Source organism: Vombatus ursinus, unplaced genomic scaffold (genome assembly GCF_900497805.2).
Source record: "Vombatus ursinus unplaced genomic scaffold, bare-nosed wombat genome assembly UNPS02014811.1, whole genome shotgun sequence".
NCBI lineage: Eukaryota > Metazoa > Chordata > Mammalia > Diprotodontia > Vombatidae > Vombatus > Vombatus ursinus.
In genome coordinates this window covers 6,388,289-6,460,377 of record NW_020954589.1, presented here as the reverse complement: position 1 = coordinate 6,460,377, position 72,089 = coordinate 6,388,289, and the positions used below count along the sequence as shown (strand labels likewise).

Genomic DNA, 72,089 nt, shown 5'->3' with positions numbered 1-72,089 from the left:
GCCTTCCTTGCTTCCTCCTATCTGAAAGATACCAGTGGAGCACTCTGCTTATCTACCTTACTCTTGCCACAAGACCAGTCCATCTTGTCTTCCTACCATACAGTTCTCTGATGAAGGCTTTCATCCTTCTTGACTATATATTGCAGCCTGCTCATACTCACCATCTGCCTGTCTCTATTACTCTGTGTATGATACTCATTTTTAGTGCTTCAGAGGCAGTGGTATGGCATGCTCTATTGCCGTGTAGGAACACTTAAAATGTTAGTATTAAAAACATGGACGTTTACTTTCTTAAGAAGCTGGGGGGAAAGGGGGAAGGGGAGTGGTCAGAAAAAGAGCTTTGCAATTTTACCAGAGCCACTGAAGATGCTTTTCATCTCCTGTTCAATTTGTTGTCCCTCTGTACTCCCTGTGAAGATACCCTTGGTCCAATAGTAATTGGAAGAGTTCTATAATAGAGTACACTGCTCCTAGTCCTCAGAAATGAATTGTTCCTTGCCTTCACTACCATCAATTACCCCCTCCAAGGCCCCACAATAACTTACCTGAAAAAACCGTAATTGTCTGAGTTTTTCTTAAGAGGATTTCACATTCTGGAAATGAATAAATAAGAAGACGGTCACCTGAGGAATTAATTTATTAAGGAAATATGGCCAAGGGGAAGAGGAACATGGTATTTAGAATAGTAAACACTGGGGCAGCTAGGTGGCGCAGTGGATAGAACACTGGCCCTGAAGTCAGGAGGACCTGAGTTCAAATCCAGCCTCAGACCAAACACTTGACACTTACTAGCTGTGTGACCCTGGGCAAGTCACTTAACCCCAATTGCCTAAAAATTAAAAGAAAAAGAATAACAAATACTGGACAACGGACTTTTATACTCTTCACATAGAAAAGAGAGTCTGAGTTGGAAAGAGATAGATGGGCTAGAAAGGACCAAGGCGGGGCCGCTAGGTGGCACAGTAGATAGAGCACCAGCCCTGAAGTCAAGAGGACCTAAGTTCAAATCTGACCTCAGACGTATAATACTCACTAGCTGTGTGATTCTGGGCAAGTCACTTAACCCCAATTGCCTCACCAAAAAAAATAAATAAATAAAAGTAAAATAAAAATAAAAAGGACCAAGGAAGTTTCATATCTAAAGGTCTAGAAGCTCTTATGATTCCCCATACCTGACAATCACAAGAATTACGATGGAGATGATAGAACAATTCCAGTGAAAGCTCTATTGTTGGTGCCAGTGGACATGCTCCCAGATGTCGTAGAACCACATAGATATATGATAGGTGTTGCTGTGTCTGAAATAAAGAAAGCTACTTTAAGTCAGAATGCTACCCTGTGTCACCCTTCAAGCTCAGGTACAGAGCCAGAGGCAGGATTAGGGAAGCTTTTGCGAATTGTGAGTGGAGGCACCTGTCTCTAGTTGCTTAATACCTGTCTCCTCCGGATTCTGCTTCTGGTAATTCCTGAGATCAGCAGCACAGTGTCCCAGAATATAGGCCCAGATAGTTAGTTGGGACTTGTTTTTTTCTAAAGTTTTCTTGACTTCCTGGGCCTCTGGAGTGGCTCCTGTCCAGGTCAGGTTCTTCAGGGATAAACTGAGGAAGTCTTGTCCATTATATTTGTAGTTCCAGAAGCCCTTGGTAGAGCCGTCCATTTGGAGCTCACAGCCCAGAATGACCTGGAGAGTATAAAATCCTGACCCCAACAAGTTACTACACTGTATTTGATACTTTCTTATGTCTGCCACCTAGGCCCCACAGTGATTATACAGCTCCCCTAACCCAATACACACAAAAACACTTTATACTCACTTTCTTTTTTTTCACTTTTTTGATCAATGATCCAAAGGATTTCTGCCAGCTCCTTCTCCTGTTTTATGAGATATTCAACATCCACTTTTTCCAACAACTTCAAATTCACATTTTGACACTTGACTTCACAGTACAAGATTTTCCTGTTATTTAAGTAGCCATGGATCGTATATGAAAACTGTTTCGGTTCACAGTAGAAGATTGCGGTTAAATCGTACTGAAGCCTGGGGGACCCTGAAAAAGATAAGAACAACACATTAGTAAATATATGCTCTGGTTCTAGCCTCCAAGTCACCGTGCTATTTTCATCTAACATTCAATAAGCACTGGTTGAAAGGGATACAGATAAAAGTGAAAAGTAGTCCCTATTCATCTTGCTCATAGAAGGCCCTGAGTTCTGAATTACTGTTACTCTGATGCTGAGTCTCTGAGACTGTGTGGTTTATTTTTTTTTCTTTTTGGAGGCAATTGGGACTAAATGACTTGCCCAGGGTCATACAGCTAGTAAGTGTCTGAGGCTGGATTTGAACTCAGGTCCTCCTGACTCCAAGGCTGGTGCTCTACCCACTGCATCACCTACTTGAATGTGACAAAGCTATAGTATCCTGATGAGATATGGAGATCAGAACTGTTTTATGATTAAAGGATAAATGTAATTCACCTGAATATAGGTAGAAAGTGAGATTTTGGGTTCCTAATCATAAGGTTCACAGAGAGGACCCAGTCTGAATTCAGAATAATAAGAGAGATAAAAGGACAGATATCAGAATTGCATCAGCTAAACTTGAATCTAGAATTGATAAAATTGTTCTTAAGGATGAAATTCAACTGAACAGAGGAATATTTTGGAAGCAGAGAACCAGGAAAGTCACCCAACAGATTAACCGTTGGCTGACTATGGCTGAGACATAGTGCCCAGTGAGTATTAATTACATGAAGGATCTAGCAATGAAATCATTTGTTCAAAACCAAAACTGTGTTCATCAAGGAACTTTAATGGGCTGTTCCTCAGACAAAAAAAAAATAATCAAAGTTTCCAAGTCTAGAATTGTGAATTGCCTCAAAAATATGGGTTTTCCTCACTCATGTGCCTCCTTAGAAGGTTTCTGTGTGTGTCCACTCCTCTTTACAGATATTGAGTGCATCAGTAAAGTGAGAATGTGACCAAGTTTATGTATGAATTGTGATATGCTTTAATATTCATGCACTTGCTTTAATCTTTGAGTACCTTGACTTTATTTCTTTTGACTTACTGTCATATAAATGTGTCATTATTATGAGTGGCTAGTTTTATGTAGATGGAAATACATTGGTGGAGGCTCAAGAGCTACAGTGGTGAGTAGAGAGGATTATATTCCCCCTACTTACCACTACAAAGTTACTACTTCTTCCCCCTACAAATTTATTCCTAGGACCTAAGAAAGGTCCACAAGATAGTCCTGCTCTGGAAACCTAGACTTGCTACTGATTTAGAGTAATTTAAGCCAGCCCAGAGAGTAAGTATTCATGTGCTATGAGTAAAAAGTGTGAGGCATTTCAGTTGGATGACTATCCCATGTGCCCATTACATTGATCTTCTCCAGGCTGATAAACCTGCCTATTCTTGCAAGCTCAGAAGTGATTCTTTCACCTCTGATCCCATACTCCAAATGTTTCCAAATTGTTTGAAACAAATTGCACTTCCATTACATTGTTTAGATAGCTGCACAAAATACAGAATCCAGTTGAGTACTACCATTTCCCCTTCCTTCGGGAACAATTGTTTATATGCCTAGGCTTGTGTGAGGGGAAAGAAGAGTCAATGGGAATGCTCTTCCAGAGTGTGCTAACACATTAGCCCAAGCTTTATCCAGCCTGTGAGGCAAATATGTGCAAAGTGCTGTGTTGAAGCAAAGCTACAGAAAGGAAAGAGGAATAGTCTATGCCCTACTGGAGTTTATATTTTAGCCTATATTGGAAGTGAGAGGGAAGATAGTATAAAACAGTATACATACACAAATACACCATGAGACCAGTTTAATGAACACTACCCAGGAGTCTCAGGATTTCATAAGTAGCTATGGCAACCAAGCAGACTTTTACCCAGGGGTCACAGAACTAATGATGCTGGCCTTAGAGAGGATGCTGGTAAGAAAGATTAAATCCATCTTGTTAAGCTATGGGGAAGGGGAGAAAACAAACTAAGAGATCAGAGTGAAATGCTCTTTTTCTAGGTACCTTCCACCTCAATTTCTGAAACTCTTGTGGCTTACTATTGTGGATTATGGTGATTGAGAGCTGCAAGATGGTGCCAGTGGGAGCAGCTAATGTGGAGTGAGCTGATCATGAGCACACATGTGGAATCACTGACACCTATTTTTTTTTCCTTTTTCTTCTTCCATCTTTAGCCAATGAGAGGCCCCCCATTAACTATCCAAACATACACTTATTAATTCCCCTTCATCCTGGAGAAGGGAGGAGTTAAAGGAAGAGAAGTCTATTGTGTTACCTTATCAGCTTCTTGTAGTGGACATCCCCACAAACCTTTCTCCAACTGATTTCTGTCACTCCCTGCTTTATAAACTTATTTCCATTGATATAAAAGAAAAGGAAAATCAGTGGTCACAGATTTTGCCCGGGGTTAAATGGAGAGAGGAGAGGAGAGATTTTTGCCCTTAAAGGGAAACATTGCTCTTCCTCAGCACAAGTCAAGACAGGAAGGAAAGGAGGACCTAAATCTTCATGGCACAGAGAAAATTTATAAATCTTCAATATCCCATGGATCTAATAAGAGAAATCCTTCAAGCAAACTTGAGCCACTCAAGTGAGGGCTTGGGAAGGGCAAATGAAGAATGGCATTCAAATGGTTTAGCTTTGGTTTCCTACAATAGTCAATTAGCTCAGAGGATTTCAAGCACCAAACAAGTTTCCTGTCAGAACTAGCCACTTAGGTGAATCAGTGGAATAGGTTAGGTATGCAAGACACAGTAGTCAATAACCCAAAGACCTGAGGCTCTAGGATAAGAACTCACTATTTGACAAAAACTGCTGGGAAAACTGGAAAAGAGTATGGCAGAAACTAGGCAGAGACCAAAATTTTATACCATGTACCAAAATAAAGTCAAAATGGGTTCACAATTTAGATATAAAGGCTGATACTATAAGCAAACTGGGAGAGTAAGGAATAGTTTACCTGTCAGATATATGAAGAACAGAAGAATTTATGATAAAACAAGAAATACAGAACATTATGAAATGCAAAATGGATAATTTTGGGGGCAGCTAGGTGGCACAGTGGATAGAGCACCAGCCCTGGATTCAGGAGGACCTCAGTTCAAATTTGACCTCTGTGTGACCCTGGGCAAGTCACTTAACTCCATTGCTTAGCCAAAAAAAAAAAAAAAGGATAATTTTGATTACATCAAATTGAAAAGTTTTTGCACAAACAAAGCCAATGCAACCAAGGATAAGGAGGGAAGCAGAAAACTGGGAAAGAATTTTTACAACCAGTATCTCTGATAAGGGCCTCATTTCTAAAATATATAGAGAGCTAAGTCAAATTTATAAGAATACAAGTCATTCCCCAATTGATAAATGGTCAAAGGATATGAACAGGCAGTTCTCAGATAAAGAAATTAAAACCATCTATAGTCATATGAAAAAATGCTCTAAATCACTATTGATCAGAGAAATGCAAATCAAAACAACTCTGAGGTACCACATCACACTTATCAGATTAGCCAATATGATAAAACAGGAAAATGATAAACGGAGAAGATGTGGGAAAATTGGAACACTAATGCATTGTTGGTGGAGTTGTGAAATGATACAACCATTTTGGAGAGCAATTTGGAACTATGCCCAAAGGGCTATAAAAATGTGCATACCCTTTGATTCAGCAGTAGCACTTCTAGGGCTGTATCCCACAGAGATCATAAAAATGGGAAAAGGACACACATGTACAAAAAAATATTTATAGCAGCCCTTTCTGTGGTGCAAAGAATTGGAAATTGAGGGGATGCCCATCAATTGGAGAATGGCTGAACAAGTTGTGATGTATGAATGTAATGAAATGCTATTGTGCTATAAGAAATGATGAGCAGGCAGACTTCAGAAAAACCTGGAAAGACTTGTATGGTCTGATGCTTAGTGAAATGAGCATAACCAGGAGAACGTTGTACACAGTAACAGCCATGTTGTGAGATGACTGACTTTGGTAGACTCAGCCCTTCTCAGCAATGCAAGAATCTAAGACAATTCCAAAAGTCTCATGATGGAAAATGCTATCCACATCCAAAGAAAGAACTGTGGAGTTTGAATGTAGATCGAAGCATACTATTTGCTTTTTTTCCCCCTGTTTTGTTTTGTTTCCTCTTTCTTGTGGTTCCTCCTATTGATTCTAATTCTTCCTTACAACATGGCTAATGTGAAAATATGTTTACTAGGAATGTGTATATAGAGTCTATATCAGATTGTATGCCGTCTTGGGGAGGGAGGAGGGAAAGAAGGGAGAGAAAAATGGAAAACTCAAAAGCTTATGGAAGTGATTATTGAAAACTAAAAAATTAATTAATTAAAAAAAGAACTAGCCAATTAAACAATATATTATTGTTACACCCAAGACAATTAGTATATTGCAGATAAGCACTCCTTTTACATATGTGGGCATACGATAGGTGAGACCCAATCTAAGCTTATTTTTCCTGTATGATTCTATCCTCTACACTGGAGAACATTCCTCACAAGTGGGAGCTGCTATTTCTTTTATATGTGGGAGGATAGTGCCCTTAACCCTAATCTTAATTTCCTTGAACCTAATCCTAAGACTCCATTTTTCCCACTAGTTCCCTTTATTCAGAAGTACTATGAAGGTCCTCTCCAGATCTCCCAATTTGTCATTTTCCCCTTAATCTGCCTCTCTATCTCCCCAGTCTTTTTTTTTTAATCTAAGAATGGGAAAACATAAGAACCATCTTCTACTCCTAGATTTTCTCTCTCCTCTGAGTTTTTACAACACTGCTCCCTCTTGGTTTTCCTCTTCCATATTTGACAATTCTTTCTCAGTCTCTTTGCTGGATAACCATCCATATCCCACCCCTTAAAGCTCTGTCTTTTGCTTCTTCTCTTTGCTATTTATATTCTCTCTTGGTGATCTCATCAGCTCCTCTGGGTTTAATTTTCATCTGTGCCTTTTCACTGGCTGTCCTCCGTGGCATTCTTTCCTCACTTTTACCTTTCTTCTTACTCCCTTCTTAATTCTTTACATTCTGGCTTCTGTCTTCAATAGGTGTCTCCATTTTCTTTCCTATCATTCTGTTCTTAATTCCCTACAGTCTGGCTTCTGAATTCATTATTCAATTGAAAGAGATTTCTCCACTTGCCAATGATCTCTTAATTGCCAAATCTTATAGTCTTTTCTCAATCCTCATCCATCGTGACCTCTCTACAGCTTGTGACACCATTGGATCATCTTTTCCTTGATGCTCTTTTCTTTCCTGGTTCTCTTCCTACCCCTCTGACCACTCCTGTTTCCTTTGCTGATCCTCATCCACATCATGCCTGCTAATTGTAGGGGTGTCCCAATGTTTTGTCCTAGGTCCTGTTCTCTTCTCCCTCTATTTTATTTCACTAGGTAATTTCATTATCTCTCAAGTTATGCAGATGACTCTCAGATCTACTTATCTAGCCTTAACCTCTCTGCTGACCTCCCGGTTCACATCTTCAGATGCCCATTGGATATCTCAAACTAGAAGTCTGTTAGACATCTGAAACTCAATATGTCCAAAACCAAACTCATTATCCTTTCCCCAAATCCTCTCCCCCTTCTTAATTCCCCTATCACTGTGCAGAACATCACCATCTTCTTATTAAGTCACCTAAGCTCACAAACTAGGTGTCATTCTTAACTCTTTGCTTTCTCTCACCCATTCTCTCTTACCTCCCCCCCATATCCAATACATAATTAAGTCCTACCATTTCTATCTTTATAACATATCTCATATACACCCCTTTTTCTCTTCTGACACAGCAATCACTCTGGTGCATGACTTTATCACCTAATACTTGGACTAATACAGTAGATTACTGGTTGGTCTCCCTGCTCCAAATCTCTCCCCATTCCCAGTTCATCCTCCACTCAAATCAATCCTTCTAAAGTATCTTTCCCCTGAGACTATTCCTAATTTATCCTATATATGTCCTATTTGTACATAATTGTTTGCCTGTTGTCTTCCTCATGGAGTGTTAGTTCTTTGAAAGTAGGCCTGTGAACTCTTTGTGGTGGCAAAGAATTGGAAATTGGGGGATGCCCATCAGTTGGGGAATGGCTGAACAAGTTGTGGTACGTGAATGTAATGGAATCCTATTGTGCTATAAGAAATGATGAGCAAGCTGATTTCAGAATAACCTGGAAAGACTTAAATGAACTGAAGCTGAGTGAAGTGAGCAGAACTAGGAGAACATTGTACACAGCAACAACATCGTGCAATGATCAATTATGATTGACTAAGCTCTTCTCGGTAATACAATGATCCAAGACAATTCCAAAAGACTCATGATGGAAAATGCTAACCACATCCAGAGAAAGAACTATGGAGTCTGAATGCATATCAAAGCATACTATTTTTACCTTTTTTTTCTTTCTCATGGTTTTTTCTTTTTGTTTTGATTCTTCTTTCACAGCACGACTAATGTGGAAATATATTTAACATGTACATGTATAACCTATATCAGTTTGCTTGCTGTCTTGGGGAGGGGAAAGGGGAAGAAAGAAGAAAGAACTCAAAATTTTACAAAAATGAATGTTGGAAACTATCTTTACATATAATTGGGAAAAAAAAATACTATTAAGGGAAAAAAATTCATGGGAGCACAAAAATAAAACAAAATACTTCAAAGGAAAAAAAAAGTAGGCCTCTGAGTATACCTGCCAAAACAGACACAAGAGCTACATGAACGTAAATATAAAACACTTTTTATACAAATAAAGTCAGATTTAAATAACTGAAGTAATATTTATTGTTCATGTAGGTAAAGCCAATATAATAAAAAATGACAATTTTACTTAGCTAATCTTTTTATTCAATGCCATCCCAATTAAATTACTAAAAAAAAAATCTTACTGAGTTAGAAGAAATAATAACAAAGTTCATTTAGAAGAACAAAAGGTCAGGAATTTCAAAGAAACCAGGGAAAAAGGATGTAAAGGAAGGAGATTCATCAGTATCAGACCTTAAATTATAAAAGGAGAGTGTTATTGAAATATAAGATGGATAGTTTAGATTATTTTAAATCAAAAATTTCATGTATAAATAAAACCAATATAGCCATGAATAGAAGGAATGCAGAAAATTGGGGAAAAACCTTTCATTAGACAATTTCTCAGACAGGATGTGAGTGTGTTGGAATACTGCTGTGGTGTAGGAAATGGTGAGCTGGTTGATTTAGGAAAAAATGGAAAGACTTGGATATATGAAGGAAGATGCTATCCAGTTCCAGAGAAAGAGATGACAAATGGAAATATGCATGGTATGGTTTTACATATATGTGTATGAGCCTATATGGCTATATATGTGTATGTTATAGATATCTGTGTGTGTATCTATGTTCAATTGTACCCTACTTTGGGGGACAGATGGAATAAAGTTAAAAGTATACAGCAGAGAACAAAAGAAAACCTAGAAGGAAGCAAAGCAAAGCTGGGTAGCTTTGAAAACAATATGTAGTGTTTATTATATAGGTTTTCTTGAAATGGAAATTTATTGTTTCATATTGTTTCTTATGTTCTGCTGTGCGTGTGGAAATCTTTTTTCTCTTTTCTCATTTTGTATTTAAGTTTAAAATGAATAAAAAATTTACAAAAAAAAGATTTTTTTAAATAAAAGTAGAGACTGGCTTTTTGGTGAATTTGGGTTGGGGTTTTTTTGCCTTTCTTTGTGTACCTAGAACTTGACACATTACCTAGCACATAGTAGGCATTTAATAAATGCTAACTAACTGTGCCTCAACAGAATTCAAGACTCAGTTCAAATACCACCTTCTACATGAAACCATTTCCCTATTACATAGATATTTTTGCATATAATCCTCTATCTCTCTAGTTCTCAGTTTTGCTGGCATATGATCGTGCATAATAACCTCTGATAATTCTTTTTATTCTGTTGAGATTTCACATTGCTCATTTTTTGTTTAGTTAATTGGATTTTCCTCCATTTAAAAAAATCAGATCAACTAAAGGTCTATTAGTTTTACTAATCTTTTCAAAGAACTAGCCTTTCATTTTATGTCTGTTTTCCAGTTTTTCTCCTCTTTCAAAATTGCCTTTTTCCTAATTATTTCAGTTTATTTGTTCATCCTCTATCTTTTAAGTTGCTTATTCAATTCATATGTACTCTCTATTTTGTTAATGCATTTTCCTCCTCTCAACCTCAGTCAGAACTGTGTCTGGCCCCCCCCACCTCACCTTTCTCACCTACTCTGTGCAGCAATCTTAGATCCCACAACCAATGACAAGGAGTCCCCACTCACTCATTCATTCCCTCAACCCAGCTTGTCAGTTGTCCTGTCGCTGAAGTAAACTCAGTTGACATTGGAGTAGGATCAGCTTCCCCTGGAAGTGGGAAGGCAATATTGCTCCTTCGTCCCAAGCCTCTCCTCCAGTTAATTCTGGGGGTAGGCAACAGGTCACAGCAAACTATCCATTCCCACACTACTCACTCACTCAATCAATATTTATTAAGAGCCTAGCATGTACCATGCACTGTGCTAAAGGTAGGGATACAAAAAGAGGCAAAAGATAGTCCCTGCCCCTAAGGGGCTCACAATCTAATGGGAGACAAGAAGCAAATATATACAAAGAAGCTATGTTCAGAATTGTTCAGTCATTTTTCAGGTGTGTCCGACTCTTTGTGATCTCATTTGGAGTTTTCTTGGCCCAGATACTGGAGTGGTTTGCTATTTCCTTCTCCAGCTCATTTTACAGATGAGGCAAACTGAGGCAAACAAGGTTAAGTGACTTGTCCAGGATCACACAACTAGTAAGTATCTGGGGCCAGATTTGAACTCAAGAAAATGAGTCTTCCCCAGGCCTGGCACTCCGTGCACTGTGCCACCTACATACAGAATAGGAAATAATTAAAAGAGGGAAGGCACTAAATTAAGAGGGGTTGGAAAAGGCTTCTAAGATGGGATTTTAGTTGGAACTTAAAGGAAGTCATTGCAGGCATTAGAGAAAATGCCCAGAACCAAAGGATGGCATGTTTTGCTCCTGGAACAGCAAGGAGGCCTTTGTTACTGGATCAAACAATAAATGACAGGGGATAAGGTATAAGAGGACTCAAACTAGGAGGGGGCTAAGTTGTGAAGGGCTTTGAACACCAAACAGAGGATTTTGTATTTGATCCTGGAGGCAATAGGATGCCACTGGAGTTTGTTGAGTGAGCCCCCTCCCCCCCCAACATGGTCAGACTTGCACTTTAGAAAATCACTTTGATGACTGGATGGAGTATAGACTGGAACAGGAAGAGACTTAAGTCAGACAGACTGACCAGGAGGCTATTGTGAGGTGATAAGAGTTGATACCAGGATGGTGGCAGTATCAGTAGAGAGAATGTGGCTTATTCAAGAGATGTTACAAAGGTGAAATTGATAGGGCTTGGCAACAGATTGGATAACCAAATGTGAGAGATGGTGAGGTGTCAAGGATAACACCTAGGTTGCAAGTCTCAGGAACAAAGATACTAAGTTCAATTTTGGACATTGAGTTTGAGATGTCTGAAAGGCAGTTGGAGTGTGAGATTAAGTGTCAGCAGAGATGTTGAGGTAGGATAGACAGATCTGAGAACTATCAGCATAAAGATGGAAATTAAATCCACTGGAGCTGATGGAGATCACCAAGTGAAATAGTATAGAGGGAGAATAGGACCCAGAATAGAACCCTTCCGAATGGAACACCTACCTGGGTGAGGATCCAACTAGGGTGACTGAAGAGAAGCAGGTCTGATAGACAGAAGGAGAAAGAGGAAAGAGTACTGCCAGGAAAACCTAGGGAGAAGAAGGTATCAGGAAGGAGAGGGTCATCAACAGTGTTGAAGGATGCAGAGAATTCAAGTATGAAGATTAAGAAAAGGCCATCAAAGAGGCAGCTAGATAGCACAGTGGATAGAGTATTGGCCCTAAAGTCAGGAGGATCTGAGTTCAAATGTGGCCTCAGAGACTTGACACTCACTAGCTGTGTGACCCTGGGCAAGTCATTTAACCCCAATTGCCTCACCCAAAAAAAAAAAAAGACCATTGGACCTGGCAATTACGCCGAACCTGGGAGAGTGGGAGCTCCGGCGCGCGGAGCAGCGTGTGCCGGAGAAGCCCAACTCACAGTCCCTGCCACCCCTGCAGGGCCCGTCAAGCACCAAGAAGGGAATCTTGAAGGCGTATGTAGTCACTTGCTCAGCCGTCACACTTAACACAGTGGCCTACACTCCCTCACCTCCTTCCCAGTGCCTGATCTATTGACCCGGGGTAGGGTTAGGGTTGGAACTGGAGGGTTGGTTAAGTGTTGGAGTCGGAGTCCGAGTCTGAGTCGGAGTTAGGGTTGAGTTAGAAAATACCTTTTGTACATGTTTCACAGCCAACTTCTCCAGCCTTCTGCCCCCTTTGAACTTCTCAACTCTACATGTATCTTAGATACCGCTACCTGTCTAATCCCACAGGTTTCACACCCGCCCTCTCGGCTTCAATAACCTCTACCAGCTCCCTCAATTGTCTGAGGTGGCAGAATCCCTCTTTTACAGACTTAGGCTGAGTCTAACTCCCTACCCCATTTTCCCTGGTCACAATCTGGACCTTTCCTGAAAGGTCCCCAAGCCTCGGAATCTGTCCATCCCCATTTGCCATCCCAACTCAGGGCTCTGAAAGTTCTGCACGCTCAGTTCCCTCATCTGCAGCTCCATGAACTCACCTGATGAAACAGCCGAAACATTCAAGATCACTGGGGCTATTCCTAGCGTGGTCAGGAACCAGAAAGGGGCACTGCAGGTAGGGACCATCGGTCTCCTCGTGCTCTTAAACTCTCGGCAGACTCTGCTTTTTGTCTTAAAACAAATTAACTACACACACGGCTGTTGGAAACTGACAATTGCTCAACTGTTAGAGGAGCTACTCCCAAAGCACACTAGACCTGCGCTGCTCCGCCCACTCCCCCCTCCCTCACCTACCCCTTAGCTTTTCCTGCTCCGTTCCTTCCCCAAAGTGCTCCGCAGAGGCACGGGCTTCTTGTTTCTTTTTTCATTTCTTTTTCCTTTCTTTTCTTTTCTTTTCTTTTCTTTTCTTTTCTTTTCTTTTCTTTTTTTTTGTACCTACAACATGCTTTTACGTTTAATCTGCAAATGAAGAAATTTTGAATGCTGTGGATAAGTTCACTTACTTTGGTGCTGTACTTTCCAGGGATGTACACATTGATGAGGTTGATTGAAGTTGGCATTGCCAGAGCCAGCTCAGAGTTTGGGAGGCTCCGAAGGAAAGTGGGGAAGAGAAGAGGTATTAGACTGATTACCAAACTGAAGATCTACAGAGCTATTGTGCTGATCTCATTGTTGTATACCTGTAAAACCCGGACAGTATACCAGGGCCATGCCAGGAACCTGAATTGCTTCCATTTGAATTGTCTTAGGAAGATTCTGAAGATCGCCTGGCAGTATAAGATACCAGACACCAAGGTCTTTTCTCAAACTAAACTGCCAAGCATTCAAACTCTACTTCAGAGAGCTTAACTCTAATGTTGTTCAAATGAAAAAAAACATAAGCTTGCCCCACTGGGCAAGTGTTCACATGGTGGTCAGAAGAAGTGATACAAGGGCACTCTGAAGGTCTCTCTTGAGAACATTGGAATTGATTGTGTGATGTGAGAGACACTGGCACAGAGACTGCTCAGCATGGCATGCACACATCAGAGAATGTGCTGTGCTCTATGAGCAAAGCAGAATTGAAGGGGTCAAAAGAAACAGGAGATGCACAAATTTAAAGAATCCATCCCAAATGTTCACACGGACTATTTGTGCCCAACCTGTGGTAGAGTATTGTGTGTTTGTATTGGTCTGACCAGCCACAGTAGGACACACTCTAACTTGACTCTAGCATAGTGATGTCATTTTGGTCCTCTTTGAGAACGTAGGACAACAACCTATATTTAAGCTATATCATTAACATCTACTCCATAATCAAAAAAAACAATAAATCAAGCCCTCATTTGTAGCATTTGCTGATTTCAGAGGGATAAATTTAACAGTCTTCAAGCTGATTGCAGTATACCCCTGGAAAAGTTCTTCCAAAGCTGTTTTTCTTTACATTTGCTGAGGTCAGTGTCTAAATTCTGATTGTATTCTTGTGAATCATCAGGGAAGAAAAATCTCCTCTCCTGGTTGCTTGCTCCAGTTTAGAACACAACTTGGGGTATGAAATTGCACAATAAGTAGAAACCACTGTGACATTTTCCTCTTTTAGATCTGATCCTATCTCCACCACATTACTAACCTTAACTTGACTGGCAACTTGCAACTGTGACCGGACCCTTATGGCTGCATTTGTGATTCAGAAATTCACGCCCTAGGAGGGTGGGGGTAGGGTGGCATTGGAGGAGAGGATGGCTTGGCAGAGGGAACTATCTAGGAGATGTAAGGACTGCATTTTCATCTAAGCCTTCTCTTTCTAGAATTCTTCTCTTGTCACACTTCCAGGCTGCAAAGACTCATACTCTCTGATGCTATAACTCAACAGGTTGGTCATTCCAAGCCTCCAGAAATGTTTTTCTTGATTGGGAGCCAGGGGTTAGAGGCCACTTTGCCACCACTTCATGGTGCTAATACACTCTCTTCTCTCTAAGCTTTCTTCTCAGGTCAGAAAAAAGGCTTAGTTGTGTAAGCCCAGATTCACCTAACCCTACATGATGAAGTTCTGGCTGTTGATCCTTCACTCACTGGCAAAGCCTGGGTAACAGACACACCTTGGAGCTAATAAATATTTCTACTCTCCCCAGGGTAAAAGGGTCTCCTCACCCACCAGCATTTCCCTGCCCTTTTCTTTCCCAGGTCTCAAGAGCCACTTTTGGGTTTCTCACTTTCCTCCTCAGGGATTTCCCCTCACAAAACTTCCACTCTGTAGGAGTGAATTTCCTGACCCCTTTGGGCATCTCCATCTATTTAACTGTCCTCAGGTTCCCTTTTACATATCCTCTAAATCCCTACTAGAGTGCCACAATTTCCCAGGTGGCTTTGGCTCACCTTTCTCTGGGTGTCTTCACCTGCCAACAGTTCTCTGCCCTTTTCCTTCCCAGATTTCAAGAGCTACTTTTGTAGCTCAATCTTCTCCATTAGGGGCTTGTCCTTCACAAAGTTTATATTTATAAGTTTATAGTTATAATACAGTTTATAGATTTACAATTCACTAAGTATTTTTCTCACAATAGCCCCCTGAGGAAGGCAGGACAGTTATTATGCCCACTAGTCTCCAGGAGATGAGCTTGCTTAAAGTTATCCTACTAGTAAATGTCAGAGATCAGAGATGAGAAAAGAACACAGTTCTCTATTGAAGTCTAGGCCTCCTTCTTTGATTGTTACCGCCTCCCCTTATTTAATATTTTCAGTCCGTCATTCTCTACTCTCTATTCTTGAGAAACTTCAGCTTCACACTTTCATTCCCTTTCAACCCTGTTCAGTCAAAGATGTGACAGGACCTACAACGACTCACCTATTGGAGTGTTCATCATTTAGCACCCAAAGCCTGCATGGAAAATGTAACTGAGGAAGTCTGAGTGTAGCTGCCTCTTGTTCCTCAGTAACTATCTAGTCTTTCAGTAGTGGGCAAAACCCTGCTAACTGCAGTAGCCTATGGGCTATGGCAATATGTCAGTCCAAGGGAGTTTCCAACCTGAAAGTATCCAGACTCTCAGGAGGAGACAGCAGTGAAAGTGGTTAGGAGAAAGAGGAGATGCCATAGCATATCAGAAAGATACATCATGTGGATATAATGCAGACTTTAAGGAAGGTTTAGAATCCCCAGAATCCAGTACAGTTATCCCTTCTGCATCATGGGAATTAAGGGGTGGTGTCCCATAATCAGGAAAATCCATGTAAAAATTTTTGGCCCTCCGTTTGACCACAGAAGAAGTCTGAATTATTATGGTATTAAAAGATAAAATATGTTGATATTATACAATACTATACATGTATTTTATGCATTTCTGAGTTTCTGAACTTTTTCTGTGTTGTCTTCAGCTTCCAAAAAACTCCCACAAAAATTTCCATTTAATTTCTTATGCTGACCTGTGATATATTGAAACCAGGAAATATAGAGCTCAGAAGACAATAAAACAAGTCAGTTTTGTTGAGGGGAGATAGTCACAAAATAAGGATGATGGGCAGACCACTGAAGGGCAGTCCACTGAAATCTCTGGTGGACACAGAGCAGTGTTCTAGCACCCTCTCCCCAAAAAGTCAGTGAGTTTTTATAAGGCTCTTATCTGGGTCTAGCAGAATCAGGCTAGGAGAAGGGAGCAAGGCATTTGGATTTAGGGATTGGTTCATTCAAGCTAATGGAAGGAGAGAAGAATCATAGGGAACTGGAAGCTGGTTCATATTCAAATTCCTAGCAAGTGGAAAAGGGCTTTGGATCAGTTACTGCTGATCTTACCCTGACAGCTTGATTCTGGTTTTTAAGTTTTCCTAAGGTTTCTTCATTTAACAAAGGAGGCTATTCACTAACCATAGATCACGGTCCTGTGGTGGAGGGGTTTGCATAGCTCAATGAAACTGGGGGTGGGGTGGGGACAGTGTTATCCAAGACAGATAGGTCATAGTGAAGAGTTCTGAGAAAAGGTGATCCACTGGAGAAAGAAATGGTGAACTCCTCCATTATCTTTGCCAAAAAAAACCCTATGGACAGTACCAAAATCAAATGAGCCTTAGGAATCATTGCTAACAGTATAGCTAGTGGAAATGATGGAATTTCAGCTGAACTACTAACCATCCTAAAAAGATGATGCTGTTAAAGTGCTGCACTCAGTATGCCAGTAAATTTGGAAAACACAACAGTGGCCACAGGATTGGAAAAGATCAGCTGTTCCAATCCTAAATGCCAAGGAATGTACAAATTACTGAACAATTGTGCTCATTTCATGGCAGCAGTTATGCTTAAGATACTGTAAGCTAGGAGCTAGGAGCCAAGATGGTGGAGGGAAAGCAGTGACTTGCTTGAGCTCTCCCCCAAACCCCTCCAAATACCTATAAAAAATGGCTCTAAACAAATTCTAAAGCAGCAGAACTGACAAAAAGACAGTGAAACAAATGCCCAAGATAACCTGGATGGTTGATTGGAAACCTATATCACGCCATGCTGGGAGAGGAGCGCAGTTCGATGTGGGTGTGCAGGCTGCAGCAAACCTGGAGCAGGGCTCAGAGGACTGAATTGCAGGGAGCTGTGGAGGTTTCCAGACCTTTCAACCCACAAATGTCAAAGACTACTTAGAAGATCAGTGCGAAAAGTCTGTGACTTCAGTGAGAGACGAGCTAGGTCTCAGTCACAAGTCTTGAACGTGGCCCAGGGCCATGGCTATTTCCCAAGCTTCTGGCCCACAGACTGAGGGGGAATCAAGTGGCTGTTCAGAGGTTGATTGCAGGGATCTCTTTGCCAGTACTGAGGCAGGAATCTCTTGCTCTACCCATGCTTGGATCTGGGTCACAGTTCTGAGGGGCAGTCCTGGGGTGAGGAGAAGTGCTGGTGTGGTGGAGCTTGTTGTGGTGGTGGAAAGGAAACACCTCGCCCCTTATCATAGCACCTTGGAAGAACTAAAAATTTACAGGTCCCTAGAAGTATCTCTGAAAACAGCTGTACAAACCCCCAAAGCTTGGGACAGTACATTCTCCACATTGGAAGCAGACTCTTACCTTAACGAAGAGTTTAAAACTCAAATAATTGTTTGGGACCATGAGTAAGCAACGCAAAAAGAGTCAGACTATATTATCTTACTTTGGTGACAAAGAAGATCAAAACATACAACCAAAAGAAGACAACAAAGTCAAAGCTCCTACATCCAAAGCCTCCAAGAAGAATATGAATCAATCCCAGGCCTTGGAAGAACTCAAAAGGGATTTTGAGAAGCAAGTAAGAGAAGTAGAGGAAAAACTCAGAAGGGAAATGAGAATGATGCAAGAAAATCATGAAAAACAAGTCAACAGCTTGCTAAAGGAGACCCCAAAAAATACTGAAGAAAATAACAGCTTAAAAAATAGCCTAACCCAAATGGCAAAAGAGATCCAAAAAGCCAATGAGGAGAAGAATGCCCTAAAAAGCAAAATTGGCTGAGTGGAAAAGGAAGTCCAAAAGATTACTGAAGAAAATACTTCCTTAAAAATTAGAATAGAGCAATTAGAAGCTAGTGACTTTATGAGAAATCAAGACACCATAAAACAAATCCAAAAGAATGAAAAATTAGAAAACAATGTGAAATATCTCATTGGAAAAATGACTGACCTGGAAAATAGATCCAGGAGAGAGAATTTAAATTATTGGACTATCTGAAAGCCATGATCAAAAAAGAATGTAGACATCATGTTTCAAGAAATTATCAAGGAAAACTGCCCTCATATTTTAGAACCAGAGGGCAAAATAAAAATTGAAAGAATCCACTGATCTCCTCCTAAAAGAGATCCCCAAAGGAAAACTCCTAGGAATATTGTAGCCAAATTCCAGAGTTCCCAGGTCAAGGAGAAAATATTACAAGCAGCGAGAAAGAAACAATTAAAGTATTGTGAAAACACAATCAGGATAACACAAGATTTAGCTACTTCTACATTAAGGGACCGCAGGGCATGGAATATAATATTCTGGAGGGCAAAGGAAATAGGATCACCTACCCAGCAAAACTGAGTATAATCCTTTAGGGGAAAAAATGGTCATTCAGTGAAATCGAGGACTTTCAAGCGTTCTTGATGAAAAGACCAGAGCTGAATAGAAAATTTGATTTTCAAATACAAGACTCAAGTGGAACATGAAGAGGTAAACAGGAAAGAGAAATCATAAGAGACTTATTAAGATTGAACTGTTTACATTCTTGCATGGAAAGATGATATTTGTAACTCATGAGACCTTTGTCAGTATTAGGGTAGTTGGAGGGAAAAATTATATGTATGTATATATATATATAGATAGACAGATAGACAGATAGATAGATAGATAGATAGATAGATAGATAGATAGAGGGCACAGGGTGAGCTGAAGATAAAGGGGTGATATCTGGAGAATAAAATTAAGGGATGAGAGAGGATTATACTAGGAGAAGGAGAAAGGGAGAGGTAGAACAGAGTAAATTATCTCACAAAAAACAGAAAAGAAAAGGCTCTTACAGTGGAGGGGAAACAGGGGAAGGTGAGAGGAAATGAGTGAATCTTATTCTCATAGGATTCGACTTAAGGAGGGAATAATATACACACTCAATTGGGTATGGAAATCTGTCTTACCCTACAGGAAAATAGGGGGGGAAGGGGACAAGAGAGTAGGGGGTGATAGAGAGGAGAGCAGATTGGGAAAGGGGGTAATCAGAAGCAAATACTTCTGAGGAGGGACAGGGTCATAAGAAAGAATAGAATAAATGAGGGGGGTGGGATAGGATTAAGGGAAATAGAGTCAGTTTTTCACAGCATGTCTATTATGGAAGTGTTTTGCGTAACTGCACACATATAACCTATATTGAGTTGCCTGTCTTTTCAATGAGGGCAGGTGGGGAGGAAGGAAAGGAGAAAATTTGGAACCCAAAGTTTTAAAAACACATGTTTTAAAAAAATGTTTTCACATGCAACTGGGAAATAAGAAATATAGGAAATGGGGTACAGAAATCTATCTTGCCCTACAGGAAAATAGAAGGGGAAAGGGATAAGAGAAGGGAGGGAGAGATAGAAGGGAAGACAGACTAGGGGAAGGGGTATTCAGAATGCATGCCACCTTGGGGTGGGGGGAGGGGCAAGATGGGGTGAAAATTTGGAACTTAAAATTTTGTGGAAGTAAATGTTGAAAACTAAAAATAAATAAATTTATTTTTAAAAAAAGATACCGTAAGCTAGGGGCAGCTAGGTGGTGCAGTAGGTAGAGCTCTGGCCTTGGAGTCAAGAGGACTTGAGTTCAAATCTGGCCTCAGACACATGACACTTACTAGCTGTGTGACCCTGGGCAAGTCACTTAACCCTGATTGCCTCATCAAAAAAAAAAAAGATACTGTAAGCTAGATTTCAGCAATATGTGAACTGAGAATTACTAGAAGTGCAGGCTGGTTTTCAGAGAAGCAGAGGAACTACAGACCAAATTGCCAACATTCTCTGGATTATGGAGAAAGCAAGGGAATTCCAGAAAAACATCTACTTCTGCTTCATTGACTACACTAAAGCCTTTGACTGTGGATCACAACAAAGATGTGGCAAGTTCTCAAAGAGATGGGAGTACTGTATCATTTTACTTTTCTTTTGAGGAACCTGTGTACAGGCTAAGAAACAACAGTTAGAACTGAACATGGAACAGCTGACTGGTTCAAGATTGGAAAAGGAGTATGACAAGGTTGTATATTGTCACTTTATTTAACTTATATGCAGAGTACATTATGCAAAATGCTAGGCTAGGTGAACCAAAAGCTAGAGAAATATCAACCATCTCAGATATGCAGATGATACCACTCCAATGAGAATTAAGAAGCATCTTGATGAGGGTAAAAGAGGAGAATGTAAAAGATAGCTTGAAGCGTAACATCAAAAAACCTAAGGTCTTGGCAGCTTGGTCCTATCACTTCCTGGCAAACAGAGGGAAAAGAAATGGAAGCAGTGTCAGATTTTACATTCTTGGGATCAAAAATCACTACAGATAGTGACTGCAGCCATGAAATTAAAAGATGCTCACTCCTTGGAAGGAAAGCTATGGCAAATCTGGACAGCCTACTAAAAATATCACCTCTCCAATAAAGGTCTGAATAGTCAAAGGTATGGTTTTTCCAGTAGCAATGTATGGCTGTGAATATTAGACTATAAAAAAAGCTGAGTACCTCAGAATCAATGCTTTTGAATTGCGGTGCTGGAGAAGACTTTTGAGAGTCCCTTGGAGAGCAAGGAGGCCAAATCAGTCCATATTCAAATAAATTAATTCAGGCTACTCACTGGTTGATCAAATACTGAAGCTGAAGCCTAAACACTTTGGCCACATGAGAAGATGGGACTCATTGGAAAAGACCCTGATGTTGGGAATGATTAAAGAGAAAAGGAAAAGGGGGAAGGCAGAAGATGAGATGGATAGATAGTATGGAAACAATGACGATGAACTTGGACAGACTTCCAGAGATAGTGGAGGATAGAAGTGTCTGGCATGCTATGGTCCGTGGTGCCAGGAAGAGTCATGACTGAACAACAGGAGGCTATTGAGGTCATTACAATGCGCCCTGCATCCTTTCATGCTAAGTGAAATTTGGAAATTTGACCTGCTAGATCTTGTCAAGGTAACCTGTAGCTGAGGTAAAACCCAAGTGTCCACTTTTACTAGGAGCCAAACTCATAGGATGGCTATAAAGTCACCCTGGAATAACTGTTTAAGACAGTCCCACCACTACCACCACCATTTACCTGGGTGGAGCCAGAATAAATCCATGACTTTTCCTAGTTGCATGACTCTGATCTCTATGATGATAGCGATGTTGAGTTGTATCCTATATTTTAGGGAGGAACCAGAATACTTGTCAGCTAAGTTTCCCCGTGGTATTGATCCAGAAGCAGTGAGATGCCCCTTTCACCTTCTCCTGTACATAAGGATGGTGGCCTAGTGAGAATTACAAGCTCAGTGGGGGAGGCATGGTGGCAACAATAGGGAAGCGGGAGAAAAGTGAGGGCATGATTGAGATCTTTTCTGGTGTTGTCAGAGGCTCTGTAGCCCAGGCCATTGCATCCAGGAGGTTAGGATAGCTGTCCAGCTCCTGGATGTTTCCTTCAGGGTGCCAGAGTGCTGGACCTATCTGTGAAGTGTTTCAAGGCAGTTTCCACAGCAGAATGGGATTGGGATGGAGGGGAAGTGTTGTCAGCAAACTGCTCTGCCTAGTTACCAGCAGATAAAAAAAGAAATTCCCTCACCTCCCAGGGCTTTCCTTCTGCCTATAGCACTGTCAGAAGTGAAAAACTCAGAGATCATACAAATGGGAAAAGGACCTTCATGTACAAAAACATTTATAGCAGCTCTTTTTGTGGTGGCAAAGCATTGGAAATTGAGGGGATGCCCATCAATTGGAGAATGGCTGAACAAGTTGTGATATATGAATGTAATGAAATACTATTGTGCTGTAAGAAGTGATGAGCAGGCAGACTTCAGAAAAACCTGGAAAGACTTGTATGGTCTGATGCTTAGTGAAATGAGCAGAACCAGGAGAACATTGTACACAGTAACTGCCATGTTGTGCGATGACTAATATTGATAGACTTAGCCCTTCTCAGCAATGCAAGGATCTAAGACATCTCCAAAGGTCTCATGATGGAAAATGCTATCCACATCCAAAGAAAGAACTGTGGACTTTGAATGCAGATAGAAGCATACTATTTGCTCTTTTTTTCATCTGTTTTGTTTTGTTTTTTCTTTCTTGTCATTCCTCCTATTGGTTTTAATTCTTACTTCTAACATCACTAATGTGAAATTATGTTTAATAGGAATTTTTAAAAAAAGAAGTGAAAAACTCACCATGATGTTACCCTTCCCCATAGTCTGAGAGGTCATCAATATTCCGTAATTGGCAGTTGGGAAGTACTGTAGCACTGAGTCTATCCCCAGTGCTAGGGGCCAGAGAAATAACAGATAAAGGTTGGAAAGTAGAGGTCAGGTGTTTGGGAGTGGGATTGGGAATTTACCATAAACTCTCTGGAGTGCTATCTGTCCTAAACAAATGGAATTCTGGCTAGAAGTATGGGTGCAAGTTTCATATTATGAGTGCTCGGATAGGCTGGCTGGGTCTGAGTGCAATCAATAACCTCCAACTCAGCCTCCTGCTCCTTCTTAAGAATTTTAGGACCAAAACTTGTAACCTGAGAAGGATGGGTTAACTTTGGGTGTGAATGGAAAGAAAGGTTTTATGGGCCTGGGGGAATGTGTGGATGACCACAATTTGCAAGTCTTTTGCTAGGCTTCTAGGGAAACTTCAAAGCTCCTAAATCAGTCCTCAAGTTACTCTTATCTCTGAGGCAGGACTACACTGCCAGCCCCTAGAGTCTAGGAAGAAGTGTGGACTCTGTCTTTTCCTTGGGATTTTGGGAGGTTAATATCCCGGACATCTGCTATAAACTCATTTGCTGAGCTGAGCCTGGCTTGCGATTTCACAGATCGAGGTGCCCAAGGTAGAACGGAAGGAGTTAGCTCCATTTTATTTAATGGAGGAGATGCCACCCATTAAGTAAACAGACTCCTTAGCCCCTAAGTCACAGTTGACTAAGCTCCCTCCTGAGATTCTCAAATTTGGAAGTACAGTGTCTTCAGCCTTCTGTATTTCAGTTGTTCAGGGAGGGAGTGAGAAGGGAATAACTCCTGTACTATGGAGATGTCCGGGGGTCCAGGCTTACATAGCCCATCCTTCAGGCACAGCTCCTACCAGATCAGGAAATTGAGGTTGCAGTACCTAGCCTCTCAATTTTTTTTTCCTCACCCAAGGACAATGGAGATGGAATTCTGTTTGGAGCTTCGAAGCTTCTGCCTGCCACTATTTTTCCACTTTCTGTGAGGGTAAGGCAGACAGCCAGAATCTGCCAACGTAGCAACCAGGGAGAGCTTTAACACCAGAAGCCCAAAGGTGGGAAGTCAATCAATCAATCAACATTTATTAAACAGGCAGTGCTCCAGTAGCAGGTTAGTTTCACTAGTTTTCACCAAGAAAACAGAGGTTCTCCACTAGCCAGCACCCAACATCCGTATGTGGAACCATAGGTTACATCAAATGGAGAAATTTTGACTGCTGTGGATAAGTTAACTTATCTTGGTCCACATAGATGATGAGATTAACTCAAGCATTGCCAGAGCTAGTTTGGCATTAAGGGAGGCTCTGAAAGAAACTGTGGGAGAGAAGAGGTATTAGGCTGACTACCAAGCTGCAGGTCAACAGAGTCATTGGGCTGATTTCATTGTTGTATGCCTGTGAAACCTAGATAGCATTCCAGCACCATGCCAGGAAAGTGAACCACTTCCAGTTGAATTGTCTTAGTAAGATTCTGAAGTTCACCTAGCAAGATAAGGTACCAGACAAGTTGAACTGCCAAGCATTTAAGCTGTGCTGTAGAAAGTGCAACTCCCAATGGTTTGGCCATGTTGTTTGAAAGCTAAATTTACATTTACCTAAAAAACTATTTTATGGAGAGTTTGAACAAGGCATTCGTCAGAAGCAATTCAAGGACACTCTCAGTCTCTTATGAACAAGCCTTAAAAAGTTCATTATGTATCTCTATATTCAACTCTGTGTGTGTGTGTGTGTGTGTGTGTGTGTGTGTGTGTGTGTTCAGAGGAAGGGAATAAGAATTTATATAGGGCTTACTATGTGCCAGGAACTATGATAAATGCTTTACAAATGCATCTCATTTTATTCTTACAACAACCCTGGGAAACACATATTTATTTCCATTTTAGAGGTGAGGAAAGAGGTGAAGTGATTTGCCCAGGATCTTGTTGTTTAGTCAATTAGTTGTGTTAGACTCCTTGTGATGCCATTTGGTGTTTTCTTGACAAGGATACTGGAGTGGTTTGTCATTTCCTTCTCCAGCTCAATTTACAGAGGTAAACAGGAGTAAGTGACTTGCCCAGGGTCACACAGCTAGTAAGTGTCTGAGGCCAGATTTGAATTCAGATACTTCTGATTCCAGGGCCAGCATCCTAACCACTGTGCTACCTAGTTACTTCCTTTGTCCTTTTCAGAGAAGAATGAGAATCATCTTATGCCCATTCTCCTTGTCCTTTCCCCTATGCTTGTATACTCTTCACTTGCAACCCAATTATGAAAAATAATGAGTTCCACCCTTTCATTCCTCCTTTGTATACTACTGTATTCCTTTTACCCTTCTTTCCTTTTTCCTTCTTCAAATCCTCAGAACAGAATCAATCTATCCCACAAGTTCTCTTTTTTACCTATCTCCTTCAATACACTTTGACGTTAGCATGCTAGCATTACATCATCATATAGCTTCTTCCACTTCTTCAAATAAATGTCCCTTTCTAGGTTTCCCTTTAAGAGCAGCTCCCTTTTCTTTTTTTTTTCTTTTACTCTTTAATTGGTGGATTTCCAAGCAACTAGAAAGTCTTGGCTTGTGCTCTCAGGCTCTCAGGCTCTCGGTCCAGTGGTTCTGTTCAAGACCATGGGCATGAGCCTCTCAATTCTCTCAGTGCCAGGGACTTGGGAAAAATTAACGTACTTCTTTGGGTTTTTGACTTTTTTGTCTGTTTCCTGAGTCTTATTCCTAAATCTGTTTTTTAGGAGGAAGGGACTTCCAGTCTCCACACCCACAAAGGGTCAATCCTCTTCAATTCCTGAAGATTCACCTTTGGGCTGTATTTTACAAAACTGGGAAAAATTTAGTTTCTCTAAAGAACTACAAGAGACATGGCTGGTGTTCTTTTGCAACACCATTTGGCCTCAGTATCACCTGGAAAATTATGAGGCATGGCTCATTTTTGGGACATTACAGCAAAATATGCTCTCAGAGTTAAAACGATATTGTAGCAGAGAAGGAAAATGGGTGGAGATTGCCTACATAATGACTTTTGTCAAACTTTCTCTAGACCCCATTCTCAGAAAAGAGTGTAGGATGTTCATAGCTAGAGCCACCCCACAAATGGGGAATGGTGATCAATTAGACTTTTTGGATGACCCTCTTTTTATGGCTCCCAGGGCTATAGCACCTCCACAGTCCCTATCCCCTGCCTATTCTCCCCATTTTCCCTTGGCCCCCCTTTTTCCCATCTTCCTGCCTCCTTGCCTAACCCCTCTTTCCCTTGCTTTTCCTCCCCTTTTCCTCCATCCCAACCCCCTTCCCAACCTGCAATTTCTCCTCAGACCCCTGCTCAGGAGGTGACCCCTACTGAGGAGACAACCCCTGCTCAGGTTTTGGCAACACCTCCTCCCCAGGCCCTTTACCCTGAGGCAAGGACCACCCAGACCTTGGCCTCGCCCCCGTCTCAGCGGTATCTCCTCCCTTGACCCCTCACCCTCTTCCAGTGTCAGTTGATTTTTCCCCTTGCCAGCTGAATCCCCTGGCTTTGCAGTCCAGTCCAGTTCAGCCAGTATTTCCCAGTCCCTCACTCACAAGAAGTGGGACTTCTTATCTCCCTACCTCCCTAGCCCCAGTTCCCACAGAGCCTTCAAGGCTTTTTCCCCTAAGGGAAGTTCCTGTCTCCCCTAATGGGACAATTAGGATGCATGTTCCATTCTCCATTTCAGACCTCATTCAGGTCAAAGAGAAACTGGGTCAATACTCAGAAGGTCCCACTAAGCTTACTGAGGGCTGTAGGGATGTGTTCCTACAATTTGAGCTTTCTTGGGGTGATTTGCATATCCTCTTCTCCACCTGTTGTACCACTGAAGAGAAGAGGAGAATCTGGGAACAGGCCCCAAAATTTGGGGATCATTTTGCTATCTATGACCCCACAAAATACCCCCAAGGAACAGCCGCTGTTCCCACTACTGACCCAGGATGGGATTATCAGAAGAGTGAGGATAGGGCAAGGAGAGATCACATGGTAATTTGCCTGTTAGAAGGGCTAAGAACTGCATTCCAAAAGCAAGCAAATTTTCAAAAAATTAAGGAAATTGCTCAGGGAGAAAAGGAAAACCCTGCCCTTTTCCAAGACAGGCTAATAGAAGCTATTAAAAAGTATACGAATTTAGATCTCAACTCTATAGAAGGGGCAACAATACTTAGCATGTATTTCATTAATCAGTCTGCCCCAGACATTAGAAGGAAATTGCAGAAGTTGGCAATGGGACCCCAAACACCTCAGGCCCAATTACTTGAGATGGCCTTTGGAGTTTTTAACAACAGAGACTTAGTAGCAATGGAGGAAAGAAAAAGAAGGGAAAAGGCTAGAGACAGAGAACATGTTCAATTCTTGGCTGTTGCCATGTCCAGGAAAAGACCCAAGGGTGCTCCTGGCAACTCTGGCAGTGGGAAAACCTGCTTTTGATGCCACCAGGAGGGTCACTGGTCCAAGAAGTGCCCCACCAGGGCATCTCCTCAGAGGAAGCCCCTCAACTCAGGCAGTGAAGGCCACAAGGAGGCCCACTGGTCCAAAGAATGTCTCTCCAGGGCCCCGCCCCCAGAGGGAGCCCCCACGACCAATGCCTCTACGACTGTGCCCAAGATGTGACCAGGAGGGACATTGGAGGAAAGATTGTCCTCAAGGTTGGAAAAGTGGTGGAGTCACCCCTCAGTACCCCATCCTCCAGTCCTCTCAAGAGTGGGAATGACAAGGGAGCCTGGGGCTTGGTAGCACTCCCACTTTCTCCATCTCTCTGACCAAGCCCTGGGCAAAATCGAAGGTAAGGTTACCCACTTTATCTTGGCTATGTTCTCTGTTCTACTCTGGCCCTACTTGCCCCTCTACCTGTTGGGTTCTGGGCATTGAAGGGACATACCCTCTCCCTTGCTTACTTGAGGATCTGTTGTTTGAACACTCCCTCTTTATGCTCTCCTCTTGCCCTGCCCCTTTGTTGGGAAGGAACCTGATAGTGAATTTGGGGAGCCAATCTTCTCTAGTTAAGCCTCCTATCTTTCTTTTCCCTCTGTGTGCCAGACCTCCCCGTGTTCCTGAGAAGTGTGAGAGACAGTTGAGCTAAAATTTTTTGACATTAGGGAATTATGTCAAGCAACTTGTCATAATCTGGTTACCACTAAAATAAGTCAGCTATTGTTGATTATTGTTTTTAATGTGTAAACTAGCCAAAAAGTTTGTTTGGGTTATGTATGGCTTGCTGAGAATTTGCAAGTGTATAGAAATCTCTAATGATTGGTTTTTTACACCAGGACAAATTTAAGTTTAAGATGTAAATCCTGGAAAAGTTTTTCCTAGTCTGTGATTAATAAAACTTGCTGTTTGAGGTAAAAGCTCATAGGATTTTATTTTGAGTTGTCTGATGGGTCATAATCCATTGATAATCAATAATCCACCATCTGAGAGAAATGCCACAAGCTATTCAGAGAAGGTGATACTGGTGGGAAGTAAAAGGAATGTTACCCACCTAGCTATTCCTGAGTCTGGCTATGAGGTGGATTTGATACTTCATGGTTAGAAAACTTAATTATCTGAATCCAAATGGAGCTAAGGATGTTTTATTCTCTCATTTGGGCCCTAAATTTAGTCCCTGTTTTATATCTGGGCTTTGCCGTCTTTTCTGTCAGATTTGTGTCTTCCAGACTATAAGCCATTCACCTACAGTTGGTAACAGCGAGTGCCAGCCAATGACCCCCCATCATTCCCTGATGCAGCCTGTGCTTGGTTCCAGTCAACCTCCTCTTTGGGATACCCTTGAGGCAGGGACAGCTCTATGCCCCTTGCCAGCAGGAAGCAGTTTCAGAAGCTGAGACCTTCGCCCCTTACACCAAAAGAATTTGGGTTCCTATTTGTTTGAGAGGGGAATGATGGGGTTGGAATCTGGGCCCCAGAAAGAAAAAACCCTGGACTTTCCCACATGGCCAAATCTGGCATTCCCCTGAGGCTATAATCCCATCAACTGGCCTTTCATTGTGGCTACACCCAATCTCCCCTTCATTGTCTTGCCTCCCTATGGCCCCCAGCCATTTCTCACCCTTAATCCTAGCTAGGCTCCATTCTCCCTTGGCCATGAGGTCCAGGTCCCAGGAGTTCTGTTCACCCCAGTTTACTAGCCACTCCCATCCAGATCTCCTTAGGCCCTTCCTCTCATCACCCCAAACTACTTGGCCACTCTTAGATCCCTCCCACAGTCTTTCTGTATATAAGGCCCATCTTGTCTCTGTTAAGATGCTCTGATTCTTAGAATCTAGCCAAAAGCCCATAGATGCTCAGATTCCTTAAGAGTCTAGCTTATATGGCGAATCTTCAATAAACCTTGTTTTTGGCTGCAAGAAGGCTTGGGTCGAATTCTTTCAGGCAGGATCTGGGTGTCGTGATTTTGGGGTTCCAGCACCCCTGAACCTCTACACCACCTCAGATAGAGCACTGAATTAATAAATTAGTGAATTAGTAAAGACTACACAAATAAGGTGCATAGTCCAGAGCAAGTGGAGTCAATGAGTCAAGCTCTAGTCTGGAGCCAGGGAAATAAAACTGGAAGGAGAAAGACAGAGCTGAAGTTTACAAAGCTCAGAGACAGATCTAGGAAAGGGCAGTCTAAGTTAGAAAGTTGGCATTAAGCATAAGGTAAACTAGAACAAAGAATCAACTTTATCTTGGCTATGTTCTCTGTTCTACTCTGGCCCTACTTGCCCCTCTACCTGTTCGGTTATGGGCATTGAAGGGACATACCCTCTCCCTTGCCTACTTGAGGATCTGTTGTTTGAACACTCCCTCTTTATGCTCTCCTCTTGCCCTGCCCCTTGGTAAAGACCACTTTCTGTAGAGTTCTACAGAATGGTACACAAGCAAGAACTCTCTGTATATATCTTCATTGCAGATCCTTTCTATGTTAAGGCAAGGTGAACCTCCTTTTCTTAACTGTATAATGACTTTCAAGTGCCTCATTCCAGCCTAGCATGAAATCTAAACTAAGAGGGTGCTGATATTAGAGTCACCTCCAATAGATCCCCTGAATCTTTGAGGATGAGAGGGCTGAATTTTCTGGGTTTTTGACTACAACTCAGGACAGAGGTCTACAAACCCTAGAATGTTCTGGGTTGAGGATCCCTGCATTGAACTGGTCATTGCATTGCTCACATGGCCACTCCAGGTGGCTTCTAAGGTCTATACCTTGGGTTTCTAACTTTCTCAGGTGAACCCTCCACTCTCATTGCTTATGGACACAGAGCCTTTCTACACGTCTCTGGTCCTGCTGGCAAGGCTTGTTTGCTTGTGCCAGTACTAACTTTGCTGACAGGCCCACTCTCCTATTGTCCATGGGCTTCTGAATGATTTTTTGGGTGCAGTTATAGCATGGATGTCACACACTGTAGTTTCTAATTGGATTTCTTGATCATTATTCAGTCTGGCACAATTTTCAAGTTTTTGTTGGAGTAGATGTGGAGGAATCTGCCTCTGGTCACCTTCATTGGAGGTTTACGAAGTAACTTCATAAAGATGCTCAGCATCAATTGTCTCTGGTCCCCCAATATCTTGGGTTCTTTGTTCTAGTTTACCTTATGCTTAATGCCAACTTTCTAACCTAGACTACCCTTTCCTAGATCTGTCTCTGAGCTTTGTAAACTTCAGCTCTGTCTTTCTCCTTCCAGTTTTATTTCCCTAGCTCCAGACTAGAGCTTGACTCATTGACTCCACTTGCTCTGGGCTCTGTACCTTATTTGTGTAGATTTTATTCACCAAGAGTAGACTATAATCTCCTGGAGGGCACAGACTGTGTCCTTTTTATCTTTGTATTCCAAGCCTCCAGCAAAACTCTCTCTCTTTCATATTAAAATTTTTGGTGAATTGAATTGAACTTGTACAGAGCTGAGATGAACTGAGTTGAATTGTGTAGAAGATACAGGTATAAAAAGGCCTTTCTGGGTCATAGCTACTATGACTACTCCCAGAAACTGTCTTGACACTAAGTTACCTCACTCACAGCCCAGGTTCCTTTAGAATACAACTTTAATGCTTTTTTGCTGAATTGTATGTAATGAGTGCTGTCACTCCTATAGCATGTAGATGTCAATGTGAGGCTCAAAGGAAGGCAAACTAGATATCTCTAGCTTCTTCTCTGCCCACAAAAAGACTTTATTTCCTGCAGGGAGGGGAAGCAAGAGTTTGGAAACAGAAACTTGGCCAGCTGACATCCTCAGAGAGAGGGTAACCTGGGGTAGAAACATCTCTCTGTTTCCTTAAATATTATTAGTTATGGGGATATGGTGTTCAGGTTCAGACTAATTTTTTGGGGGGGCAAGGCACCTATGAATATGGTAGTGTGTGTGATAGACAGGTGTGCAGCTCCCTGTGGGTACAACAGAGGGGGTATATGTCTCACTGGGACTGTGTGTATGCATGATGATAAGTTGTGATGTTTCAGTTACTTAATCTGAAAAATGAGGGGGTTGGACAGATTGCTAAGATCCTTTCTACCTCTAAATCTCTGATCATATGAGTTAGGTGCTGGAAGAAAACAGGTAAGACCAAGGGTAGGTATAGGAAAGAGGGAGGGTCTGTGCATGGATCACTTTAATAAGATCCTTAGACCCTGAGTGATTGAATGAATGAAAAAGCATTTATTAAGTGCTTACTATGTGCCAGGCTAAGTATTGAGGAAACATTATTTTTAAAAAGAACAGTCTTTGTCCTCAGGGAGCTTTCATTCTACTGGGATAGACAATTCATATAGAGGAATGGGGACCAGAGAGAGTATATGGAAAGGATATGTCTGTGTGTCTGTGTGTCTGTGTGCATGTATATGGTGTTTCAGAGGCCAAGTATGTTAAAGGGTTTGTGATTGTTTTCTGTGGGTGACTTTTGAATTTCATATGGTTGGAGAAATGGACCATCGCACATGTGTCAGAGAGAATGAATACGTGTACAACTGTGAGTGTGCAACTATAGGTGAGAGTGTGATTGTGACTGGCTATGAAAGGGCATCAGAGTATGTGTGACAGTGACTACGTATGGAAGTGTCAGAGTGTGTGTGACTGTGGACTGAGAGTATGTGCAATTGGTAGATGTGAGAATGTCAGAGAATGTGCTCAACCAGGAGTGCCTAGGAGAGCCTGATTGTGAGTGTCAGAATGTGTTGGGTTGAACAAGGGAGTTCAAGGGAGTGCTTGCAGCCCAAGTCTCTGGCCCAGCAGCTGTTCATTGGATAAGACAGAGGGTGTAGTCCCATGTAAAGAGTTGTGGTATGGCTGAGATGCAGGAAGGAGAGTGGATTTTGTTCAACCATTTGTCCATGACTTTGCCCATGAGTGTGTGGCTCTGTGCATGGCCTAATGTTGACCTGTGGATTGCTTTGTGGGAGAATGAGGGAATGTGGCTGTGTGGGTGGGTGTGGAATTGGCACAGTGTGTGTTGTGTGTGTGTTGGAATGGAGGACCAGTGTGTGTTTGTGGGGGGAAGGGGAGGAGTTCCTGATTCTAACTTTGGTTTATCATCATTCTGGCCCCCTTCCCTCTTCCTTTTTATTTTTTCTTTCTTTTTATTTTTTTAGGCAATTGGGGTTAAGTGACTTGCCCAGGGTCACACAGCTGGTAAGTGTCAAGTGTTTGGTCTGAGGCCAGATTTGAACTCAGGTCCTCCTGACTTCAGGGCTGGTGCACTATCCACTGTGCCACCTAGCTGCCCCTTAACATTCATCTGATCTTTTTTTTTTTTTTTTAGGCAATTGAGGTTAAGTGACTTGCCCAGGGTCACACAGCTAGTAAGTGTCAAGTGTTTGGTCTGAGGCCAGATTTGAATTCAGGTCCTCCTGACTTCAGGGCCAGTTCTCTATCCACTATACCACCTAGCTGCCCCTTCCTCTTCCCTCTTCCCAGATGTTCCCTGGTACCACACCCCTTCTGCCCTGGATTGAGACAAGGGCCCCTGTGTTTTTCGAAGACGAGGGCTCAGGGAGGGGAGAGAACGGAGTCGCTGTTAGGACCTTCTGGTTAAGAGAAGAAAAGGAAGCAGCTGGATTCTCAATTGCTCTTTTTTTTTAAATTTTTAACATGTGTTTTTAAAACTTTTGGTTACAAATTTTCTCCCTTCTTCTCTCCCCACCCACCCTCATTGAAAAGGCAAGCATCTCAATACAGGCTATACATGTGTAGTGATGCAAAACACTTCCATAGTGGTCATGTTGTGAAAAACTAACTGTATTTCCCTTCATCTTATCCTGTCCTTCATTTATGCTATTCTCTCTTTTGACCCTGTACCTCCTCAGAAGTGTTTGCTTTTGATTATCCCTTCCCCCAATCTGCCCTCCCCTCTATCAACCCCCTGCTCTCTTATCCCCTTCCCCCCTTATTTTCCTGTAGGGTAAAATAGATTTCCATACCCCATTGTGTATGTTATTCCCTCCTTATACCAAATCCTATGAAAATAAGATTCTCTCATTCCCTCTGACTTTCCCCCATTTCCCCTCCACTGTAAAAGCCTTTTCTTGTCTGTTCCATGTGAGATATTTTACCTCATTCTACTTCTCCCTTTCTCCTTCTCCCAGTACAATCCTCTCTCACCCCTTAATTTTATTTTCCAGATATCACCCCTTCATCTTCAACTCACCCTGTGCCCTCTATCTATCTATCTATCCATACATATAATTTCCCCCCCCCACTACCCTAATACTGACAAAGGACTCATGAGTTACTCAATTGATCTTTAAAAATGGAAAAAGCAATGGCTCAGGATTCAGATTTTTCTGGATTGGACCTAGGTTTAAATCTCGCCTCCAATGCTTCCTGTGTGACCTTGGAGAGGTTACTTGATTTCTCTGGACCTCAGTTTTCTTATCTGTAAAATGGACGATTTAGAACAGATTACCTCTAAGGTCCAGTTCAGTGCTGACCTTCTGTGATTCTATAAATAGGTTTTGACAGGAGAGGCTGGGCCCAGAAAAAAAAATTTTCCATGGCTTAAAGTGCACACAAGACACAGAAACAGGACTGAGAGAAGCAGTGACCTCTACTCTCTCTCTCCCTTTAGGAAGACTTACAGGTTGGAGGAGAGGATGAGATATTACTCAGAAGCAGAAGGGATGGCTGTTTCAAAGCCTTAAATTCAATGTCAAAGTTATATGGCCATGATATTGGGAGCTTGCCATGATGTTGGCAGATGTCCCGGAGACTGGAAGAGAAACAAGGGAGGGGAAGGCAAGGGGACATTATGAGTGTCTTGGGGGATGCTGGGAGAACCTTGACCCTACTGCGAGAAGACAGGAGGGTCCTAGCTTAGGGGACAAGTGAGACACATAGAACAGGAGATGGTGGTAGAAATGCTGTCCAAAGCTTTGGTGGGGCCTCCCTCATCCCCTTACCATGAGGGGAAACTTGAAGCCTAGAGATGGAATATGGCTATGGCATGCCAACCAACTGCTTCATGTCTGGTTAACAGCAAGTTTGGAATTGGAATAATGGATACAATGGGCCTGACACAGGGAGCCCAGGGGAAGATGCCACTTTCCTCTGAGGCAGCTAGATATACTTGGCCCAGAAAGAATCAGGATGGGTTGAGCCAAGCTAGAGCACTGTCACTAGGCAAAGCAGTTGTGAGGCAACTTGGGGTAAGGGATAGAGGTCCTAGGGTCAGGAAGACCTGAGTCTGAATCCTGCCTCTTACCTAACTGTGTGTACCCTGGACAAGCCACTTAACCTATTTCTGTTTCCTTATCTTACAGAATGGAATTAGTATCTCACAGTGTTATGAGAATCAAATGAGATAATGTGTAAAATGTTTTGAAAACCAAAGAACCTTTTATAAATATTGAATCATTATTATTATCATCATCATCATCTCTTTAAGAAATTTAGGGTCACCTAATCTAGGGAGTGGGCCGCTAGGTGGTGCCCTAGTGCACAGAGCATAGGGCCTGAAGTCAGGAAGACTCATCTTCCTGAGTTCAAATCTGACTCAGACACTTACTAGCTGTGTGACCTTGGACAAGTCACTTCACCCTGTTTGCCTCAGTTTTCTCATCTGTAAAATGAGCTGGGGAAGGAAATGGCAAACCATTCCAGTGTCCAACCCCAAATAAGGTCATAAAGAGTCAGACACAACTGAAACAACTCAACAACAACAAATCTAGGGAAAATGATATCCAGGGGGTTGTCATTTCTGAGTTTTTATATATTATTTTTTTACCTTATAAGTCAGCCCCAGAGAATGCACTCTTGTGATCTAGAGTGAGTGGAGAAAGTGGGAGAAGGCAAACAGGGGCTACTTGCCAGGGCTGAGCACCTTGGCAGAAGAAAGACAGGAGGGAATTAGGGTTTCTATGAGGCAGGTCCCAGAACAGAGGGAGCCAAACCAGCTCTGGAGCCAAAGGAGTCTGAGAAGGTGCCTTGAGCTGGAATTCAGTGGCCAAGAAACTGTAGGAACAGTTTTTCAAAATTTTCTTCTCTTCTTTCCTTATGCTTCCACTGCTCCCTTATTTTTATTCAATGCTCCCAATTGCACCGGAAGCTGCTGTCACCCCCCTGGATCATTCCAACACTCCCCCAGGGGACAGGTATCTCCCACTTTGGGAAACTATGGGCCAATAACATCAATAAATATGGGCCAGTTAACATCAATTAAGAATATTTACTGAGAAGCTAGCTCAAGTAAGAATGAATAGAAGTCCAACAAGAGCAACACACCTCCCAAATCATGCGCCCGTTTCCCTCTCCTACTGCCTCAGTCTCTGGGGAAAGGAGGCTCAAAATAAAGCAGTTATTACAACACGTTTGTCCCCCACCCTGCTTACCAAAGATGGTGGATTCTCTTCTGAATGAGTGATTTCTGTGCTGTTGGCTGCTTGTGTAATTCCCAGCCATTTATATGACTCACCTGCTAGCAAACTCAGGTCTGGACTCCAGTTAAACCTTTCAAAATAAAAATAAAAAAATAAAAAGCCTGAAGGCCATATCTAAGGGAAGTGGGTTTTTGTACTACCTACTAGTTAAGAATGTTGGGTTTTTTCCTTCTTTTTTAAATACAATAAAAGTTTATTTTAAAATGTAAAAAACCAATCTTGGCTCAAGCATTGTGAAAAAACAAACCTGCCAGATTTTACCCTTGTACCACAATTTGTCAACCCCTAGTCTAGTCCATTCCATCTTCAATTTAATTCAAGAAGCATTTATTAAGTGCCTACTATGTGACAGGTACTGTGCTAAGATTTGGAGCTACAAAGAGGCAAAAGACAGAGCTTGCTCTCAAGGAGTTTATAATCTAATGGGGAAGACAATATGCAAACAAACATACAAAGCAAGCCATATAGAGTATAAATCAAAATAATTGAGAAGGAAAGCATTTTAAAAATTTATTTTATTTTTAACTTGTGAAATAAAACAAGCATTTCCATACCACAGTATAATAAAAAAAAGATGATGCACGTGAAGCTGCAACATGAAACTGTACAACTATTCCTTTTAAATATATAATAAAGTTATCATGTAAATTTCTTTTTTTCTTTTTGCTCCTTTTTTTCTTCCCTCCCCCCAACCCCCACTCTAAAGAGGGCTGCTATTAGACACACACACATATATATACACCTATTTGTTTCTAATAATTAACATATATACAGACATATTATATATAAAATTCTACACATCTTTTTATCAGTTCTTTCTCTGCATGCAGATATTGTCTTTCTTCATATGTCCTTTATACAAAGAGGAAAAATACTAGAATTAAGAGGGGTTAGGGAAGGCTTCCTACAGAAGATGAGATTTTAGTTGGGACTTAAAGGAAGCCAGGAGGGTCAGCAGACAGATGAGGAAGGAGACTAATCCAGGTATGGGGACCAGCCAGAGAAAATGCCCAGAGATGGAGTGTCTTGTTCCTGGAACAACCAGGAGGCCAGTGTCACTGGATCAAAGACTGTGTGTCTAGGAGTAAGGTGTAAGAAGACTGGAAAGTTAGGAAGGGTGTAGGTGACAAAGGGCTTTGAATGCCAAAAAGAGCATTTTGTATTTGATCCTGGAAGCCAGAGGGAGTTTCTGGGGGAGGCAGGGTGTAACATGATCAGATCTGTGTTTTAGGAAAATCACCCAAGTGACTGAATGGAGGATGGACTGGAGTGTAGAGACTTGAGGCTGACAGATTCTTCACCATCAGGTTATTGAAACAACCCAGGCTTTGGTGATGAGGCCTGGCACCAGAGTGGTGGCAATGTCAGAGAAGAGAAGGAAGTGTGTTTGAGAGATGCTGCTAAGCTGAAATCAGCAGACAGTGGTAACATCTTGGATATGGGGGATGGGGTAAGAGATGGAAAGAAAGTAAAATGCAATGGAGACATAAAAATAGCTGCACTATATGCTCAAGGTGTCATGTCAGCCTGGAAGAGAGTAGGTGCTACATTTCTCCGTATATAGAGGCTTACAGCACTGCTAGCCTGCTACCAACTACACCAGGAAATGAAGAGGCTGATTCAGCTGGTTAGTGCCTTTTGTATGTGTACTTAATTCAAGCTCAGCAGCCAATCAAAAGGCTTTTGTGAGAGATGATCTCTGAGAATCTCTCAGGAATGAAGCCTGCTCAGGGACTTAATCATTTCTTGTTCTGTTGAAACATTTGCAGCTGGTTAACCCTGTAAAGAAACATGCTTTTCTCCCCCTCCCTTTCTAGAACTGTTTACTCTAAAAAGAAAACCTCCTGCCTTTCCTTGTCTCCAGGCAAGTCGTGAAAGTGTCTTTGTTCTCTGTTGCTGGGGTAGATTGCCACGAATAGATTGTACCCTCAGAGCTTGCACCAGTAAGCCCTGAGGACGGGGCTAGGGAGGGGATTGAGGCTAGGACCTATATAACCTGTTCATCTGAACACATCTCCACTGTCTTCAGTCGGCGACATTTTTTTTGGATGCTCTGAGGGAGCCCTTTCTTGAGAAAGCCAATAAATGAATTATTCTTTTTGCTAATATATCTGAGTCTCCGATTCATTTATAAGGGTTTCTGTACCCCACACACTTTTCTTTGCTATTCAGTGACAGAAAATCACAGAATATCTAATCATATCCTTCAGTGGGACCTTCATTATGCATGCCCAGAAGCAGCCTCATTGAACTTCTCACTCAGGTTAGTAGCAGGAAGAACATACTGTAGATACTGCCAGAACTCTGTCCTCATTGGTCAGTCCCCCATTACAACACATTTGATCCTCACCACAACACTGGGAGAAAGGTGGTATTATTATCCACATTTTATAGATTAAGATACTGAGGCCCAGAGAGATTAAGTAGCTTGCATCCAATAGGTGTCTGAGTTGGGACTTTAAAACAGGTCTTCTCAACTCCAGCACAGGTGGTTTTTCCATCATATCTCATTGCTTCTCAGGAAGCAAGGTTAAGAGCAAAACTCCAGAATCCTGCCTACTACCTCTGATCATATGTTTTTTAGTCACATATCCTCCTGCTAGGGCCCAAAGCTGTACCTCAGAACTACCTCCCAAAGGGGACACTGCCTTCTTATCCCAATCTCTGCCAAAGGAAGGAGTCAGCTTGGAACAAGGGGAGTCTGACTTGTATTAAATAAATAGAAAGCCTTCTCCTTCAATCTAATCCATATGACTCCTTTAGGACCTTTTCTCTAGATCAAGAGGATTCTGCCCTATATCCATTATAGAAAGCCAACCTCTCTTTCTCATACCCACTGTGAAACATGGGGGAGGGGTAGACTATAATACCACCAGTTCGCATTCAAATATCTAGAAGGTATTACTTATTAACTGTGATGTTCTCTATGAGGGCAAAACTAGGGACATGCCATAATTAGAATAGTTTCCTTGGAGATTAACCTTCATGGTGAGGTTTGTTCTGTGTTCTAGAACATGAACAGCTTGATGTTTAAGGGGTTCCCTGTTTTCCCTCAAAAACAAAAAGCCTTTTATTTTTTTGCAAGATTAACACAAAATGCCACTTTAGGCCTGACAAAGAGGAAGTGAAGGAGAGAAAAACATCACAATAATTCATGGGAAGGTCATGATAGTGAGAGAATTACCTGAGCAGGCACATGTATTGGATGTATAAGGCCCCCAAGTTACTAATTGTTCTTTATGCATATATAGGGACTCACATCACATGATGAGGAATATGGATGTCTGAACCTTACCATCCTCATCTTCCTCATTACCTGCCCCCCTCCTACCATAGCTATATCAATACCAGCTCCTTACGGCATAAGAGTGTGGAGTTCTCTTTGACTGTGCAATTTCCTTCTGATATCTTCTTAACTTTCTTCTCCTGCTTCAACATTGCTCTCTCAGCTTTTGGAGAAGAAGAGGGAAAAGGAACCCAGAATGTCAGGGAGGAGTATGAAGGAAGATTACAAATGGGGCCAGGGAAGACACTGAGCTCAGCCTGAATTCATTGTCAGGAAAAGATTGGAAAACCCAAGAAACAAGTTTTGGTCCAGGGAAATGACAAGAAGACCAAAGACTTCTTTTTTGCTACATTTTTGCTTCTTCATTATTGACTTTAAGAAAACAAAGTGTAAAAATTCTTGAGAGAAAAATCAGTTGAGATTGTGAGCCTGCAGATTCATGCTAAGGTAAATGCAATATTTAGGGAAATGGAATTTGAGCAGTAACAATGACAGAGGAGTGAAAGTCTAAGAGAGGATTAAGAGGAAGCATTCCTGATATGGCATGGGAATTCAAAGCCTTGGATGGAAGCATTTGAGGTTGTACCTCCCCATATTCCTTTCACTGGTGTAGTTTTGAGGATGTGTCTTTATGCACTCTATACTCTTTCCAGAGGTTACCATTTGGAGTTAGACTAGGAGTGTTCATAGAATTACAGAATCTCAGAGTAGAAAGTGATCCTGGGGACCATCTAGTTCAATCCTCTGGACATTCCTGTTGAGTGGTCATTCAGTCTTTTCTTTAAGATTTCCAGTGATTGGGACAGCTAGGTGGTGCAGTGGATAGACCCCCCACCCTTGGAGTCAGGAGGACCTGAGTTCAAATCCAGCCTCAGACACTTGACACATACTAGCTGTGTGACCCTGTGTAAATCACTTAACCCAGATTGCCTCACAAAAAAAACCCAAAACATATATTTCCAGTGATGGGACCCCTCTGCCCACAGAAACAACCCAATTCCATGTAAGATTAACTCCCTTAACCTACAGCTTTAGTCCAAAGTACTCATTCCTCTCCCACAGTGGAGATTTACCTGTTTCCCCAAGCATTAAGGGGCTAAGGGTGAATAAAAAGGTGTTGGAGTCCTTCTGAAAGGTTGGGAACTTTATAATATCGAGATTTGCTATGCCTGGATTTAAAATGTTCAGGAATCTGAGTTGATTCCTTCCACCATTTCTATTTCTTCCCACTCCAGTTATTGAAAAGTTACCCATTACAGGCAGGTCAGGCTTTGAAAGAAAAGGCAAGTGGGAGAGGTGTAGAGAGGACTAGGGGAGTTTGAATGGGTCATTCCCTGGAATGGATTGTCTTTTTGTTTCAAATTTCAGGTGACATAGAAGCCTGCCTATCCCCCTGTACTGCTGCACTCTCCTATGGCCAAATCTCTGGCAATTTACTGCCCCCTTGTGACAACAGACACACTGTTTCGTATACCCTCTCTTCTGGTCCAAGGCTTCAAACTTTCCATTTCCTTACCCAGCTTAGTCTCCAGAAGAGGATACATTTAGGGTGCATAAACAGGGAGGTGTGCTCGCTCCCATGAGAGGGAGTGAGGGAAAGCTGTGTTAGGATACAGACTCCCCCGCGGTGAGTCCATTATGAAAGGTACTTAAAACCAAATATGCATAACCTAGTGCTTAGGCAGTATGACAAAGCAAACATCTCCTTACTTTGTCCTCCCACAAGAACACGGGTGGAGGATCCTGTTGGGGATAAACCTGAGAGGGAAAGAAGAGCTTTTCCTCCAATATATCGACATTTTTTGCTTTTTACATCACTTCATTTCCCGATATAGCCCTTTCTCCTCCCTCATCCAAAGAACCATCCCTTAGAACAAAGAATAAAAAAGAGGTGGGGGGGGGAAGGGTTGGAGGAGCAGTTTGGCAAAACTAATCGACACTTAAATCAAGTCTGACAGTACCTTAAGTATCCCAGGTTCATATTTCTTTACCTCTGAAAAGAAGGGGGAGAGAGATGCATCATATTATGGAGTATATTTAAGATACATAATATAAGCTGAAAGGGACCTTCAAAGTTATCTAGTCTCCCCCTCCCTATCGCCCTACTCCCATTTTGCAAATGAAAATACATAAGAATCCTAAGGCCCAAAGATGTTAAGTCCTCACTATAATTACATAGCATTCAATTTCCTTTTTGTTGTTCTTCCCATATGCATTGTTGAAAAATAGAACATATTGATTTCCTGGTTCTTCTTATTTCACTTTGCATTGGTTCAAATGTCATCCATGCTTTATTGTTTTCTTCGTTTTATTCCTTGCATCATAATATTCATTATAATTATTGAACATTGAATATAATATATACTGAATATATTATATATTAATGTTGAATATATTATAATATAATGATACAATATATTTATACATAATATATTTATATTTATTTATTTTTATCTATGTATAAATATATTAATATATTATATAATATATTATTAATTAATATAAGCAAATTATATATAAATAAATTAATATAAATAAATTGGTTTTATTTCTATTTAGAATATGTTATATAATATGTAATATAATTATATATTATATTATATAGAATATTATAATACTCAAGTACCACAGTTTGTTTAATAATTCCCAATTGCATGCGACTTACTCCCCCTCCCCTAGTTTTTTGGTACTATAATAATGCTGCTAGAAATACACACACACACCCCTGGGAATCCACTGAATGTACTCCAGGCATGCACTCTGCTCTCTAGTTAAGCTTGGTAATGCTGCCTTAGAGTTTCTCAATCTTCACTGATACCTTCCTGTGGCAAACTCAAGACTGAAGTGAGCGTTTGGAGAATAATTTCTCTTTCTGCTTTTTATCTTCAGCCTTTTATTCTCAGTTTCCTGGACCTTGTACTCAAGATCTTCTTTGCCTAGGGTAGCCTTTGTCACTGGTGATAGTGATCTTATTCTTCTTGCCCATGCTCTACAATCCACAACAGATTCTTTAAGATGCCATTTGCTTCAATGCTAAGGGTCCCTTCAACCTGAGGAACACCCTGAAGAAAAGGGGAGAGGGGAGCCCAATGAGATCAAACTTACTGTGTGTTGTTACCTTTTATTATTGTTCTCTCAGCTTCAATAAACCTAGATAAACACACCAGACTGGTTAAATAAGGGGTGAAGGTCTGTGGATGCTTGGTGGGAATGGTGGCTTTAAATTTGAACAAAACTGTCATTATTCAGACAACAGTTTCAATATTTAAGGAAAGAAGAATGACATGGAACAACAGCAAGTCCACCATAAGCAATGAGCTAGGGGCAGCTAGGTGGCGCAGTAGGTAGAGCTCTGGCCTTGGAGCCAGGAGGACTTGAGTTCAAATTTAACCTCAGACACTTGACACTTACTACCTGTGTGACCCTGGGCAAGTCACTTAACCCCAATTGCCTCATGAAAAAGCAAGAAAAAAAAAGATGGAAGTCCAGAGACTGGAGAAACTTAAAGAGAATCCAAAGAGACCAAGCTCTTTCCTCTGGCCCTTCATGAAGGTGTGGACTATTGATCTCTGCAAGAGGAAAGACTTCAATACCAATGGACTCCAGGATTCAGATTACATATAATTCAAATGAGATAGTATATTTAAAGAGCTTTGTAAACCATAAAATGCTACATAAAAGTCAACTATGATTGTAAGGATAGGGATAAGCACTGAACCTGTCATTTCATTGGTACAGGGAATTCCCTCAACCAATGTAGGCTGGCACCTTCTCTGTAACTTACAGTCTTAGAGAGTTAACTAGAGCACAGAAAAGTTAAGTGACTTATCCAAGGTCACGTAGGCAGTATATGTCAGAGATCTGAACTTAAGTCTACTTGACTCCAAGGCCAGTTCTCTATCCAATATGACACATTGTCTAGAGCTATTATTATTATTATTAATTATCATTGTTATTATTATTTGCAATTACATTATTATTACAATTATTGTTGTCATTATTGTTTACAAGGCCTTCAGTCTATGCTTCATAGTCTATGCTTACTGCATCAAGTTTCCACAAATTGACTTATTTCTTTTTCTCTTCTTTAACACTACAATCCTGTCTTCACTTGTCTCAAGGTCTACTCAAAGGAGCATAAGCATTTAGGGGAAAAAAAATAACAATCTCCTCAAATTCTCCCAACTCTCTTCCCCCCCAAAAAGACAACAACCCATAGAGACCATCTAGTACAACTTCTTTATTTATTCTATACATAAGAAAACTGGGACTGACAGAAATATAATGATTTGTTCAACCAAGGTCACATAGGAAGAAAGTAGCAGAACTAGGATTCTACCCGTTCCCCTAGAAATAAGGAGGGGAAAGTACTTCTCATACAAACTAACCTGCTGGTCAGCATTGGCTGGCCATTTTGTAACAAAGTTAACTTGAAGAAACATTCAGAGTTTCATTTTTGTAAGCCAAGATCATGTTATTATGTTTCTTCTCACCCCCATCCCCACCCCCACCCCCTAACTAGCGGGCTGTGAGGTGAGGTTTTTTCCCTCCCTATAACCCTCTCTAGTTACCTGCTAGGAAGGAAAAGCAGGGATACCTCACACCTTCACACCATTAATAAAGCCTCTGTTGACTGACACAGGGACTCTTCCAGGAGGGCAGGATAGGTAGGGGCAGTTAGGTGGTGCAGTGGATAGAGCTCTGGCCTTGGAGTCAGGAGGACTTGAGTTCAAATTTGACCTCAGACACTTGACACTTACTAGCTGTGTGACCCTGGGCAAGGCAAGTCACTTAACCCTGATTACTTTACCAAAAAGAAAAAAAAAAGACAGGAGTGCAGGGTAGGAGCAATATTGAGGGTAGGAGAAAGAGGCTCCAGAGGTTGATCCAAGGGGCTAGGTGTAAGAGGAGTTGGGGCCTCTTATGGTTGTAATAATTCCTGTGATGTTTCTCAATGCCATGTTCCCTAGTCATCCCCCTCCTTTCCTTCTTGAGAGCCCGAGGATCTGCCTCCCTGTTTTTTCTTCTTCCCTTTCTCTCCTCCCATTTATTGCTTCCAATCCTGATTTCTTTCCTTCTCCACCCAACAAAGGATAGAACTTATCTTCTTTTCCTTGAAGCAAACACACAAACCATTTATGTTTTCTATATTTTTAATTTTCAAAAATTATTTTCTCACCCACAGAAAAAAAATATGGAGTCTTAATGTGGATGGAAGCATACTATTTGCTCTCCTTTTCCTTTATTGTTTTGTTTTATTGCTTTATTCTTGTGGTTCCTCCCATTAGTTCTAATTATTCTTTACATCATGACTAATGGGAAAATATGAATGTATATGTAGAGCCTATATCAGATTGTATGCCATTTTGGGAGGGGGTTAAAACTCAAAATATTATGGAAGTAAATGTTGAAAACTAAAAATAAATAAATTAAATTTTAAAAATTATTTTCTCAATTTCATGTAAAAATATTTAACGTTTGTTTTTTTAAATTTTGAGTTCCAAATTCTCTCTCTCCCTCTCTTCCTCCCCTCCCCCCCTTTTGAGAAGGCAAGCAATTTGATGTAGATTATACATGTGCAGTCATGCAAAACATTTCCATAATAATTTCTGTTTTATAACTAGTAACACAGTGCTTGGATGGTTTATTGCTTGGTAACACAGGAAAGTAGACAAGGATAAAAGGTTTTCTTATGATGATAACTAATATTTGTTCACATTATCTCATTTGAAGTTCACAGCAACTCTATGAGGTAAGTACCACTACTATCCTTATTTTACAGGTAAGGAAACTGAGGCTTGGAGACATAAGTGACTTCCATGATCACATAACTAATAAATGATGATTCAAACCTAGATCTCCTTCACTCTGTTAAACACTTAGTCTACTACACTATTCTCTTCTTTTGTCATGGTGCTTATTGGAACATTCATGAAAACTTACTGAAGCCATAATTGTGATTCTAAGGTTTTTTTAACCTTTTGAATCAGTTCCAGGTGGAAAGCTATGTGAAATGGGAAGGGCTGGAGAGTAATACTAGTTAGCATTTATATAACCCTTCAAATTTTGCAAAGTGTCTTACAAATATCTCATCTAATCCTCAAAACAACTCTGTGAGGTAGGCTCAATTAGTATCTGAATTTTACAAATGAGGTAAGTGAGGCAGATAGAAATTAAATGACTTGCTCAAGGTCACACAGCTTATATGTATCTGAGGTCACATTTGAACTCAAGTCTTCCTAACTCCAGGCCTGGTTCTCTATTCATTGCACTACCAACTCCCTCTAGCCCTGGAATAAAGCCCTAGTTCAGGAACTAAAAGCTGGACAGATAAGTAAGTCAAAGAAAACACAGACCAGTATAAAAAAAATTGCAAATCTAGAGCTCTCCAAAAAGAAGGAGTTGGTAACTTCGTAACAATTATAAGCAGAGTCTCAAGTGGTAAAAATGGATTTTACACAAGGACTACATGAAAACCTAGATGAAATTAGGCAGATTAAAAAGAAAACAGAATAAAACTTGTGAAAGAAAGAATTAGAAGGAGAATATGTAGCTTAGAATAGAAGGTGGTAAAACTTACCCAGGAAATGAACTACCTGAAAGCTGAAACAGATAAAATAGAAATCAAACTCTATAAGAAAGCAAGAATTATTAGAACAAAATATAAAAGTTTGCAAAAAATAGAAGAAAATACAAGGTATCTGATACAAAACAAGCAAAACAAAATTTGACAGGTCAAATAGAAATAATTTTAAAAATCAATAGATGCCTTGAAAAGTATGATAAAAAGAAAAAGCTTATACACTATATATTTTTTGAAAAACATAATAAGTGTAAGCTGCCCAGATCAATTAGAACCATAGGGCAAAGTAAAGATAGGAATGATCCATTGATGATTTCCTTAAAGGAACCCCAAAAGCAAAACTACCAGGAATGTCACAGATAAATCCAGAGATGTCATTGGTCCAAATCCATTTTCAAAAGAAAATACCCCAAGCACCCAGATATCCAGAAAGGGAATCAAAGCAGGGGTCAGCAAATTTTTTCTGTAAAGGGCCAGGTAGTAAACATTTTAGGCCTTGCTGGTCAAGGGGCAAAGTAGAGGATATTATGTAGATACTTATATAACACAAAACAAATACAACAACAACAACACATTTCCACAATTTTATTTGTGAATGAAATTCAAAATATGAGAATAATGAGTTCAATGTTTTGTGCAGGTTTACTAATGAGAAGAATGCATTTTTTGAGAGACTAATATGTCACTTAATTGGCATTCATATTTAGTGTTCCCTGTTACCAAAATCAGTTGTAAATGTTCATCTGTTAATGCTGATCTGTAATGAGATTTTACTTCTCATCTCTGTTACTCTTGGTCCTCTGAAGCAGTCTTTTTAAAAAAATTTATTATTATTATTATTATTATTATTATTTTAAGCAATCAGGATTAAGTGACTTGCCCAGAGTCACACAGTATCTGAGGTCAAATTTGAACTCAGGTCCTCCTGAATCTAGGATGCTCTATCCACTGCACCACCTAGCTGCCCTTCTTCTGGGGCAGTTTTAAGCTTTTTTTTTTTTTTAATTAATTAATTAATTAATTTTTAGTTTTCAACATTCACTCCTATAAGATTTTGAGTTTTAAATTTTCTTCCCCTCCTACTCTTCTCCCTGCCCCCAAGACAGCGTGAAATCTGATATAGGCTCTACTTATACATTCATATTTTCCCATTAGTCATGATGACAATTAGAACTAATGGGAGGAACCACAAGAATGAAGCAAAAAAACAAGATACAAAGACAACAGCATTATACTCTTTAAAAGTCTTGACTTTTGAGTGAATTGGATTTAAATGAAGCAGAGTTGCACAAAGTTGTCAGTCTCACTCCAGTCATTAAAGTCCAGTGGCAAGATAAAAGTCAGCATGACTGGTGATGGCCCAGCATACAGTGAATGATCCTGACTTCTTGGATGTCTGACCAAGTTCTAATTCACATTGAAAAAACCCAAAGCCCACAGTTCTATCTGGTAACAGATACACAAATAATATACAATTTTCTCATAATTTCCAAATAGTTCTTTGATTTATATTATTGCTCAGCTACAACAATCATATGTAAATGAACTATTGGACAACATGTATTCCAAGTATCCTTATTTTCAGTGAACTGAAAATACTGGCCAAAAGGTCTGGGCCTTTAAGGCCAAAGGAACTGGAAACCTGAGGGCTCTAAGAAATGCACCCCCCTCCCCAACATGCTATCCCAGTAAGTCTCCATGACCCCTGATCTTCCAAAGGCTCTTTATTTCTGAGAGATAAATGAAAGAAAGTGGCACTTTGGGGATGCTTTCAGTTAGAGTTAATATATTTATCTGAGGGACAATTTTCTCTCAGATTCTCAAAATTGTGTTAACCTGCTTTCTCCACAGTATGACTTTTTTCTTCCCCTTTTAGTAACTAAAAAGTCTATATTTTAAAAGGGCGACATCTTACACATGCATTTTAAAATGCCTCACTGACACTGTTTATTTATTTATTTTTTTGGGAGGGAGGCAGCCCCGACCTCCATCCTCTCAAAAAAAAAATGCAACCTTTGTAACAAAAATGCATAGTCAAGAAAAAAAAACCACACATTGGGTATATCTGAAAAATTTTCTCAATTTGACCATTACCTCTATGCCAAGAGATGGGAAGGATGCTTCATCGTTGGTTTTCTAGAAAGTTGTTCATTTCGTTGATTAGAGTTCTTAAGTCTTTCTAAGTTATTTTTCTTTAGTCCTAAGGCAGAATCTCCATTGGAACATTGCTTTGCATCTAATGCTCCTGTGTTCATTCTTGCTGCAATTTTTTTTCCTGTCTATCCCTTTGCTGTATGCCCTATGCTGGTGTTTGAGCTGAGATGCTTTGTTGCATCTCTGTTACCACCATTGGCAGGTTCCCACTAAGTTATACCTGCCATGTGATCTTTTCTCCATCAGATCTTTTAGGTCAACGACTCAGTGTTCCAGCATAAATGGGGGTGGGTGGGCAAGAAAAATGAGGGGGGATGGATGGATGGTAGCCTAGTTTGGTAAGAATGTAAAATACCTAAAGATTTTGGGATCTTAATCTTAAGAGGAGTTAATTCAGTCACTGATGAAATGATAAGATAAGAATGAGTGATTTTGGATTGATTGGATTATAACCATAGTAAAGGAATGAGACAAAGAAGATAAATCATTATAGGAAATTCTGAAAGAGTTATCATAGAGGTAAGTGAATTAGGAAAAATAAGTGTAGCCCTAGTTTTTGGGAACCCAGGAAGATTCAGAAGGTCCTCTCAGAAATAAAGAGCCTTTGGAAGATCAGGGGTCATGGAGACTTACTGGGATAGCATGTTGGGGAGGGGGGTGCATTTCTTAGAGCCCTCAGGTTTCCAGTTCCTTTGGCCTTAAAGGCCCAGACCTTTTGGCCAGTAGTAAGATGGAGTAGAAGGAGGACCTGGTCATCTCAGACCCATACTTCTGTTAGGTGTGGCAGGGAGTTGGGGACTGGTGTGGGTGTGCTGTCCCTTACAACAGAAAGAGGAGAATGTAAGATATGAACTGAAGTCTCTGTGGATTTTGAATGGAGGTATGGGGGTAAGAGTGACAAGAGAGCAGATACACTATGAAAATGGACTGCAGATAGCCAGTGGAGGCAGAAAGTAGCCCATCCCAGGAAAACAAACTAGACCAGATTACAGCTAACTAGCTGCTGCAGTTTATGAGAGTAAAAAGAATCCAATCCATAGGTTCTTTTTACCTTTGCTTCTCAAAAAAAATGCTGTACTGGGGATAATCACACTTTGGTTTTAAACCTCAGGTAAGAGAAAAAAAATTGACCTCTGAAGCAAAGCTATTGAATCCTTCAATTGAAAACAGTGCTGCATTTAACATCTATTTGCATTTTCTATAGAATACAGCTGGTTCTAATAAATTACACAGCCATTAACAGTGAATTGTTGAATACAATTAGTTAGGTGGAAAAAACGAGGCTCTAGTTAATTAGAAGAGTTCTTGTTTTTTTTTTTCTGTTGTTTTTTTTAGGGGAAACTGTGATGGTTTGGGATATGGAAGATCCTGAGATGGAGTTGACTTAGAGTTTGGCTGCCTTTTGTTTCAGGTTAAATTTAGAGGACCACCAATTTAGGGCTAGAAGAAATATTAGGGTCATACTAAATTATAATGAATATTTGTTTTTCAGTCGCGTCCAACTCTTCTTGAGCCCATTTGTAGTTTGCTTGGCAAAGATACTAGAGTGGTTTGCCATTTCCTTCTCCAGCTCATTTTATAGAGGAGGAACTGAGGCAAACAGGGTGAAATGACTTGCCCGGGGTCACATAGCTAGTAAGTGTTTGAGGTCGGATTTGAACTCAGGTCTTCCCAACTCCAGGCCCTTTATTCTATCCACTGCACCACCTAGCTGCCCCCATAATAAATATTAGCATCAAAAAATTGGAACAGACCTCAGAGATGATCTGGTTCAATTTACTTTTTTTAAACATAAGGAAAGGGTTGCTCAGTTAGAATTCTAACTCAGGTCCTCTGACTTCCTCTTTTTGCTTTTATTTGTATCCCACAGTGATTAGCACAGATTCTGGCAAGTAAGTGGTTAATAAATATTTTTTGACTGACATCAGGCCTCCACTTCTCCAAAGAGGTAAATTTTTCTTTAAAATATAATAAATAATATATAACAAATTGTAAAACACGTGTGTATATGCACACATATGTCTCTTGTTCTATACTCGGGGGCAGGGAAAGTTTAGCTAGACTACCTTTAAATTCCCAACGGCGTAGAAAAAGTCTGTGAAACTACAGCGTAGCAACCACCTCGTGGTGAAAGGGAGATATGACATATTAGAATCCGGACTTCTAGCTCCTCTTATTCCACACATACCGACTGTGCAACCCTTGGCTAGTCACTCTTACTGTCCCCAGGAAAATCTCTGGCCTGGTAAATCGCAGAACAGTAGCCAATGTCAATCTACTCTGATAAAGTGTCCTCACAGGGACCGTTTCCTACACCAAAGAAATCACAAATCTGGAACAAACCTCAAACCCAGCTTTAGGCTGTAGGAAGCCTTAGCCAGGCCTCACCGCCGCGATGGCAGTGTCTCTGGGCGTGGGCGGTAAGCGGTTGCACATCAGGCAACTCTGTTCCCTTAAAGCCACCCAGACCCCACAACTAAATTTTAAAAACTGCTCAAGACTGCAGCTTTTCCTAGAGGAAGTTTAAACCCTTTTGGTGCCTCAGTGGGCTGCAGAATCTACACTTCTGTTCCCTGCACCCCAGACTCCGGGAAGGGAAAGACTCTGCCCCGAGGCAGCTTAGATCTCCCAGTATCTAGAGGGTGGGGTGGGTGGAGGGAAATAGGGGAGGTTGGGAAGGGGTGCCGCTCCGGGGCCGGGCAGCTTTTACCCAGTGAGAGGTTCCTGAAGGCGGGATCAACTCTAAATGCCGAAGGCTTTAAGCTCCGGCTTCCCTGGCTTCAGGACTCAGACGTTTGCATCGCCCCGGGTTCTAGGAGAAATGGGCGTCCAGATACTCAGGTTCCCTCAGTCTCCTGCCACCACCGTACTATGGGTGTTACTGTTATTGTTGGAGCTACTGGTTGTTACAGTTACTGTTACTGGTGCAGCCGCCGCTGCCCATGACGGGGCCGTGGGTGTGCCGGGAAAGCTGGAGGTGGCTGGGTCTGCCCGGACTGCACTGCCCCATCCCCCAATTCCGAATTGGGACTCTCGCTCCGGGCCATTTTCAAAGGCTCCACCCTCAGCTATTCTAGTGCCCCTCTCCAGCTCTCTTTTCCACCCCTCCCCCCTTTTCCACCCCCACGCTGTGTTCCCTTAGGTATCGGGCACCGCCTCTGGGGCCTAGATTGTCTCTGGTGAACAGGATGAGCTCTAGAAGGTTCCCCCGCAGAAACATTTGCAGTATAGGACAAGTTTACGGCCAAGATTTATCCTATTTTCCCAACTTTAGTATCACACACATAACAGATGCACGCCATGTTGTGGTTTGGGGAGGAATTCTGAGCCCAGATTTCACTTCAAGATACCCTTTCTCCCAGTTCTGGGTTACAGTGGGCGAATCCCCTCCAGCCTCAAGACAAATCTGACCCTAGTGTTTCTCCCTCAGCATCTCACCATCTGCGATATGACTTGACCATTGTCTCAGCCCAGCCAGAGGCAAATGTCCTTCACTGTGCTTGGGTACTTTGATGGCCAGTCCTTTGTGGCTGCAAGAAGGGCCAGAGAGCAGACCCCGATCTCCCCGGGCCCCGGTGCAAGGGCCCTGGTCTTGGGAGAGAATGAATAGAAACCTGAAGACGTTGGCCCAGTGCCTTATTATCAACCTGAAAAACATTATGGGAACCAGAAAGGCGGTGAGCTGTGGAAGATAGAAGCTTTCTCTAAGATTATAAGGGTAAGGTTTTGGGGCAATAAGAATGGTAGTCCATGCTAGATTCTTTCCTGTTTTTTTCCCCTTAGATCACTTCAGCCTTGTGATGCAGTGGGGAGTGGGAAAGGTTCTAGAATCAGAGAGCCAAATTTAAATTTTATCTCTGTTATTTCTTACCTTTGTTGACCTTGGGTGAGTCACTTCAGATTCTGCACCTCAATTTCCTCATCTGTAAAACCAGGGATTGGATTGGTTGACTTTCTGGTATGTAAAATGATGGTGTTGGACCAAATGGCATGTGAGGTCCCAGCTCTAGATTTAAAATCCTAGTAACCTTTCTAGTTCTAAAGGGATCATTTTATGAACCCTGAGCCCCATTAATGTATGAAATAGAGATACAGTCCCCAAAGGGGCAGGACTTAATGTCATAACTGCCCCCAACCCTTCAGGCTTCTTTTCTTCAGATAAAATATAGACCCAGAATCTTAGAGTTGTACTTCAGAGAGTATCTGCTCCAATTCATATGAAAAATAATCTCCTGTGTATCATCCCTGACAAATAGATATGTTGACCTTGAATAAGGACTTCCAGCGTGTGGAGCTCCATACCTAAGTGATTGTTAAGAAGTTTTCCTTATGTGGAGCTGAAATTGCCCTCCTAGCAATTTCCCCCCCATTACTTGGTACTGAGAATGGGTGGGAGTGTTAGTGGTTAAGCAAACAAATCTAATTCCTTTTCCTCGTGACAGCACTTTAAATACCACATTCCCTCAGTCTTGTCTTCTCTTGGCTAAACATCCACCATTCATTCAGGTGACTCTCTGACGGAATGATTTAATACCATCACCACCCTGCTTTGACCTCCTCTGTATACAGCTGCTTGTCACAGGACATTAGGGCTTGTCTAGTCCAAACTCCTTCATTTTACAGATAAGGAAACTGAGGCCCTCAGAGGTTAAGTCAATGTAGTATCTCAAATTGATCATGATACTTCAGATGTGGTCTGATCAGGACAGAATATATAGCAGGACTTTAAACTTCCCTGGTCTGAGTACTGGGCTTCCATGAACACAGCTTATTCTATTATTATTATTATTAGTTGTCATGTCACATTGTTGACTTATTGAACTTTCAGTCTACTGAAAGTCCTCCCCCCCAGGAACTATTATTAATAAAAATTATTTAATTTTTTGCAATCCTGTGAAATAAACCAGTATCTTTGAAACACACCTACCTTTGCTCCCAACCCACAAAATACCAATCCTGGACTGTAGCTAAGAAAATCCTGGGAAAATAATCATTGGGTGGGGGTGACTCTCTAAACGGGCTTTCTGTTTTAACTAGGTAGGGTCTGGAATGGGGAAATTCCAGGGTCTCACATTTTCCAGGCCGTGGCTATGTGTGAGTTCTGTGGAAACCAGAGCAGCCCTGATTTCTGGAAGTATGGCTATAACGGACAGGAATTCATGTCCTTGAACTTAGAGATGCTCAACCTGAGAGAAGCCAAGACAAAGAGACAAGAGGAGGTCAGGGATTACCAGAGGAGAGCAGGCCCAGATCAGGACTTATTGGTGCAGACCTGCCTCCACTCTTAGGAAATACGTTGAGGCTGGGGAGTTGACACCACAGAAAGCAGGTTTTAGGGACTAGGGTTCCTACCTCGCTGATGAACAACTGGAGGGAAGAAAAACTGTTCCAGAATCTGCTGCAATTATTTTCTGGACACTTTTTTTTTTTTGCTTTTTGGTGAGGCAATTGGGGTTAAGTGACTTGCCCAGGGTCACACAGCTAGTAAGTGTTATGTGTTTGACCAGATTTGAACTCAGGTCCTCCTGACTCCAAGGTCAGAGCTCTATCCATTTCGACACCTAGCTGCCCCTCTGTCCACTTTCTGAAGCTCTCAGTCTCTCTAATCACCCCCCCCCCCCAAAAAACCCCAACCTACAGGTCAAAACTCAGCTTTTAAGGAAACTTAAACTGCTTATTGTCAATCTTGGTTCTCCTTTACCAGACCTCTCAGTACCAAGCTCACATAAACGTTTTTTTGTGGGATGCTTTGTTCATGTTGATTTTTTTCTCTCTTGCTTTTGGGTCTTGTCTAACATTTTTGATGGGGAGCTCCTAAGGGTGAAGAACTGCGTCTCCTTCATTAGACTAGGAAGGAGCTCCCTGACTTAGAGAGCAGAGGTCATGTCTCTGTCTCTGTCTCTTTTTATTGATTGCCTCATTTTTGCTTCTTTAGATTTGGAAGCTTTTGACTCTGGGAAAGTTCAGTTCAAGGTGGTAACTGATTGATTCATTACTTCTACAGCAAAGCTATATGTTTAGGGGTCCAGTCTTTGTTTTGTTCATTGGAGTCCAGTAGAACAGAGGGCAAAGAATCAATTTAAGGGATTGAAAATCTGATATCTGACTTGAAGTCTCCCTTTTCTAGTATTGCCAATTTATTAAATATGTGCTGGCAAAGATCCCCCATGATAGGAAATACAGATTCTAGCCTTCTTTCTCTCCCCAGCTCCTCCATCAGTGCATGTGACCCACCATGGACTTTAAGTAAGAAGTCAATTTAAGATGCCAAGCATTCAGTTTCTATCCCTCAGACATCACCCTGACATAGCTTCGGGATGGGAAACCAATGAGCAAAGGGACCCAGGAATCTCAATCTGTCTAACTACGAGGGGATGGGACCTATCACAGCTATATGAATGTTGAGGTCCCCTCTGGAGAAGAACCCAAATATGCTTGGCTTGTGGAATACTAGGGACTAAATGGAACTTTCACTAGGACCTGGGGTGAGAAGCAGGGATGAAGGGGTGGGAGAAAGGAAGGTCATAGGGGATCAGCTCTAGTGGGAGAAGGATTAGTGTCCATCAAAGCCCTTTTCCGTTTCAGAGCCACACTGGCCTAAACTCCCTCCAGTCTGGATCATTTTGGAATGCCTAGCCTCCGTACTGGTCCTCGTGAGAACTACAAGTGTCTTTATCTGGGGGAGATTGAGAAGGAAGAGAACAAGTTTTAAAACCAAGGAGAATGTTTGAGGGGTGGGTTTGGTTAACTGTCTCTGCTTGCCATTCATCAGCCTTTGACCTGAGTTTCTACCACCCTTCTCCAGATTTTTTTCTTACTGAAGATTCTACTTAGGCTGCCCTTGCCCATTTCCCCCTCTCCCCTGCTAGGAAGAAGCATCTATCTTTGGCTGAGAGTAGAAGTTATAGTCAGGAGTGGTCCTGCCAGATCCCCAGAGAAGGAGATATCTGGGTTTGGGTTGGGATGATAGACTATGACTCTACAGTGCCATGTTATTTTATGTCCTTTCCTAATTTACTCCTTATCTTTCCCTTCTTCCCTATTACCTCCCATCGAAGTGGACCAAGGAGATCAACACTTGTCTCTGCCAGGTGAGTGAGAGGTAGGGGAAGGTGAAGGGGAAAACCATTATGCCAGAAGCAGAGCTAGAAGAAAACTCGTATTGAGGGCAAAAAGAAACCAAGGCCCAGAGAGGGAAAGGGACTTGTTGCCCAACACATGCCAGAGTTGGAATAGGATCCCAATCTCTCAAGTTCTAGTTTCTTGTTTCTTTCATTATATTGTCTTTTACTAAATGAGATGATTTATGTAAAACACTTTGCAGGGCAGTATATACATTTCTTGTTCTTGTTCTTGTTCTTCCTCCTCTTCCTCTTCCTCCTCCTCCTCCTCCTCCTTATCCTTCTTCTTCTTCTTCTTTTTCTTCTTCTTCTTCTTCTTTTTTTTCTTCTTCTTCTTCACCAGAGAGCTCATGGGGAGAGAAAAGAAGGGGCATGGGGAAGAGGAATGATTTCTCTGATTACATTTCCTTAGATTCTTAGTTTTTGTTTTTTTTTAACCCAGCAATATCTTATCTCTCATCACTTTTTTCCTCCAACCCCTAGACAACAACCACAGTGCTGATTTCTTTTTTTGAGGTAAGATGATTGGGGGGAAGGGAGCATTTGTGGGTCAAAGGATATGTGCTGCTGGCTTAGAAGATTAATTCATAGAAGAATAAATCTGAAATGGGCAGGCATGGTGAGGTTCTAAGGAGTTCCTCCTAATAGTTAGTGGCTGACTTAATTTTATTCCTTTCTCTTGCCTTTCAGACACACTGACAGAAGCTCAAGGGTCAATAGAGCCAGGTTTCCCCCCCCACTGGTCCTTGGCCTAGCTGGTCTTGTTCTGACCCCAACTTGTTTCCTTCCCATCCCCCATACTGAGCTGCTGTTTCATTCCCTTTGACTGAGGAGTCTGTGGGATTGAAGGGCAAGGAGTACACCAGCCTAGGCATTCTTTCCCAGATCAATGTATCTGTTCCTTTCCATTCCTTGCCACACAATGAATCTGAGTCAGCTTCTTCTCCCTGAGAGGTTGACTCTAAAGCTTGATGGAGGAAAGAATGTTCTCTTTCAAGAAGTTGTAAGATAAAATCTCTCTGCTGCCTCTTCTCAACCTTCACTTCATTGGTTTTTTCATCATTTGTGTTGGGATGTTCTGACTTTTTGTACTGTAATAGAACTTTGCAAGAGAAATTTCTGAGGTCAAGTTTGACTTGTCTTTCCAACTTTTGTGGGGATCCCAGAACAGAGGAGCAAGAGACCGAGGGTTCTGGCTCTAGTGGACTGAAATCCTCCTATGTCCTGATGCCTCCTGAAAGATCCAGAACACCCACCTAGGAGAACCCCCTAAACTTTGGGGGAGATGGCTCTCCACCCCAGGTTTGGTATGATCTATGGAGAAGGGACATCTGGGACTTCACTTTAGTGTTTCTTGAGAGTACTGTATTCCTAGGGTTACTTTCTCTTCATATCCCTCCAACAGTCCAGAGATCTGGGTTACTTCCCTTTTTCTTTAGCTATGGGAACGTCAAAGATTTGGATCACAATCCATCCATTTGGGCCATTGCCTATGCCCTCCTTTAAGATTTCCCAACAGTGGACAGAGGGTCCACTCAACTTTTTTGGGGGGGGGTAGTTGTTATTTTAGAGGTCTCAATGATGTATAGACCCCAATGGAGCACACACAAGGATCTAGCTGTCCCTCATGAATATTGGTACCCATGTACCCTCTTCCAGATACAGTAATGTGATGAATTAAGAAGGCATCAGTTGTCATCCGAAAAGGTGAAGGATTTGTGGGAGAGAGGTGGCTTCTGGAAATATTGGAGAATGGGGATATAGGGACATATAGGCAAATGTGTCCATCGGGGACTTCTACTCTCTGAGCAGAGAAGCACATGGCACAGTGATATGTGGTGAACATAGAGTCAGAAGACGTGGGCCTCTTGTCCTGGCTCAACTACTTACTGGCTTATTACTGGACCAGCCAATTAACCTCTCTGTGCTTCAGTTTTCTATTCTGAGGCTAACACTGCTTGCTCTTGCTACCAAAGACACTTTTTGTGAGGCTCAAATGCAACTACGCATAAAGTGATTTTAGCATAATACACTTGTGAGTATATATAGTCTAGGGTGAAGAATCCCAGCCTGCTAGGCTAGAAGTCATGTCACAGAAGTTCTCCGTCCCATGCCCAATCTCATTTTCTTTCATCTGTGAAAATTCTAAGATTCCTTCCAAGTCCTATCATAATTATGTAATTGATTATTGTAAACTTCTAGGGGCAGAGAGTTGAATATTTTCTGTTATAAAGGTGAGGTCTTGACTGAGACCTGATCTCCTCACCATGGGGTCCCCCTCCCTTCCCTTTCCTTCTCTACTGGAAGACTGATCTGCAGACTGCAGGACTGATGCATGACAAAGGGGTTTAGATGGCTGAGGGTGAAAGGGAGGTGAGGATGGCTGGGGAGGGGCCCCAGCTCCTTCCCCTGCTAGGATTCTTCAACTAACCTCTTTCCCTCATACATTCATCCTAGGACCTATAGGGGAAGGGAAAGGTGAGGTGAATATGACTCCATCTTCATAACTCCCCTAATAACCTCCAGAGGCATGTTACATCCTAATCTTCATCCCAATAGTAGCTAAACACTTCACTAAAACAGGATTTAGGGATAGAGCTGCACACATGTATAAGTTTGTAATTAGAGGAGACAGCCAGGTGTGTGCACATGTATTGGGGAGAAAGGAGGCTGCATAACCAGGGAAATACCTGTCTGTATACAAACCAGGGACCCATGTGGCTCACACCCAGAGAGATATTCATGAGCTTATGCACCATGAAGGGACACATAAGAGACCTTTCCAAGTACCCAGAAACAAATGCAGAGACACAAACAAGAAGACACTGACAGGAGACTCTGATACCCTCCAGGTAATAGAAGTTCCCACAGGCCAACCTATAACCCCAGACAGACACAGGGGAGACACAAATACACAAGTGCCAGAGATTCATGGATTCCCCAACACCCAGGGAGAAGCAAATACAAGAGCCAAGGTACAACCTAGAGTCTGATCAGCAATACAGGTCTTTAGTGGAAAAAAGCAGGTCTTTCCTCAGCAAAATAAAAAAAAAATTAATGTCTTGCCTATGATAGATAATAAGTATTTTACTTGAAAATTTGAATTTTGAAGTTAATTGTCCTCAATTTGACAATTTGCAGTCCCCCCCCCCCATTTTTTCTTCTCCAGGCCCAAAACTCATTCGCACAAAAGTGTAAATGACCCATAATGGTTTAATAATGTGCGATCTCTCCTTGAGGAGTTAACCCAGGCTTGTGCCAAAGGAATTACATTCTAAGTGTGGATTCTATCTGGTGGAATATTTGAGGAGGGAGGGAAGTTACTTTCCAATGACTAAAAATGTCAACTTTTCTTTTTGAGCTTCAGTAAAAGCTATCACCTACAAAGCACATCAAGAACCTTAGGTGAAATTTCATGAAAGAGGAATTTGACATGCATAGATGAAAGAAGCCAGAGACCCTTATGGAGAGATGAGGCATCCTATATCCCTGGCCCCTGAACTTCTTAATTACCTGGCAAACAAACAAAAACCAAATCAGCTTGTCCCTGGAGTAGAAGAATATTAAACTGACCTATCCAACAGCTAAGGATGTCCTTTTAACGGAAAAAGAATAAGAAACAAAAGGAGAAGGACTCTGGGTTCTCTGAAATGGAAGAGGTGGAGAGAAAGGGCAAAAAGAATTTCTAAGAGGAGAGGGTTTGGACCCTTAGGTATCTGGGGGGTGGGGAGAAAAGCCAGAGAAGTGGGAGAGAGCTGGACAATTGTGTCTGTGTCCTGGAGGGAGATTCAGGGTATGGGGGCAGTGGAAGCTGGGGGGCAGGAAGCTGGCCCCAGGGGAGCCATCAGGACTCATTGAAGGGCTGAGCACTTGTTTAGGGTTAGAGCTGCCTCCTCAGGGGATCGGGGATTTGTCCAGCCAAAGCTATTGTCCTCCCTTCCCCCACCCCTTCCCCAGCCAGCCCCTTTGAACCTGACTCCGGAGATTCCCTCCCTCCCCCCCAATAGCCTGGGGCTGGATATCTGGACTAGAGAGGTAAAGAAGGCGGAACTGGGGTGGGGTGTCAGACATTTGGGTCCCTGAGGGGTAGAGCAGACTGGGACGCATTTGGCTGGGTATCTGAGGGGAACTGGATGAGGATCTCTGAGCCCCAGAGGAGCTGATGCCCATGCTCTGTCCCTGAGTAGAGGATTGGGGATGAGAGGAATGGAGTGACATCTAGGGTACTGAGAGAAGGTGACATTTGGGGGAGGGCAGTCCCATGGCTAGGGAGCAGGTAGATATTTAATCCATGAATTAACTAGAAGATACCTACTTGCGTGGGTGCCTGAGAGGTAGTCAGTTAATGGGGGAACCTGGGTCCCTGAATTAAGGTTGTGGTTACTGGGCAAACGAAGTCTGGCTTTTTGAGCGCATCTCTGAAGAAGAGAAACAACTGTGTGGGGTTGGAAGGGGACAAGATACAGTTCAGATGAAATATTGATCGAAAAGAAGAGAAACACGAAGAAAATCTATTGGGGAGACCCTAATGAATGAATAGGAAGGCAACTGAGCTGTGTAGCTGACCTTAGAGGCTGACTCCGCTCCTGCCTCAGTTTCTCCCCCTCCCCCTACCTGGGGCGGGGGCAAGGGCGGAGCCAGAGGTCAAGGCCGGGGTGGGTGGGATTGTGAAGGGAGGGGTTGGATTGTCCCCTTTGCTCTCAGTCCTTAAAACCCCTGGTCGGGGTGCCCTGCTTCCGCATGGCCGGACACCTGGCTCCTGAATATTTCTCGCCACCCCCAGGCGGTGGCGGGGCCGGAGGGTCAGAGCCTACGTGGAATTGGCCCGGCTTTCAAGGCCCACCCGGTGGGGCTGGAACAGGGCCGGGACCCGACGGGTGGGGAATGGCCCCGTACCACCCCTTGTACGATATGTGGGGAGGGGGTGTCTACTGTGAACCTCAGCCCAATGTGGGAGTGATGGCTCAGCCTGCTCAGGAGATCGCAGTCCCCGACGGCGATGCAGGACCCGGGGTAGAGAGCCCTTCCGAAGGCAGTTCCCCAGAGCCCCGCGCCACTGGTCGAGTCACCAAGATTGAGCCGGTGGAGAGTGGAGACGAGGTGAGACTGGTGATGAGGAAAGATAGGATGCAGAGATCCCCGAGGGGACTGAAGGTCTAGGAGCTTAGCTATCTGGGTGAGGTCTGGGCAGGAGGAGTTCGGGGACACCTGAGATCAAAAGGCCAGAAAGGAACCCATCATCTGGCATCTGGAAAAGGAGCTCCGGGCGTGGACGTGGGGGGTCCTGAAAAATACTAAACTGGGAAGTGGGGAGGTAGAATAAGATTCCAAAGTCTTTAGAGGAACTTAGAAGGCCCTCTAGACTAGAAGGGACTAGAAGGAAACTTGGGACAAGATACCTGAAGCTAGAGGCGGGGAGGAAGGAAAGATGAGTGCTGGATGGCTGGAGGGATCCTGATGCCTGTGTACTCTTTGATTAGACTGTTTCTCTCACTTTGTGGGTCCATCCGGATGTTCTATGGCCCCTTTTTAGTTTGTACACAGATAATTGTGTTTCTCTCCTACTACCCTACCTCATCCCCTATCCCTTATCCCCTCTCACTTCTCTCTGCAGTCTACTGCAGAGACTGGGTTGGGTGGTGGTGTATCACGGTTTGTGGCCTCAGGCTTAACAATTTTATCTGGTCAGATTAATAGAGCACCCATTCTCCTAAGGTATTGTTCCCTGGAAATGGTGGGTGGGACTGTCCGGTATCTTATTTTGGGTGGAGAATCTAGATCTCTGAGGTTGGTGTGGATACTAATTTTGGGGAGAGTCTGTCGCTGGACATGAAATGTAGTTGAGTGACTGCGGAGGACTTTTGTTTCTGGGAGGTGTTGATAGATGGAAAACTGGCTCTGCCATCATTACTGTCTTTGAAAATTGTTTAACTTCTGAGTATCAGTTTCCTTATCTGTAAAACAAGTGCTTTGAAATAAATGATTTCTAAAGCCACTTTCAGCTCTTGGGATCGTATGAAATCTGCAATCCAAACATTCATGAATTTACCAACTATGGGTTCCTTCAACTTGGGGGGGGGGGGCTGCAAATGTTGAACAAATGTGATTGAGATCCTACTGAGCCAAGCACTTGGAAATAGGAGGATGGAATTAAGCATAATGTGTCCTCAAGCATACAGTTACCTCCATTGGTGGGTGAGACCAGGATGGATATGAAATGAAAGACATAGGTATTAAGTTCAGATAAGGTGCTGTGAGAAATTTTGAAAGGGAACAGGAAGTGCATAATAGAGAAGGTGGGACTTACTTGATGGGGACTAGTTAGGCCTTGAAGGAAGGGAAGAATTTCTTAAGGCAGAGAAGTTTGGGTGAATTCATTCCAGATATGCAAGAAACTAGGAGACAACTAAGTATTCCAGTTTGGCTGGAATGTGGAGGGGTGGGGATGAGACTCCTGACTGAAGTTAGGAGTGAGGGTCCTTGAGTGCCAGGATAAGGAATATATATTGCATTGAATAGACAATAGGGGAGTCTCTGAGGGCTTTGGAACAATGGAGTAACCTGATGAGAGCTGACTGGATTATTTTGACAGAAACTGTGAATGATGAACTGACTTCTAGATGAAGAAGTCAGGGAAGAATGAAGGTGCTCACCTGGGTAGTGGAGTGGGGGTAGAGAGAAGACTGGACAGAGAATACAAAGGACATTCCCTGCTCTCAAGGAATCTGCCATCTAGTTGGAGAGACCAAGTCTAGTCATTTAAAGCAATAAAGCCAAGTTTATAGGACTATTTTGTACCTGCAAAGGATTTTGGAGAGAAGGAAGCTGGAGAGGGTTTCATGGAGTTAGGTTAGAGCTGACCTAGGCTTTACCAAAGATTTGGATGGGGGAGGGTTGAGGCATCCTTGCTGAAATAGCTGAGCAAGATATCAAAGAAGTTAATGTGATGTGTATAAAAGAGGGATGGCGCACTGGAGTGGTGGGAAATGTGGTTGGGTAGGTAGATAGGGTTGTGGAAAATTTTAAAAATGCCCAGCCAAGGACTTGGTGTTACATATATAGAAAGTGGGTGAGGAGGGATGTATGTATGTATGTAGAATAGTAATGATGAGAATGCTGTTTTAGGAAAATTATTCTGGCCTCAGCATGCAAGACCGGTTGTAGAAGGATGAAGGCTTGGAACTAGTTAATGTTGTCATTATTATTCTATGTTGCATATGTAATATGATGCATAATAGGTAATAATTATTATTGCAACTTGGCTGAAAAGTTTCATCTTGGTCACTCTTCCCTAGGTCCAAATTCCTTTCTCATTACTCATCCTATCCTTCCTGTCTTAAAGGACAAGGAAGGAGATGTCTTCCCCAGGGTTGACACCCCACACAAACCTTAGTATTTGATCACTATCTCCCATGTTTCCAGGGTCATTCCTTCTGGCATTTTCAATCTCCACCTTTGCACTTGCTTCTTCCTTTCTACCTACAAAGTTATCAGATCTTCTCTTGCCTATAAACAGTGCTTCATAGGTTCACTATCTACACTAAGGCTCTTCACTAAAACACATTGCATGCTGGCCATTCCACCCCAACAAGCTGTTTTCTGGTCATTCTATTGAAATAAGATTCTCCAGTTATCAATAACTTCTTGAATGCCTGTCTTTCCTCCTCATCCTTCTTAACAAGCTTTGTTTTTGTCTTGTATCCTCAGTACAGTACATTAATAAATATTTGTTGAATTGAACTCAACCTGGCAGCTAGGTGGCAGTAGTGGAGTGCCAGGCACCGAGTCTGGAAGACCAGCCCGGAAGAGCAGACCGTTTATTTTCTGAGTGGCCTTACTTAACCTCTGTCTGCCTGAAATATAAAGAAATACTGGTCTGCTCCCAGCTTTTCAACTGTCACCTGGGTGACTTCAAACATTTTCATTCGCCAGTCATGTTCTCACATCTCAACTTTGTTTTAATATCTAATTGCCTATGGGACATTTTTTCCCCCAATGTTCCCTCTGGTGCTTTGAATTGCTGCATGTCAAAAATAGAACATATCCTTTTTTTTCCTATCCCCAGACTATTCTTCTTTATATGACTTCCCAAGTTGTGTTAATGGTACCGCTATTCCCTCTCTTTCACTTCCTTACATCCAGGCACCATGTCTGGAATTGTTCTATTTCAGCTATTAGGGCCCAAGGATAGACCCTATTTAGCTTTCATCTGGACTGTTGCCTGATCTTCTCACCTCCAGTTTGCTTCAACAAATCTTCCTTGTTCCCCTCCTGTGTATCTGGCTCTAACCTGCCTTTCCAGTCTCACTCTTACTCCATTCCAGCTAAACTGGACTATTTTCTGTTCCAAAATGGTCCCAGTTCTTTTTCATTTCTATGCTTTTTGTTTGAATCTTTTTTTCTCTTCTGCCTGGAATTTTCTCTGCCATGTTTACATGTTGAATGGATGGAGAAAAAGCAACCTGGTACAGCAGAGAGCAGGATGCTGGATTTGGAGTCAGAAGACCTGGGTTGGATCTCACCTCCCGGACACTAACTTTGTGAGGGTCCCCTCACACCTCTGGGCCTTGGTTCCTTGTTTGTAAAATGAGGGGAGTTGGCCTAGATGATTTCTCAGGTTCCTCTCAGCTCAAAATCTGTGATTCTGTGATCTTTCAAACCTTTCCCTAATTCTCTTTCCCACTTCCAAGATAGGGAAAAAATAGTCTTCATCCTCTGAACTTCCAAAGTATTCAGTAAGCACTCTTCGCACTTAAATCCTTTTATCTGTATATTGCGCTTCCCTTAGGTTGTATTCCTTAAGGACAGATGTTGTGTTATTTGATCTTCCTGTCCCCAATAACACATAGTTATCAATAAAATGATATGAAATAAATAAATAAATGAATAAGCAGAATTTGGTGACAGATGGGATATTAACCCAGGTGTTTTTTACATAATAGGCATTTAATAAGTGTTGAGTGAATGCATATAGGTGATTTAAAAAAGTGGTTTCCCCATGAGTTTCAGATCTGGGGTGAGTGCTACCTCCTATTTGCTTGTGTTTTTCTTTTTTTATCTGTTCTTCTGAAATCCCCTGTTCATGCTTCCACAGCAGCCCCAGGAGACCCCTTCCCCAGAGGAACTGGAGCAGTTTGCCAAGGAGTTAAAGCGGAAGAGGATCACTCTGGGTTATACCCAGGCTGATGTGGGCATCACCTTGGGGGCTCTCTTTGGTGGGTCCTTTTCTATACATTTCACCCAGAGGACTTCTTTCTCCACTGCCTCATTTGTGACCAGGGACAGAACTTCCTGGATCCATCCCTACCTTAGGTGGGGGGAGCTAGATTCTGGGGGTCCTAAAGGAGGGGGGAGGACAGGTCTGGGGGGAGTTATGGGACTGTGCGCCTTCTCTCTGAAGCCTTGAAAGAACTAGGAACTGGACAGACAGGTGGGGGAAATAAGAATTTGGGGTCTACAGTGAAGGTAGAAATAAGAGGGTTGGACACCAGAATCCCTGAGGGTATTAGGGGGCCTTAGGCCTACCTTCATTATAGTGCTCCCCCAGCACCAATTTATCCTTCCCCAAACTCCAGGCAAGGTTTTTAGCCAGACCACCATCTGTCGCTTTGAGGCACTGCAGCTCAGCTTCAAGAACATGTGTAAGCTCCGGCCTTTGCTACAGAAGTGGCTAGAAGCTGCAGATGACAATGACCACCTTCAGGAGGTACGGGGCAGAACTGAGGGGTGGTGGGGTGGTGGTGGAGGTGACATAAGCCTGAAGAATAGTGGATCATTTCTCTTTTAACTCATTAATATAGTGCTTAAAGGTTTATACACCTCTTTCCTCACAAAGCAACCCTGTGAAGTGGGTAGTGCCAATATTATTCCCATTTCACAGACAAGAAAGACAATGGCTTGGAGACTTGTTTACAGGCACTGTAGTAAGTGTCCTAACCAGAATTTGAACTAGGTCTCCTGAATCCAAGTCTGTTTACCATTTTATCTGTGGCACTCATGTACTCTTTGCTTTTTGGTGAGGCAATCAGGGTTAAGTGTCTGAGGTAGGATTTGAATTCAGGTCCTCCTGACTCCAAGGTCAGAGCTCTTCACTGCACCACCTAGCTGCCATGTACTTTTTTTTGCAATAGGGTTAAGTGACTTGCCCAGGGTCACACAGCTAGTAAGTGTTAAGTGTTTGGTCTGAGGCCGGATTTGAACTCAGGTCCTCTTGACTTCAGGGCCAGTGTCTATCCACTGCGCCATCTAGCTGCCCCCCCATGTACTTTTAAACTCAGTGTGTGCCAATTTCTTTGTCTTTTTATTTCCACCAGTCCATACCCCTAATACTGAACACCCAGTTTCAGTCTGTCACCTCAGTAAATTTGGACTATTTGTTGATAAGAGCCTTTGATCAGTATTCCTATCTGTAAAATGGGAATAATAAGGCTACTATCTCACTCAATGTGAACTGATATTACTGATAATAAATGTGTTATTACTGCTTTTACCACTATGGTAGGAGTTCGTTGTTCAGAACATGTATCCTTCCAGGAGAGAAAACTCAATTTACGTTGACTTTTTTTATTGTTGTTTTTCCATCCTTTCTTACCTCAGTTGTGCAAGGCTGAGACAGTCCTTCAACAAGCCAGAAAGAGGAAGCGTACAAGCATTGAGAACGGAGTTCGGGGAAACTTGGAAACCATGTTTCTCCAGTGCCCCAAGCCCACACTTCAGCAGATCAGCAATATTGCTGAAGAGCTGGGACTTGAGAAAGATGTAAGTGCTGCTAACTGTTCCTTAAGAACCTGGAGATTCCCCACTCCCTTCTAGGTTCTGTTCTGGACTCCTTCCATTCTTCCTTCACTGATTCTTTACCATCTCTTTCCCTCATCTCTGACTTCCTGAACCTTTTCACCCTGACCTCCCATCACTGCCACCCATCCATTAATAAATCCATGGATACTCTACAAAGCCTGTCAATCAAAGCCACCCCTTCCTACCTTTTGGTAGGAAGTGAGCTAGAGGTGACCAACTTCAAATGACTCCACTAGAAATATTAGAGAAAGGAGGTTGAAATCTATGCTGAAGAATCATACATCTCTAGCAGTAGAAAGGACCTTGGAGACGAGCTAATCTGACCTCTTCTTACCAAGGAAGAAAATGAGGTATTAGAGCAGTGAACTGACTTGTCCCAGTTCACACAGGGGCAGAGATGAAACAAACCCAGTCTCCTGATGTCTGGTCCAGTGAGTGCTCTTGATAATAAACCAAGTTCTGAGCTCCCTTCCAACTCAGCATTCTATAGTACCATAGCCGGGCAAATACAGGTATTTGTTAGGCACTTATTTTGTTTGTTTGTTTGTTTGTTTGTTTTTAAGGCAATTGGAGTTAAGTGACTTGCCCAGGGTCACACAGCTAGTAAGTGTCAAGTATTTGGTCTGAAGCTGGATTTGAACTCAGGTCCTCCTGACTTCAGGGCCGGTGCTCTATCCACTGCGCCACCTAATTGCTCCTGTTAGGCACTTATTTTGCCAGCATTATTTTAAGGCACTATTAGTATAAGACCAGTAGTGGGATAGGGTCAGTGAGGGATTGATGGTAGAACAGACACATGGGGAGAGAGTCTTGCCCTTGAGAGAGAGGCTTAGAATCTAGTTGAGGAGATAAGCTAAAACCTATGAAACAATGAAAAATATATGGTTTGTCTATAGTTAAATTCAATATACATTCTTTAATAAGTATGATTGCATTGAGTGTTTAAGTTTTATGGTTAAAAACTATTAGTTGTGCTCGGTAGTGAGTGGGATATAGTAGGTTAGGTACTAGAATAGAAGGCAGGAAAGATTGCATGGTAGAAGTGGAGATTTTAAAGTGGGCTCTTAAAAAAGGTTGGGTATATTCATGATGCAGCTAGGTAGCCCAGTGGATAGAGTACTGGGCTTGGAATCAGGAAGATCTCATCTCATTTGAACTTATGTTCAAATCCAGCTTTGGATACTTGATAACTGTGTGACCCTAGGCAAGTCACTTAAAACCCTCTTGCCAAGAAAATCAGTCTGTAACAATCGGACACAACTGAAATGACTCAACAACAGATTGATGATAAACAAGGAAGGATAAAGAAAAGCAAATAGGACAAAGTCATGGAGGCATGCAATGTTTCTGCAATAGATGAAGGCAAGCAGTACAAAATAGAGAGTTATTGTTGACAAAAGGCATGACATTATGGGTAAAAGGAATGTTTGGAGGAAGATTTTCCTGATTTCATGATGGGGATTAGAGAAAGAGCAGACGTAGGAGGTAAGAAAATGGGCTTTAAGTATTTGAAGGGCTTTGATTCAATTATACTTGTTTTTTAGATTGCTTTATTTACGAGTTGGGAGATGAAAGAGATGTGGAACTAACAGACAGCAAACTTCCCAACTTTCCTCCCACCCATTCCCCCCCAAAAATCTGTTTATGAATCTCTGAAATATTGATCCCATCCTTCCCTGTCCCTAAATACTCCCAGGATATAGAGAGCTCAATCGTCCAACTCCCAGACCTTAAAACAATTATTTGTTGGGTTCCTCATCTCTAGTCTCTCACCTCCTCTGCCCAGGGATCGGCTAAGCCCTTCAGCTTGAATGCATGGTAGAGCCCAGAGGGGTAACAGGGAGAGAGGAAAATGCATCCCCCTCTGTGAAAGGAGCTGGGGAATAGAGAGTGGTGAAATGAGGACCCCCATAACTGGGATGACTGAATGGAGGGCCTGGAGCCAGGGGGAAAGGCATAGGTGCCTCAGGGAAGGAGTTAAAAATTACAAGGTAATGGCAACCTAGACCAATGTATGTGAGAGAAGTTACAAAGGAAGAATTGCTCTTGGGTGAGATATAGAAGGAAAGGGATGAAAAGATGATGGCTTGAATTTAGGACCACCATCATAATTCTAGTGACATAAATAGGGAAGTCCAGAGGATGCATTTAAGGGGTAATAAAAGAAATGATGAGGTGATGACGATACATAATATACATGATGAATTTGAGGCAATAGTAGAGACACAGGACATGCTGTAATGCTTCCATAACTTCTTTCCTCTGAGGAATAGCTATTTTCTTCTATGATCACTGACCTACCTCTGCCTTAAGCCCTGCCCATTTCTCAAGATCCTCATTCTTCACTGAAGAAAAGGATGAAGAAGGGTCACCCACAGGCCTAACCAATGTCCTCAAAGTATTTCATCCTTCTTTCAATTGTCTTCAGACTTGTCCTCTCTTCCCCAATCATCCCCACTGCATAAGCATGTCTCTTACTCAACATTTTTCTTTTTCTCTTTCTTACTTATTCTCTCTTCCTTTTCCTAGGTTGTCCGAGTTTGGTTCTGTAACCGGCGTCAGAAGGGCAAGCGCAGCAATAGCAACTCACCCCGTGAAGATTTTGAGGCAGCTGGCTCCTTCTCTGGGGCACCTATGCCTTTCCCCCTAGCTCCAGGCCCTCCATTCAGTCATCCCAGTTATGGGGGCCCTCATTTCACCACTCTCTATTCCCCAGCTCCTTTCACAGAGGGGGATGCATTTTCCTCTCTCCCTGTTACCCCTCTGGGCTCTACCATGCATTCAAGCTGAAGGGCTTAGCCGATCCCTGGGCAGAGGAGGTGAGAGACTAGAGATGAGGAACCCAACAAATAATTGTTTTAAGGTCTGGGAGTTGGACGATTGAGCTCTCTATATCCTGGGAGTATTTAGGGACAGGGAAGGATGGGATCAATATTTCAGAGATTCATAAACAGATTTTTGGGGGGGAATGGGTGGGAGGAAAGTTGGGAAGTTTGCTGTCTGTTAGTTCCACATCTCTTTCATCTCCCAACTCGTAAATAAAGCAATCTAAAAAACAAATATAATTGAATCAAAGCCCTTCAAATATTTAAAGACCTATTTTGGGTGTCCCCTATGTCTCCCTTCAGATTAAACGTTCCTAGCTGCTTCATCCATTCATTATGTAATGTCTAGCATTTATGTAGCACTTTAAGGTCTGCAAAGAGCTTTTTGATTTATTATCTTATTTGAACCTCACAACAACCTGGTAAGGTAATTGCTGTTGTTATTCCAAGAGAAGTTAAATGACTTGCTCTGGGTGTCTAGGTAGAATTCAAACTTGGGTCATCCTGACATATATATTAAGTTGCCTGTGCCGTATAAGATGATCTTAATGTATTTCATCCTCTTGTTCCAAATACAATGGAGTACCACAAACTGAACATTATATACTAGATTTGGTGTGACTAGCACAAAGCTTGCTAGGTTGCCACCAGTGTAGTGGATAGAGTGCTGGGCCTAGAGCTAGGAAGACCCGAGTTCAAATACGGTCTCAGATACTTGCTAGCTGTGTGACTCTGGGCAAGTCACTTAACCTCTGTTTGCCTCAGTTTCTTCATCTGTAAAATGGGAATAATAATAGCACCTACCTCCCAAGGTTACTGTGAGGATCAAGTGAGATCATATTTGTAAAGTATTTAGCATGGTGCCTGGCACTGTTAATGTTAGCTACTACTAAGGTTGTGTGGTAGCTTTTATTTTTTCTCCTGTTGCGTTCCTGTAATTGGTTTATATTGAACTTTGTGGGTTGATAAGATGCCCAGATGCCCAGATCTTTTCCATAAGAATTGTCCTTTGGTCCTGAACTTTAAAGTTGAATTTTTCTTAACTCAGGTGTAGCACTTTATCTTATAGAGTTCAGATCACCTAAGTTCAGAGCCTGGGGTGGGGGGGTCAACCTTACTTTCCTATAACCAATCAGTTGCCAATTTTAAAATTAATTCTGTATCTTTGCTGCACTATTACAGCAGGAGTATTGGATCATGGATCTAGATCTGGAAGGTACTTTTAGACATCTGGTATGGTGCGGGTCCCGTTCCCCCCCCCCATTTTTAATCTATCCTCCATGCACTAAGACCATCTAATTGTGGGCAAGCTACTTAACCTACCAAAGTAATATTACTAAGGCACAGGTTTTAGTATGTCATTCCTTGTTCTCCCTATTAATTCTAGAGTCAAATACAAACTGCACTTGCATTGAAATTCCTTTACAATCTGATTTTAGCCTTAAAACTTTCCGCTATGATCCAGCCAGATTAGCTTTCTTGTTCTCTGACATACAACATGCCATCTCCCACTTTCATGCATTTTCACATGCCTTTCACACACTCCTCCTTCCCCTTGATTTTTAGAATCTCTAGTTTCAAAGCTTAGCTGAAACTTTATATAATAAGATCGTTTCTGATTTTTACTAGGTGCTTTAGGAAGGAATCGAGTGAAAACAGGATGCTTTAATCTACGTTCAGACTATAGTTCTTTCTCTGTATGCAGAGAGCATTTTCCATCATGAATCTTCTGGAATTTAGACATTGTATTTTGAATATATCATGTAAAATGGAAGGACTTTTTGTTCTCTGTCCAGTGCAAAAGATTTATTAGGAAATCTTGACACTGTCCCAAGACAGTTGTGCTTGTAGGGGAGGTAGAGCACTAAAAAGAATAAACGGGGAAAGGCAGCTGGATTGGATGAAAAGGTATAAAGAGGAGACCTGTGTGTCAGGTTTTGAGGGTACAGAGGGATACAAAGTATCTAAAGGTGTGGGTGCAGATACCAGAGTCCTGGGAGAAAACTTAAGCCCAATAAAGAGGACATTAATACCTGCTGGCCTACTCTGCCAACTATACAAGGGCATCCTTACTGAGGGAAAAATAAAGATGAGTAGTCTGTTGCAAGCAATAATCTACACCATATCTTTACCATTTCACAATTAACTGAGTAACAGGATATAGGAACACTATACTTATTCAAATTGATACAGTAGTGTAAAAACCCCAAAGCGTTCCCTTATAAGCTCTTTTTCAAAATTCCCTGAGAGATATAACAACTGTTCAACAATGCTTGTTCGCCACTGTGATGGAGGAGGTGCAGCAGAAAGTCCCGTGTTGAAGAGGAATTCTCTATGGATACTGAATTCCTCTAGAGGGTGCCATTGGTAGATGGCTTTGTTCTCAAATCTCAGAATATTGCAAATATTCTAAGCTCAGTGGAAAATTAATAGTAACTCAAAACTTTGGCTTTTACCTTCACAGAAAAGATCAAGTGGCTATATCAAGAATATCTATTGTCAAATTACAATGTTCACTTGTGTGGACCGTTGCAAGGCAAGCAAAGACCTGGGGGTTTTTTTGTATTTTTTTTATTATACCAACATTCTTCTAATGTTACTGCAGGGCAATGAGATAAAGAATACAATGGACTGTAGGATTAAAAATGAATATAATGCAAAGGTGATGAAGAGGTGGGGTGGATGAGAGTAGGCTGAAGCATAACCAATGGGTAACTCCAGGGAGTAAAAGACCACAAAGAATTGCATGAAGGAAACAGAAGATGCGCAAAGGATAACAGGTGGAGCCAGTGCTCCACTTGGTATCCTTGAGATAAGAGAAATTAAAGGCCGCAGCAAGCTGAGTGGACTCTTGTAAAGGACTAAAGGGAACACATTAAAAGAGTCACATAAGATGGGCAGTGTTGGAAAGAATTTCTAAATTTATGGGATTGCAGATCCATTTTATTTTTTAAAATTGTTTATATTCTTTTATGTATACGTATGGCCTCCCCTTATAGAATGTAAACTTTTTGAGGGTAGGGACTGTTTCATTTATGTCTTTGTAACCTCTGAGCTTAACACAGTGACTGACACAGCTGATAAATGCTTGTTGATTGATTATCCACAGGGCCACAGTGGAAGGGGCAAATTAAAAGGGCTTAGGCTCAAATCTTTTAGCAAATAATTTACCGTCTTCTAGGTTTCAGTTTTGCTATCTGTAAAATAAGATTTGGATTCGCTAATTTCTGCATTTTCTTCCATGCTGTAAATGTTTAACACTTGATTCTCTGAAAGACAAAGATTACACATGATGCACTTTTAAGTTTAATCTGCATCATTGACGTTTTCTCCCTCACTTAAGTTTAGACAATCAGCAAAGCAATAAGATATATCAAGTCTTGCTGTTAGTTTCTGAGGTATAAATACACACACTGAAAATTTAACTAGTGACTCTCAGTCTGTTCTAGCTGATTGCAGCACAATCATTCTTCCAACTCTAAATCTTAGATTCTATTATAACAGGAAGGGGGAGGGCCTGCATACCTGTGATTTGGTATAAGGTACTCCCTGTGTAAAAAATTCCCTCTACAGATGTAGATTAGCAATTTTCTTTCTGCTCCTAGAATTAGCCTGAAGCACTGAGATGTTTAGTTACTTGCCTTGGTCACATAGCCAAGTTGCTCATCCTTTGTGTTTGAAGGGGTGTTGTGAGTGAATTGGATTTACATGAGGCACAACCAGTATGTGTCAGAGAACTGGAACCCAGGTCTTGACTTTAAGAGCAGCATTCTGTCTGCTACACCACTCTGTCTCAAAGGGCTTACTAAAATCCAGGTATATTTGCTGTTAATGGTCTAAAAACTTGCTCAGCATCACACAGGTAGCAAGTAACAGGGCTAGGGTTTGAACTCACATCC

The 72,089-nt window shown here is 41.9% G+C and overlaps 1 protein-coding gene across 2 annotated transcripts; it reads left to right on the top strand.

Moving 5' to 3' along the window:
* The first annotated feature begins 59,308 nt into the window (after nucleotides 1–59,308).
* On the top strand, nucleotides 59,309–68,155 carry POU5F1 (POU class 5 homeobox 1). Of its 2 annotated transcripts, none has more exons than XM_027876193.1 (5): nucleotides 59,309–59,650; nucleotides 63,663–63,783; nucleotides 64,144–64,274; nucleotides 65,165–65,326; nucleotides 67,895–68,155. In XM_027876193.1, exons 1-5 carry the CDS (start codon nucleotides 59,309–59,311, stop codon nucleotides 68,153–68,155), a joined length of 1,017 nt encoding a protein of 338 aa, XP_027731994.1. The 2 variants fall into 2 exon arrangements, with proteins under 2 accessions (XP_027731994.1, XP_027731993.1); XM_027876192.1 differs by having other exon boundaries at nucleotides 59,309–59,668.
* The last annotated feature ends 3,934 nt before the right edge of the window (nucleotides 68,156–72,089 follow it).

What these genes read in the sequence shown, in the direction of transcription:
- POU5F1 (XM_027876192.1), top strand. Translation starts at nt 59,309, where the DNA reads ATGGCCGGACACCTGGCTCCTGAATATTTCTCGCCACCCCCAGGCGGT. An exon ending in ACAATGACCACCTTCAGGAG is followed by an intron (nt 64,275 to 65,164) that starts GTACGGGGCAGA and finishes TTCTTACCTCAG; the next exon opens with TTGTGCAAGGCTGAGACAGT. An exon ending in AGCTGGGACTTGAGAAAGAT is followed by an intron (nt 65,327 to 67,894) that starts GTAAGTGCTGCT and finishes TCCTTTTCCTAG; the next exon opens with GTTGTCCGAGTTTGGTTCTG.